We start from the raw sequence: 72,089 nt of genomic DNA on the forward strand, positions 1-72,089 counted from the left end.
GTGATAACTAAATGAAAAGGATACTTTAACTAACTGTGATCAACTATTTCATTTAGTTACCCAAACTAAATATATAGTTGGGTCTATATTTACTATATTTTATAGTTCTAATAACTGCATATGAGCTTGTACGAACTAATTTTTTCTAAGAGTGTGGTCGCATTTTTCAGAGCTAATGACACCAACCTGTCAGGAACTATTTAAATCTTTTTGACTTTTATTTAAATAAATAAAATTTAGTTTTTTAAGCAGAGGAAAGTGGCCGTCCATACGGCCCAAAACTTCGTAATGACTGAATTTTCCCTAGGCTTCTGAATAAATCGACCACTCAGAATATAAGTCGAAAAACTCGATTTTTTACAAAAATTGTTTTATTCGCTTTTGGATACTTCTTTATACCATCTACTTTCCTGTGAATATTATACTTGATACTTGAAAGATTAATTATTTTCAAAGTTATAAAGATTTTAAATCTCAAAAATCCTGTATACACTGCGTGTAAAATCTTAGCTTCAAATCGCTCTCCTGTAAAATTTGCCTATTGCGAGTTATTCGTTTTTTATTCTAAGTGGTCGAAATGTGACTCCGTAAAGTATTTTAAAATCTTGGAAATTTTCCCTAGTTCTTAAAATATAGGTGCGATCTGTCAAATTTATTGAGAAACTTAGGAAAAATTTAGTCGTTACGAAGCTTGGGATCGTATGCAGCATGGGCACTTTCCTCTACTATACGTCCCAAAGTTTTTACTTATTTTAAACTTGATGACTTGATGAACGTGCGAAAGTGAGAAATTGAACTGATGTAAGTAGCTGTTACCAAAAAGAAAACTTCGGTCAAAAAAACGAGTTTACTGCAAAGAGTACTCTGCATCCACATGCATGATTAGGCATTATTGGATTCGGGTGGCCCAGGCAGCAATATCATCTGCCCTGTGAGCCTATTCATCTCCCTCATTTTGATGACACTTTCTGAACATCGTCTCGTTCTAGCGTGCGATAGTGGCGGTTTTACGTTTACACACGACTCCACATTTTTGCTGTAGTAAAATGAAAGGGTCAATGTATGCGTTATAAGAGCGAGATGGATAATCACGTTGGTCGCGTGAGCTCCCGTATAAAATATTCGCAAAAGTCGATCGATACTCCAGTGACTTGTAAAGTGTTTCGCAGTTCGGTTTTCTCTCATACCCCAAGCGGATTTCAAGTAACTTAGCTCCCGTTAGAACCGGCATACAATTTTTATTTTTTTAGTTAGATGCTTAAAATAAATTAAAAGAGGAGAATATCGCTCATGATAGCCGTTTTTCTGATCTTGCGCGATCAAAAGAGTGCCGCAGAAACTGTGACAGATATTTCTTGGTCAAATTCCCCATAATTTTTATGTAATACGTCTGCGTTTTGCCTTAAAGTTTAATTGTGTCCAAAAATAAGATTTTTACGTGCTTTTTCTTAGCCGCATAGAAGAAAGTTTAATTCAGAAGGAAGTGTTTGAGTTTTTGTTTTATTAAAGTAAAAATTTAAAGGTGAGTAGAATTGATAATGAAAGAAGAAACCATAGCTATAATCATCTCAAGTGTTCGTTTTGGCGGGCAATAGTTAGTGCTGAAAGAAATATGAGAATTGGCGGGTTATTCAACATTTAAAAAGTTGAAGAGTCTTTTACCGTACAAGTTTCTTTTGTGGACATTGTGTATTGGGCGCATTTAATATTAAATTGGTATTTATTTTAGACATAGAGAAGTGTGGGGCAGTTTCACGCAAATTAACATTACTTTACGTATCACGACGTGACACATAAGTTCTAGTTGTATAATTTTTACAATTGATGATTTGTCATATTAAAGAATTAAAGATGTAATATTCGGAAAGATACTTAATGTATATATAGCATATAATATTCTGTATTTTGATGAAAGTAAAAGTGTAGCAGTATAATATTTTGCGTACTAAAAAAAGAAAATGCAGATAAATATAGTAATTTTTTATATTTGTTGTAAAATTTACTCTAACTTGGCCGAAATTCTCTTCATTATACAAAATTTTGGACGGTTCTATAAAATTAATAAAACTAAAACTTATACGGTATTAAAATTAACGAATATAACTTAATTCTTAGATAGGGGAGACTGTGGCAATATTTGTCAAAATGAATATTTTATTTTTTCACGTGCTATCAGAAAATCTGAATGATTTTTATTAAGCATATACTTATAGACAATTTACCGCTCTACAACTTTACCAACGTTATTTTGCTCTAACTCAAAAGGAAATGTGATTTCAGAGCAATTTTCTAAAAGATGATTTTGTGGAAATTCTCAAAACCGCTGGGGTTAATTTTGCCAGGCATGGGGTATTTATTGTCATTTTCATTTGTTTTGTTACGAGTTCTCGTGAATGAATGAAATATCCAATTGAAATATTTTTATAGGAAATTTATTCCTTTATAACTACCTAGAACATTTTTTATTATCTAAACGAGAAATGTGCTTTTCAAATTATTTTCCAAACGCTGTTTTTGGTAAGAAAATTCTCTTCGCCGGCTTAGAAATTGCAGAAATTGGGCGAATTAAATGTCACATAGCAAAACAGGGGAAAAAGGTGGCGGAGAGTGTTTTGTGTTTATGGAACTCCAGAGAAATTTAGGCCTTAAAAACTCATTTGTGATGTTGGGAATTCTTCCAAAAATCCTTTAATCTCTTCCTATTGGAATTGTTTTGCCTAATAAATCATCTGCAGTCTCCTCAGAACCAGTGACTGGTTGTTTCTATTCGCCGTGTGGAACATCGGCATTCTCCGTTTTTTAACAATATTTGCCCCATGCCTTCTGACAAAATTTACCCCGACTTTTCATTTTTAAGTTCTGGAGAAAAATCAATTTGGAAAATTCACAAACGAAAAACAGATTCGTATTCAGCAAATCCAAATTATTCAGCAAACACACTCTAATGCAATAATTTTGGAAAGCAAGTCGATGAAAATTGATATTTCTTGAAGAGCAAATATTGTAAAAACAGGGGCCAAAATTTCAATATTTTTTATTTACTATAACTCCTTGCTCGAATTCCTGAAAACCTTTGACGTTTATTGAGGTTCACGAAGACAATCTATGATAAAAAATTGAAGTCTCGGTCTCTCTTCTTTTGGAAGATATTGAATTTTAAAATTTGCGATTTGACAAATTTTGCCCCAGTCTCCCCTACATCTAATTTCTACATAACAAGCGAGAAAAGTGAATTTACGATTAAAAACATTTTTTTTTTATTTTTTATTTATTTGAGTTTTCAAAGCTATTCCCAAAAATCTCGTATTGAATTGAAGAATTATCCACATCTACATAAATATTTAATCGCATAAAATATTTTGTTCCGATCACGTTGTCCGATTAGCTAGAGATTGAATTCATTTAAAAATTTTAAAGACTTATCCAATCAGGCGCAAACACGATACGATTAAACTATTTTTGTATATTTAAAATGCCCATTATACGGACTGTGTCTACCAGTTCACTTAGAGGCTGATAAATTTATGAAAATGTTGAAAAAATTGCATTAAGAAATGTTAATAATTTTTTTTAAATGTTTTCACGAGCAAGAGTACAAAGCTTTAATTTTGTTAACGTGTTTTTCAAAAAGAGTTCAGATAAATAGATTGACGGATATTTACGCCCAACACACAATAACTTTTATTTTTTATTTAAATATGGCTTTGACATTTCAATAAGAGTGAGTGAGATCTAGATCTAGTCATCTTGCTCACTCTCATAAGATATTTTGAAAATATGTTTAGAAACAAAAATTATTGTGCTTGTTATAATTTTACAAATGTATTGCATCCACCGCCGTCTTAGCGTGATAATTAATCTCCAGATCAAAACGACAGAAATGATCTTTCATATAAAAACTAAAATCTGAATGTAAGCTACGTAAGCTATATAATAGGTTTTAGACAGACGGTTTATCTAAGTTCCTGAAGTTCTCGAAATCCTGAATAACATTCAATTTTGTGACTAATATGCAGTCGTAAGAGAATATTTTCCCAAAAACCTTGTTTGAGAAAAATTAGAGAAGTTTTAAGCCTTATGCTCTAGACACACTTACGACTTAAGCCGAGAGACGGCTTATTGGAAAATTATAGAAATGCAGTTTAACCATTATTTCGGATATAATTACGCTAAGTCGTCTCTCGGCTAATCCGTAATGTCGAGGCCCTTACGTATGAAGCCCGTAATAGGTTCACTGAGAAAAAAAAGAGGGTGCGATTAACTTTTTTTCCTCATAACTTTAACACTTTTTAGGTGTAAAAATATATCAACATTTTTTAATGTTAGTTTTACACCTTTTTAAGGGTAAAATAACATGAAAAAGGGTAACTTTAACCCCCAATACACCTAAAAAGGGGAAATATTTACACCTATTTCGGATCAATACTGCAGGGTAAAATTAACATTTCCGGAATGTTATTTTAACTTTTTCGGATTTCTCTCAGTGTTCTTTAATTTTTCCAAAGTAAATTAGATTAAAAAAGTGCATCTAAAGCAAATATTCCAAGTTTTACGGGAAGAATTCTAGAAAAGTCAGTATCTTAAAGCTATTCTGTCCTCACAGAAGGAATTTAAAAACTTCTCAACTGGGAACTTGTAGATTATTGCAATTTTTTATATAATTAATTTGTTTTTAATCCAGAGATTTAGAAAATTCTAAGGTTATGAGGTATTTAACAAAGATGTAAATTACAACTCATTTGTAATTGAATTTATTTTTAGAAAGCAAAAAAAAAATGAGTGAAGTGCAATTCAAGAAACAACCAAAGGGTTTCGCCACGAAAGCCATTCATGCTGGCCAAGATCCTGACCAATGGAGTGGTAATCCTGTAATTCCGCCAATTATCATGAGCACCACATTCAAGCAGCACGATCTGGATGACCACAAGGTAAGGATTGACAGTTTGGCATTGTTTGTGACCTATTCCATCCAAATAATTTTCAGTGGTAATGAAGAAAATGTATATATATGCATGATGGCAATGACTCATTCTTAGTGCTCACTTTTTTTCTTTAACTGTTACACAAATGAAAATTGATGACTGTGCAGATTTTTTTTGTGTATTTGGAAACGACCAACATTAATACTTTCTTCTTCATCAACCGAATAAAGCACAACAGCGTGGGTGGATGGTGGGTTTATTGAGGAATTTCAGAATATCTAACCTATCATTAACACTACAGATAATCGATAAACATGAATATGTCTTTTTATTAATGTTTTTTTTTGGCTTGGAATAAAATAAGAAATCAATTAGTTTCTTACTGTTGAAGAATGTTGAGTTTCCAGGTGACAAAAGTTATTTCGCGGGAAAACCATATTAACTGTTATCAAACGTGAAGAATGTAGGTGAGAAAAAAAACGTCCCTGGTGGGAAAGCTCATAATCTTTACTATTGCTTCAAAATCTGACTTTTTAAATCAGTTTGATGATTAATTGGAAACGTGCAAATATGTCACATTTGTTAAGACTTTATTACTATTCCCACAAATTCTTTTTTATATGATTGACATTTTATCAGCAAATATTGTAAAATTAGGATTTATAAAATATGATATTTGAAACACATGGGATTTCTCAAAGTCCGATAAGACCAATTTATTTAAGAAATAAATATAATAGGGGAGACTGGGGCAAAAAGTCACAAAACGGATATTTTATTTTTTTACAAGCTACTCGAGTGCTTCACAAATTTCTAATTACCGCAGTTTTATAGGAAATTTACCGCTCTATAACATTGTGAAAGACCTATTTCTCTGCGAGAAAAGCGAGAAAACGAGAAAAGCGCTTTTCAGGCTATTTTAGAAAAAAAAACACACAAAAGACTGCAAATCGTTTGACCAATGCAAAGAACAAGCGGCGAGACATGATAATGACGTTTCTTTTCGCCGTAAGACATCAGAAATTGCTTCGCTTTTTGTTACTTTCTGATCTATACCTTTTGTTACTTTTTACCCCAAGTGGTCATGTTTAATAAAAGGATTTCTGGAGAAAAGAACTTTTGTGAAATTCTAAAATAGATAGCGGATTCGTATTCAAAGAATTCAAATTATTTAGGAAATATTTACCAGTGCATCAATTTTGAAAAATAAGTAGGTAATAATTGTTATCTTCTGCAAGGAAAATATATTTCAAAAATAGGGCTAAAAATCTCGATATTTTTTATTTTCTAAATTCCTTGTTCGAATTCTAAGAAACTTCCGACATTGAAGAAGGTCTATGGAGGCTATCTATAGAAAAAAAATTGAGCCGCTATCTTTTTTACCTTGGAAGATATTGAATTTTGAAGTTTTCGATTTGTGACTTTTTGCCCCAGTCTCCCCTAATATTAAATGCACTTGATAAAAATAAGTCCTGAATAAAATATTTGTTTTACACGTTATGTTTTATCAGTTGTTCACGTTATTCCATATGCAATATTAAATCAAGACTGGAATATATTAATATATTTCAGGTCGCTTGTTAATTTTTTTGGAGATGTTTTTGTCTTGGTTTTTTTTTGTATAAATTAGCACAAAATTTACGCTAAAATTAAGCAAAACCTTTTAATTTGTTCTAGACAAATTTGTCGAACTATTAAATAATTTATAAAATGATTCATCATTAAAATTAAAACAAAATGCACATTATTTAACTGGTTTACATTTTATGTTTTCATAAACATTATTGTGCAAATGTTTGCATATGTGCAGTAATATATAGTGTGATTTAAAACAAGCATGTGCAACGATTCGATATGATACAACAAATGAAAGGAAATTTAGCAGGAAATTGAATTAGTTAGGTCCAGACATAGAGGAAGCTGGGGCAAAATGTGACAAGTTGAAAATTACCAAATAAATTATATTTCCCACAAGAAAGGAGACAGTGATGCTTTCAAAAGTTTTACTAGATAGCTTGTATTACCCCCTTTAAACGTCTAAAAAGTCTAAAATATTTATTAACCCTTTAACCACGAGACAACATAAGATAAGTGTGTTACATCTAACCTTGGAAAGTCCAAGAGAGTCTGATTCGGTGTATTTTGTGCTTCTATGAATGATAGGGACAAAAATAGCCCAAAAATTTAAGTATTTTTTCTGACAATACCAATGAATAATATTTTTCGCTTTAATGAAAAATATTACGTATGAGTATTGTAGTTTTTATTGTCTAAAGGGTTTTGCATAATAATAATTGGAAGTATAAGAAATAAATCAAATCAATTATGAATTTGAGAATTTCAAAATTCGCCATTTTTGAGCTTAAATATTTACTACATAGTAAACAGCTAGAAGCTTGCAAAAAATATTCTAGATTCATTCAACCTTCTACTTTACAATTATGTACAGACATAAGAATAAAATAACTTTAGGTAAGTCAGGAAAAATTATTTTCTTTATGGGACACCGGTGTTCCAATCGTCCTTAAAGGGTTAAAGGTTTTGAGCAAAAATATGGATAATAAAATATTGAATTTTGAAGGACATTCTTATAATACTTTCCTTACTGACCATATCAATAATTTTTATAAATGTGATTTCTAAAATTAATGTTTTGGTTTGCGTTTCGAAAATATTTTCGATTCACTGAACGTGATTTTATTAGGATCTTTCAAAAAAAAAAAAATTCCCAACAGATTATTATTTATTATTCTTTTCATTCCAAAATAACAAAAATATATTCAGTGTGCTCACAGCCGGAGTTTTTGCAAGAGAAAAGACATTTGAAGCTCAGTATTGAAATCCTTCATCAAGCCTTCACTTTGCTGCAGGAAAAATTAAAGCAACGAGTGTGCAAATTTCCTAACCCATTTCTAAATCCCTTTTGTAATTACTTGCTTCAGTCACAGCTGAAGTTAAAAAAAAATCGAAGATCGGTTGGAGAAAGTTAATGAAAAGACGTTTTACTTCGCGTTTCGTCCGCGTGATGGCTGAATTACTTATTTTCTGTTCGAATTTCGAGGGTCTCGAATGTTAGTCCTCACTGTCTTATGAAGAAAACAAAGTAAAAATAATAATGCTCACAATATTTTGTTTCATTATAATTTTTCTCATAATCACAGAGTAATTTTTTTTAACAGTTTCTTAATATTATCTTATAACAATTTATACTGGGAAAATTTAGTTGGAAAGTTTGAAACTGAGTTTGAATTGAATTCCTCGAACATTAACGACTTTTTTGTACCAATAGAGTTCAAGATAATAGAAGATAATTTGGAAGATACGATTGGAGTATCAAACTTAAGCTGTGAATAGGAAGACCGAATAACTTCTTTGACAGCTTTGTTGTATGATATTTTATAAATTTTCATAACCTACCGCGAACCTTAAGTGCGTAAATTTGAAAATTTATTGGGATTTTTCGAACGACAACGACATTTTGTGCAAATAGAAAGCAATAAATCTTTTAGTCGAGACACTTTTGGGGAAATAAACTCCGGCTGTGAATACATTGGTTATACGCCAAGGCACATAAATCAATAATTCTCATAAATAACAATGGAGAAATACACACATTATTCGAAAATCGCTAATTTTAGGTGACTACACTGAGAAAAAAAGAGGCTGCAATTAACTTTTTTTTCGTCATAACTTTAACACTTTTCGGGTGTAAAAATATACAGTGCAAGCTTTGTAATCCGGATGATTGGGAGACAATATGACAGATGTCCGCTTCGTAATCCGGATGGATTTTTTTGAATTTGTTCAGCGTCTCGAAAATATAATACAAGATTTTTTGTAGAATTAGAATAAAAGTTTTAAAAAAGATTAAAAAACATAATTAGAGAATTCTATGCTATTATACTTCATTTATTAAACAAAAACATCACAGGATAGTTCATTTACATTGCTGAATACGCATGCATTCATAACCTCAAAAGTATTTTAAATTTAACCGTCGTGAACTTGCCCGGATTATGGCGATCCGGATTAGAACGCGGGGATTGTATCAAATTTTTTTAATCTTAATTTTACACCTTTTGAGGGTAAAATCAACATCAAAAAGGGTAACTTTAACCCATAATGCACCTAAAAAGGACAATATTTTAACCGATTTCGGATCAATACTGCAGGGTAAAATAAACATTTCCGGAAGGTTATTTTGACTTTTTCGGATTTCCATAAGTGTATTTGTATCTGATTTACCATTTTTGTCTTTTCTAAACCAATAAAAACATCACAAAAAATTTTCTTTCCTAATTCAGTTTTTGAAAAATGACTTGAAAAGCACATTTCTCGTTACGTCAGCCAGACATCATCTTTGATAAATTTGTATAGGATACAATTTAGGCGAACGCTAGATTTATGCCTTATTGCTTTATGAATTTTGTATCAATTGTGTGTGCTTAAGTGTAATAAAATATTAATATTATTATTATGATTTCTTTTACAAATATTTTAATTGGACAATTTCTTTATTTATAAAATCTTGTAATAATTAAATCTTACAAATTAGCACATAACTTCACTGAGAAAAATCCGAAAAAGTTAAAATGACATTCCGGAAATGTTAATTTTACCCTGCAGTATTGATCCAAAATCGGTGTAAATATTACCCTTTTTAGGTGTATTGTGGGTTAAAGTTAACACTTTTCATGTAAATTTTACCCTTAAAAAGGTTAAAATTAACATTAAAAAAAGTTGATATATTTTCACACCTAAAAAGTGTTATGAGGAAAAAAGTTAATCGCATCCTCGTTTTTTTCTCAGTGTTCCAATAAGTGTTTTGAGTGAAGTTGTCAAGCAATAATTATTATATAAAAATTTCCTGATAAGCGATAAGAGTTTCTATCTTAGATTCTGTCTTATTTTGCCCCAAGTTCCCCTATTATTTATATATAATATTCTCATACATACTAAAGGCAGAAAAATAAAAATGTCTTATCACTTTTGCCAATTGCTTTGTTCTTCTTGTAAAATTAAAAAAAATGGTGAAGATAATTAAACATTTCTCGAGTTGGTATATGACATTACTGTGCAAAATTATCATTTTTCGGTATGATTTTATCGTTGAAAGAGTGTGAAAATGTTAATTGCTGCTAAGCAGTGAGGGGGGACGTAAAGAAAAATTTATGGATGTTTATGCTGATAAAAATCGCAAGACTGATAAAGGTTATTGAAAGGTAACGATTGATTAGGACTGTGTTGAAAGATAAACGTGTCAGAAAAATATGAATGAAGTCACAAATCATGTGGCACATTGATAATAAAGAGTTTGTCAGGTGAAATATGAAATTGCACTATGATATTGCATTCAGTGAGACAATTGCTATTTTTTCTGTCTTAATTCTTTTGCTGAAACATGAAACGACTCTAAAGTGAAGCCACAAAAACTCCATAAATATTGTATGTCTAATTTGGTTTTCGTGTCAGTTGAATGTCCCATTATGTCGTCATATTTTTTAGTTCATTTTAATAAACTGACAAAATGTTTAGTTGAGATTTTCCTTTACTATCTCTAAGTTTTGTAAATTTAATGCTGTCTCATGTTTATTTATCATCGTTATCAGGTTCTAGGTTAAAAGTATCAGCAGTGTCAAAGATGAAACCGGCTTGAAATGAAAATTTATTTAAATAAATTGTGATTATTTTGGGCGTATATTTCATGGATGCTGAAGCACAATTAAAAATAATCACTTTGTAAATGAGAAAATATAATTTAATTTTTTTTTTTGGCTCATGGTGACGCTATGGAAGAGATTTGTTTACAAATGTTCCGGTTGTTATTCGTGAATTTTGATAAAAAGCACAAAAATGACTATTTCACTGATAAACTGCACAAAGAAATGGCGATAAGAGAGTCATCATGTTTGTTCTTAATTTTGCCAATTTAATAATTTGATGAGGTTTGGTGTGAATAAATACACAAAATTGAATGGAAAGATACCTTTATCTTTACTTGTACCGTTTCGAAAAACTTAAAGTTAATAGGGTAAGTGTGCCAAATTCCGGCCAGCTTGCAATTTCGGCCACCTTTTGTGTTCCTCAAATTTCCATGAATTTTTAGTTTTTACATACTCTAGAGATTATACAATGCAAAAAATAACAAAAAATGTATCTTCGACAAACGAGATAACGTGAAAAAGGCTTTGGGAGAATTCCCTAAGGGCAAAGAACTATGAGAATGAAGGTGGCCGAAATAGGCCACCAAAGCTATGTCTACATTTTTATTGATTTTAAAATGGATTTAAAATGATTTTGTAGAAAATGAAGACGATAAACTTTCTACAAGGTTCCTAGCAACACTCCTTAAGAATAAGGAATAAAAAAAATCAATTTGTATTAAAAATATTACATTTCAAACTTGAGACTGGCGCTTGCATACAACTATGCCGAAATTTGGCACACTTACCCTAAATATTTGGTTCTGCCATTTTCTTGTAGAGGATGGTCGTCATGAATTTGGCGGCCGATCCATATGGATTAAAATATTATGAATTCAAAAATAAAGTTTATTATTAGGAAACCAAGGGTAATATGACAAAACAATTATTTTATTTTTAAGCTAGTTGAAAGATTTCTAATCAATAGATCCTTATGTGAAATTTATCGCTATATAATTTTGGTCAGGTTTATTTCGTCTATATTTTAGGAAAATGTGATTTTCGAAACATTTTTTAAAAATTTATTATGTGGAAATCATTAAAAATGTTGAGACAAATATTTTTAGGAATAAAAAAATTTGTGGCATTTTAATTCGCTTTTCGTGGACTCGTAAATTACAGAAAATATCCAATTGAGATATTTTTTTTATAGAAAATTTATATTTCTATAATTTTTTCGCCGAACGATATTGATATTTCAACGGAAAATGTGTTTTTCAAGTCATTCTCCAAAAACTGTTATTGGCTAGGAAAGATGCAACGCAAAGGTTTATCAAGTCAAAAAAAAAAAAAACAGGCAAATGACTTGAAAAATATACTTGTCTGTGATAGGCAAAATGTTTTTTGACAAAATTGTTAAGAATCAATTCTTTTTAATAAAAAAAAACCGTAGATGGGGGTGACTTTGTGCTATACGTGGGTGACTTTGACCTCTACTGTTCGTAAACTTTTCTCACTTTTCTTTAATTTTAATGTTTAAGAACGTTTCTTAATGATCAGACATGGTAGATCGGATCGGTAAGGATCATTCTTAAGTTTTAGAAGTAAAGAAAAGCTTATGAACAGGAGGGGGCAAAGTCACCGGCGGAGCACAAAGTTACCCGCATCTATGGTACTTAATATTATTGTTCTCAGTTAAGACAAATAAACCAAATAATATTATTTAGTGAAAATGTTTATCAAATTTTTTTTCATGCCTTCTCTTGTTACACATTTTATTCCGCTGAGTGGTCATTTTTGATAATAGAATATGTGACTGGGGAACCACGCACTTATGACTAAATTTTGTAAAATACAATGGTAAAAAATGAGAGGATCAAATTGGATCATATTTAATCCTTTAAAAGGATCATTTGTTTCTCTAAGACTTTTGTATGCACATTTATCATGTTAGATTATCTTTAATCCTAAACTTATTACTCATATCATTTTTCCCTCATCTGAGCGAACACTTAAGATGACTTTTTCATTGTTTTTAATCGTTTATCCTGGAGTTAAATAAGTGTGAAAACAGGGATACTTTTAAAGGATCCTCCGTGATTATTACACTTTTACCACTGTATGTTGGGTATAATTGAAATACATGTAAAGAAAATGTAGGGGGAAGTGGGGCACCGTTGAAAGTGGGGTACCTTTGAAATTGAGATTTTTCTCCTATGTTTAAGTAGAACTGAGCCATAACAAAATGTGATTTAGCTTCTCAATATGTTCGTGTATCTAAATTGTATCACGATAAGGCTCAATTTTAATTAAAAATAGGTGAAAAATGCCAATTTTAAATGTGCCCCGCTTTCAAAGGTGCCCCACTTCCCCCTAGCTCAAAATTTTAGCACGATTATTCTTCTTATTTCTTGATCGAATCCTTAAGAGTTTAGGACATTTAAGGAATTAAAAAAAAAACTAATAGACTTCTTAGGCTTTGGTCTCTTTTGTCTCGGAAAATATCAAATTTTTAAATTTTTGACTTGGCTCATTATACGTCAGATTCGCTTTTTATTTTTCATTAATTTTGAGTTTATCACTATTCCAATTATTTATGGAAACATAATTACATTCTTTTATTAACTTTCTTTAATACCATCAAGGGCGTAGCCAGGATTTTAGTAACAGTTAAAATTTAAAGTTATGTCAGTTCGCATTTGAGGAGAATATTTTTAGATGATTATCTCCTAACGAACGCAAGGAACAAGAATTTCCCTAAAGAATCGCATAAAAAACCAATTTTATTCGATTTTAATGAATTTGATCTTATTGGTTATAACCGTTACAACTATTTTGCTCGTAATCCAAATTGATTTTATTTATTTTGCACCAAATTCAAGCCTTAACTCTTTCGCGTCCTACTTTTATTCAGAAGATGAATTCATGTAATATTGAGTTTTTCCTAATGCTTTATGATCAAATATAATAGTTCAGAGAGGAAAAAAAATTTCCATTGCGTGAAAACTCGGAAAAACCCCGGGTGATATATGACCTTGTTGTCCTCAAGGGAAGTGTACATACCATTTTCAAAATATATATCACGGGCTTTTTAAAGAGTTTTTTTTTTGCTTGAAGTTATTAATTTGGCCAAAACCATGGCAAATTGGATTGTCTTGATGAACACTGTACTCCTGGTGTTCCAGGAATCTTCCTGGTAATCCCTTGAACAGTATCTGTCACAATATTTTGAGTGCGGTATTTGGCAAAAATAAACTTATCCACATATTTATTCACACACAATACAATTGCACAATATGAGACGCTTGCAGAATACTCTAAAATATTGCAAAATATGTTATAATTCATCAGATATAAGATGAAATGTCCAGGAGCAAGATGTCCCACCTGCATTTCACAAAGAAAAACAATGTCCCAACTACATTTCGCTATAGGTTTGGGACGAAAACACTGTTACTCTTGGAGACAATAGGGTCATATATGACCCGGAAAATTCTACACGCTTTTCTGGAAAATTGAGAGTAGTTTATTACATCAAAACATGCAATATACAATCTTTGGATATTCTATTTTGTGTTTCTAAAGAACTTTTTGCTGAAAAAAATAAATTAATATAAAAAATTTTGAAAAAGAAAAGTCATTTCACAAAGTTCGAAATTCGTGATTTTTGATCTCAAATATTTTCTTTTCCTGAATATCTGGAGCCTTGAGAAAATTAGCCAAGAATCTTACATCCTTCTATTATGATGTCGTGCACAAACCGATGTATTCCAATTATTGTATATTAATAGTCAAAAAAAAATTGTTTTTCCCCGGGTCATATATGACCCTAATGACGCGAAAGAGTTAAACTAAGGCTTTTGTTATTCGTTTAAAGTTTGCCCAATTGTATCTAAAGAAAGGCACCACAATCGCATTTGATGTTAATACCGCTCATCCAGTATTACGCAGGCGAATGTTCTTTTTAGACTTTATTACTGTCAAGAGACTTTACGAGACTTCAGAAGGTAATCTTCTTTCTAAATGTCTTAAGGGCGTTACACGTTTTTTTTTTGCTAAAACAAATGCACAACAATCATTTCAATATTAAAAAGAATATGTTTTTTTGTGCAAAATAAGATAAGAATATAATAATTTGCGCCTAAACTTATGCACTTATTCCTTTGCAGGGGAAAGTGGGGCACCTTTGAATTGGGCTAACTTTGAACTTGGACTTTTTATCTTAATTTTTTTAACGAATTAAGGTTTATTTTAATACAATTTAGCTTCGCAATTGGTTTTTGGAGATAAATTGTATCACGCAATGGTTCAGGTTTATTTAAAAATATGAGAAAAATGCTCATTTTCAAAGCTGCCCCAATTCAAAGGAGTCCCACTTCCTCTGTGTAGTAAAGTCGCAGAGAAAGAGATCCTAGCTCCTCTTCCAAGCTACATTTAGATACTCTCTACAAACATATTAAAAGTTATATTTTACAAACTTAGGGTAAGTGTGCGAAATTTTGGCATAGTTGCATGCAAGCGTCAAAGTCTCAAGTTTGAAATGTAATATTTTAAATACAATTTTTTTTTATTCTTTCTTTTGTAAGAGTGTTGCTTGGAGCCTTGTAAAGAGTTAACCGTCTTCATTTACTCTAAAATCATTCTTAATACATTTTAAAATGAGTAAAAATGTAGACATAGCTTTGGTGTCCTATTTCGGCCACCTTCATTCTCATAGTTCCTTGCCCTTCAGGAATTCTTCCAATACAGTAGACTCTCTCAAATTCGGGCATATGGGACCGAAATGTCAGCCGAATTAGACAGAAATTCGCAATTTTGAAATGCAAGGATTTTTTATTCATGTGCATACAGATATTGAGCTTACACACTCATATATAACGTAAATTGCATTAAAATCCCTCAATAATGGAAAATCACATCAAAACTAAGACAAACCATGCCAAATTTGAGCACATTTGATTCATTTGATAATCATAATCAAACTTGAAAAATGACAACAAACTTTTTCGAATGTAACTGCTGCCCGAATTAAAAAGTAGCCCGATCTTAAAAGAGCCGAATTTGCGAGAGTCTACTGTATCTTTTTCATGTCATCTCGTTTGTCGAAGCTACATTTTTTGTTATTTTTTTGCATTGTATAATCTCTAGAGTACGTAAAATCTAAAAGTTTATGGAAATTCGAAGATCAAAAAAGGTGGCCGAAATTGCAAGCTGGCCGGAATTTGGAACACTTACCCTATGTTTTTTTACAAAGTCATTGGCATTTTTAAATAGAATAAATATTTATTATATTTCTTATTGTTACGAATTTCTAGAAATTTATGAAAATTGATATCTCGAACATTTTTCATAATAATGACATATGGTATGTCCAATTTAATCATTTTTTTCAGGAAACGTCTTTAATAACGTAATGTTAATAGAGGATTTTCGAGTAGTTTCGCGCCGTTGAATTTTTATTTAATATTTATTTGCTAAATGAATTTGAACCATACTCCAATTAAGGCTGGTCGGTTTCATTTGGGCATTGGTTCTGAAAATATACAGTACAATTCCTTGTTAATAATTTATTAGCCCAAAAATGTTTATTGATTTGACAGTAGCATAAACTTACCCTATCTTCCCATACATTTTTAAATATCATTATAATGCCTCAAAATTTGTAATATTTGGTTTTACTGAACTGATCATGCTTTTTGGAGTCAGAATATTACACTTTTCCTGCCCAAAAACATTGTTATTTAAAAAATAAAAAAAAATAAACCGTTGTTAATTCCGCAAAAATTGTAAAATTCAGAACATTTTGCGCCTGAATTTATTCACTTTTACGCCAGGCTAAAACCGTTATATATGGCATTAGAATACTAAAGGTGCGATATGCTTTTTTAATACTGGATAAACAATATTTTTCTAAAATTTATTTAGGCCCGAAGTTACGTAAAAAACCAAATGATAAGATGTTTAGACAAAGTTGTTTTTAAAAAACAACCCATAATATTGTAACAAGTGTAAGTTAATTTGAAGAAAAAGTACATAAAAATCATTAGCTATTTAAATGTTTATCTTCCTTGCGTGTTCTGCAAAACATTTGCAAAAGTAAATTACCGCAATTAGAAAAGAAGATTCACAGTATACAGTTTTTTTTGTCAAATGCGTCAATGAATTTAAATTAATTGGATGATGGATGAATATGAACGAAATAAAAATTGATTGAACTTATTAATTAGACGTAATGTTTAATAATTGCTTGATGTGAATTTCTGTGAAGTATTTTAGACAATGATCATGACCCTATTTCACGTTCTCATTCATCAATGTGTCTTTTTTCTCTCTTCCATCCCGTGACTCTTTTTTTTGCAGCACAGGGGATTGTGTGAAATTGTTGTAGAAAAGGGATTTTGACGCATTTTCAGGGCTTTGTCTATGGCCGAAGTGGAAATCCGACGAGGAATATGCTGGAAAAGTGCCTGGCTGCTCTTGATAATGGCAAACACTGCCTCACCTTTGCCTCTGGGCTGGGAGCTACGACTACCATCGTCTCCTTGCTCAATGCAGGTGATCATTTGATTGTCACAGATGATCTCTATGGTGGCACAAGTCGCTATTTGCGTCTCGTGGCCACCCGTATGAACATCCAATCGGAATTTGTGGATGCAACTGATCCTGATGCTGTGGCGAATGCCATAAAGCCCAACACAAAGCTCGTGTGGCTGGAGACACCCACAAATCCCAGCATGAAGGTCGTGGACATTGAGGCTGTCTGCAAATTAGTTCACAAGACGCCAGGGGTTTGTATTTCTTGCTGAAATTGATTTTGACTGATACAGATGCTGAGAATAAATCTTTTAATTTTGTATTCATAGATCATTGTTGTGGTGGACAATACGTTCTTGTCGCCATACTTCCAAAGGCCTCTTGAACTGGGGGCGGATCTAGTTATATACTCCGTCACGAAGTACCTCAATGGACACTCGGACATTATCATGGGAGCTGCTACTACAAATAATGATGATATTCACCAGAGATTGCGCTTTTTGCAAAACTGTAATTATACACAACTTCTTAATTTTTTTACCGCATTTATGAAAAATTTATTTTTGTACGAATTTAATTGATTGCTGATCAATTGAATTTTTTTAATTTTTTTTTATAAAAAAAAAATCTTTGAGTTTTAAGCGGCAGGACAGTATCAAATTGATCCACTTGAATCTCAATTTCAATAAGATTTTAAAGAATCTTTCATAACAAGCGTCTTACTAAAATCCGTTTAATAATTTGTGTTCAGGAACACAAATACCCCAAAAAGGGTAACTTTCTAAAAGTTGGAGAGTAGGGGAGACTGGGGCAAAAAAGCCACAAAACGGATATTTTATTTTTTTACAAGCTACTCGAGCACCTTTAGAATTTCTAATTAGCGTAGTTTTATAGGAAATTTACCGCTCTACAACTTTGAGAAAGTAATATTCCTCTATTTTGATTCCGATTTCTAAAAGGTAATTTTAGAAAAAAACACACAAAAGACTGCAAATCGTTTGACCAATGCAAACAACAAGCGGCGAGACATGATAATGACGTTTCTTTTCGACGTGAGACATCAGAAATTGCTTCGCTTTTTGTTACTTTCTGATCTATACCTTTTGTTACTTTTTACCCCAAGTGGCCATTTTTAATAAGAGGATTTCTGGAGAAAAGAACTTTTGTGAAATTCTAAAATAGATAGCGGATTCGTATTCAAATAATTCAAATTATTTAGGAAATATTTACCAGTGCATCAATTTTGAAAAATAAGTAGGTAATAATTGTTATCTTCTGCAAGGAAAATATATTTCAAAAATAGGGCTAAAAATCTCGATATTTTTTATTTTCTAAATTCCTTGTGTGAATTCTAAGAAACTTACGACATTGAAGAAGGTCTATGGAGGCTATCTATAGAAAAAAATTTGAACCGCTATCTTTTTTACCTTGGAAGATATTGAATTTTGAATTTTTCGATTTGTGACTTTTTGCCTCAGTCTCCCCTGCTGAAAGTCGGATACACTGAAAGAAGGGACTATAAAAGGCTGCTTCAGTACACAAAACATTCCATGAATTTGAGCTTTTTTCAAGTGCTCGCCTTCCAAATTTTATTTTTATAATTTTATGAGATTTGCACAAAAACTAATTTCAAAATTTAAAACCTTTCCTAATGGTGTCTACACACTACAAACAATTTTCCTCAAAAAATTCCTTTTTTAAAAAATTCTGACGTTTCTGCCTACAAAGATAGGGAAAATTTTCTTCTAAAAAAGGCATTTTTTAAAGAAATTTCTCATAGTGTATAGAGACCATAAGAGATTAAGATCATAGAGCCAATACAAGTGGCACCATTTCAGAAATCTTGCAAATTATAGATTGATTTAATTTATTGTCATGTGATTTATTAAGGGTTTTTTTTGAAAAAAAAATCATTATATCTAGATTTGGAAAATAGGAAAATAAGGCTTAATAGAGGGTAAAATTTGGAAATCCTGATAGTGAAGATTTACTACAGTTAAATGAATTTAGAGTTGTGATTCTTAAATTTTAAAGCTTAAAATTTTATAAAAAAATAATTAAATAATCCCGAAGGTATTTTAGAATTACATAATTACTAAATGATTACTATATTATGGAAGTCCGAACTTCCAAATTGGTTACATCGTGAAAAAGAACTTATTTTTAGTTTTTTAATGCATTTTTTTGGCAAAATTTTGACTTAAATATGCTGTAAAACACAGAAATAAAGCTTTTAACAATTGTTTTAGTTTAGCCTTTAGTCGTTTCCTTCGGTCAATAAGTTTTGTTTTAATCTTTTCCGCTAATTCAGACTTATTTCTGTTATAAATAAAAATGGGATGAAATACAAATTATTAAAATCATTCTGATTGGTAATACTTTTTTCTAAATTTCTATTTAAAAAGAGATGGCAAAGCTTCCCAGCCTTGCGAAATGCTCGAACTCACGAGATAAAGCTCTTTGTGAATTAGTTTTTCGCATGGGCTTTTGGTGCTTACTGATCTACTATAAATCAAATTGATTCATAAATCACAAAAGAATTTCAAAATAAAAAATTGATAAAGAATGATCATTTTAGAATGTTCTGGCATGAGTTACGGGCATACGGACAAACAAAAAATGTAAACACGAGTAACATAAGTCATTCTCGGATATTTAACCGATTCATTACTGACTTCAAGACCAGTTAAATATTGACTTTCGAAAATTCGATATTTTTAATGTCATACACTGTGAGAAATCCGAAAAAGTTAAAATAACATTCCGGAAATGTTAATTGTACCCTGCAGTATTGATCCAAAATCGGTGTAAATATTACCCTTTTTAGGTGTATTGGGGGTTAAAGTTACCCTTTTTCATGTTAATTTTACCCTTAAAAAAGTGTAAAATTAACATTAGAAAATGTTGATATATTTTTACACCTAAAAAGTGTTAAAGTTATGAGGAAAAAAAGTTAATCGCACCCTCTTTTTTTCTCAGAACGCAAATGCACATGGATCACTACACTGAGAAAAAAATGAGGCTGCGATTAACTTTTTTTGTCATAACTTTAACACTTTTTGGGTGTAAAAATATATCAACAATTTTTAATGTTAATTTTACACCTTTTAAGGGTAAAATCAACATAAAATAAGGGTAACTTTAACCCATAATACACCTAAAAAGGGTAATATTTACACCGTTTTCGGAACAATACTGCAGGGTAAAATTAACATTTCCAGAATGTTATTTTAACTTTTTCGTATTTCTCTCAGTGTACCATAAAAAGTGTTATTGGACAGTTATATTATACAAAAAAATTTAGATCAATTGGACTTACAGACTACCCACACCACCTATAGGTCCGTCCCTATTTGAATTTCGCTCATTGCAGTCTTATCTGCTGCAGCTTTCCTCTTAAAAAAACTTGGTTATAAAAATTGATGTTATAAAAAAGCCTCAAAATAAGCGTGAATTAGCTCTAAATGATACCGTGACGCGCAAGTGACCATAAGCTGTTATATCTTTACTGAAAACAGTTTGAATATTAGATATTCATAAAAAAAAAAATTAAAAATTCTCAAGTTTATCAATAATCTATATCTAAATAAATGAGAATCATCAAAAAGAATCTGTAATGCAATATTATTCTAATTGATTTTAGGGTAATATTATTAAAAGAAAATCAGACTTATCTTAAATTTCGTAACAAGGACTTCACCCTGACAAATGATTTTGCAAGCCCAGAACGAGGCGTTCTTAATTGCCTGAGAATAAATAAATTAATTAAATTGTATGCTACTTGAATTTTGAAATGCCTTTGAAAAACTTTTGGAAATACCAGAGGGATGTGTGACTTTTCAATGATGTTCAACTTCTATGCAAGATTCTAAAAATAGCATTAGCCGTAAAATATTTGCCTTGATGTATTTAAATAACATATTGAAATGTTTCTGAGTTGATTAAAATGTGTCTTATTTGGATTTTATATTCAGACTTAGGGGTTGAAATAAGCGTTTCGAGAAAGACCAAAATCAACTATCTGATCAATGAGTTAAAATAAATTAATTAATGCCAATTTAAAATAATATTAATATAGTTTTAAAATTCAATGCTTATGTACACTGAGAAAAAAAGAGGCTGCGATTAACTTTTTTTCCTCATAACTTTAACACTTTTTACGTGTAAAAATATATCAACATTTTTTAATGTTAATTTTACACCTTTTTAAGGATGAAATTAACATGAAAAAGGGTAACTTTAACCCCTAATACACCTAAAAAGGGTAATATTTACACCGATTTCGGATCAATACTGCAGGGTAAAATTAACATTTCCGGAATGTTATTTTAACTTTTTCGGATTTCTCTCGTCAGTGTATATACTTTAAATTTTGCTTTTGACAATTTTTATAAGAAAAATATTCTTATTTAACTAATATATTTGTATAATATAATATTTAACTAATCTAGTATATTCGCGGTCTTACTGTTAATATTTTCAAGGTGTCTGTCTTAAAACAAAAAAGAATCTTAAAATCTTTGAAATTGGAGAAAATTTAGTATAGAGCAAATCTTTTTCAAGTTTTTTAAAACTTTGATTATCTATCGATAGTTGTAACGTTTTATCACTTGTTCTTGTTGGAAAATTATAATAACTGTTTTAAGTATTTAAATATAGTTAAACTTTAACAGATGAAAAATTTTTACTTTCATTTTCGTTTTTGCCATAATTAAGAACGGCTTTTCAATTAAGAATTAGTAATTGTGAATTTGAAAATTATAATTTTAATAAAGCATTTAAAAATTAATTCCTCTTGGACGCGACGTTATTTTTATTTTATTAAGTGACATGGGCTTTGAAGATGATGCTTGAAATTGTAATTATAAGTTAATAGAGATGATAAACTGATGACGACTTTGTCAGAAAGTTCACATTTAATTATAAATCATTTTGTAAATGATAGTAAATACTTTAAAGATTATAAAGGATTTGGTACTTACGTCTGAAGTTAAAAAAAAAGATCACATCTTTGCAAGATATTTTGCAACCTTGAATAGTATCTGCTCAAATATAGAAATACATTTGCGTTATCAAAAAGTCACATGTAAGAGCTCAAAGATAGCAATTCCAGTTTATTGGAGACACTTGAGAGCAATTTTTTCGAGATTGGTCTGATTTAAAAGAAACTGTTATGAGAGTGAAAAATTAACTTCAAAGCAATTCAATATAAAAATTTCATAAGAGATAATTTTATCAATTTAAGATAAGATAATATGCTTTTAATTTTCAATGCAATTAATTGCTATAATTTCACTGCATTTTTAGTGGTTTAAGTAGAATGAATTTATCTTCTGGGATTTATCTAAGATGAATATCCTTTTTTACTACAATGTATTTCAGTATAGATGCAAAGTCAATGGAGAAAAAGCTATTTTGCTTTATTGAAGAGAAGGAAAATGGATTTTCTTTCTGTTGTTGTGTGAATTGAGTGAAAGCTCAATATCCCATGAGAGTTGGGAAGATTGATTGAATGAAAATCCATTTCAAAGAGTTCTTTTATACTTGAAGCGTAACTAAAATGAAAGATTTATTCTCAATTCCCAAGTGCATTCAGGATATTTATTTGTGAATTCATAATATTGCAATAAGCAGCTTTTAAGACTAGGAAAAACTTTTATATCTATCCAGAGCATGATAGAAAAATTATTTGCAAATCTAACACAATTTCATTTGCACTTTATTTCCATTTTCCATCTTGGATGGGGTTTGCTGTTGAATAAATGGATATAGCAATGGGAATTGTACCATCACCTTTTGATTGCTACCAAGTTAACCGAAGTCTCAAAACACTGGCACTGAGAATGGAGCAGCATCACAAAAGTTCCCTCAGGGTGGCACAACACTTGGAAAAGAGTCCATATGTGACAAAAGTTCTTCATCCTGCACTGCCAAGTCATCCACAGCATAAATTAGCTCTTCGTCAGTGCTACGGACACAGTGGCATTATGTCATTTTACATAAAAGGAGGAATTCAGCAGGCAAAAGATTTCTTCAAGAATCTCAAAGTTTTCACACTAGCTGAGAGTCTCGGTGGTTATGAAAGTCTCGCAGAGCTTCCGTAAGTTTTTTATTTTCTTTAACTATTTTATATGGTTTGTTTTAAAAATTCAGGAATTCCTGAAAAATTTAAGAGTTTGCATAACTTCTTAAGAAGAAAAGCGAGTTCGAGTAAATTCACAAAGTTTGTTTTTTCTGCGCAATTTATTGTAAAATTTATTGGTTTATAACCGATTTAAACTTATCTTTGAAATTATCATCCAAAATACGAATTTAAAAGAAAATGTAGGGCGAGTTAGAATCGGATAAACATATTCAAAAGGTTTGAGAAAGATGCACTGAGAAAAAAAGAGGGTGCGATTAACTTTTTTTCCTCATAACTTTAACACTTTTTAGGTGCAAAAATATATCAACATTTTTTAATGTTAATTTTACACCTTTTTAAGGGTAAAATTAACATGAAAAAGGGTAACTTTAACCCCAAATACACCTAAAAAGGGTAATATTTACACCGATTTCGGATCAATACTGCAGGGTAAAATTAACATTTCCGGAATGCTGTTTTAACTTTTTCGGATTTCTCCCAGTTAGTGTGGGAATGTGAATTTTGTTTTTATGAAATGTTCTTGATCTAAAAGTTGTGCTGAAGCGGCTGAAGCCAATCATACAAATTTCGATCAGTAATAAGAATTGATTTTCGTCAGCAACTAAATTCGTTTTTAACTGGTCATTCCAATATTTTTTACTGACAAATGGTGCTATTCCAATGAAAAATTAACAATTTTTTTTGACATTTTACTGTGCTAAAGTGCAACTACATAATCGATTCTTCTTTGTATTGGTTCCTGTCTCGACTGTTTTGTGGTCGATTGAGGTGTGATGACTGTGCCAAATAGTCGAGACAGATACTAACAAAAAGAAGAGAGATAATGCAGAAGTAATTGAAAAAAGTAAAGTGCTAAAAAAAAATGGTCAAGAGAAAAATTTTCATTTTTCATTAGAACAGCACCAGAAATCTGTTTTAATTTGATTTTTCTTTTTACTAAAATTTTGTATTTTTCAAAATTTTAGAAAGCAAATTTTTGATTGGATTATTTTCACTAAAACACGGATTATATATATTTCAAATTATATACTTATGCTATGCGTTAGTATTGTTTTCGAAAACATATCTGACCTTTCTTTTAGGAGGAAGTGGAGCACCTTTGAAATGGGGTACCTTTGCAATTGAACTTCTTTCTCCTATTTTTTTTTTAAATACAACTGGACATTACCGTGATACGATGTATTTTCATAAACCAGTTGTAATGCTGAATTAAGTTATGGGAAGTCTTAATTTATTTTAGAAATTGGAGAAAAAAGCGCAATTTCAAAGGTACTCCATTTCAAAGATGCCCTATTCCCCCCTATATTCAAAACAAAATTATTGTTATTTATTTATTTTGATGTGCTGACGTTTTTGACATTTTTGTACGTTTTACAATTTTTTATTCGGTTTACGGTGTGAATGCACTGGTAAATATAAAAGGATCAAATAGATCCAAATATGATCATTTTGCAAAGGATGAATCAAATTTCAAACTTTGAATGCACATTTATCATAATTATGATAAATGTGCATAAATAAATAAATGCTATAAATGCTATAAATATGTCGCTTCAAACGCTACAATCATTTGCACTGGGAAGGACTCGAATTCACAACTGTGACGAATTCCACCACGGTCCCCCTTTAAAACAAAATTAAATTTCTTGAACAAGGGTTAGTTTACTCTTCGCTTTCAAAAACTTTTTCAAAAACTCTGTTTGTTTTATTACATAAACGTTTAATATGCTGGCTTTGTATAAAAATAAAAAATAAACAACATGTCTGATACATTTCGTATGAATGATTTCTAGGGTAAAATTGGGTAATTTGGAAACATGTCTAATTTGGAATTTTCAGATTTCCTAACAGTTTTCGATGGCAAAAAGAAAGACAACGAGGAAATACTCTCGAGTTGTAAAGTCTTGCACTTCTTCGTGGTTTTATTTATCTTTTTGGCCATTTCAAATAGTGTGAAAATTTCAAAGTTTCCAAAATAGACATGATTCCAAATTACCCCATCATAATACCCTACACTGAGAAAAAACGGGGGTGCGATTAACTTTATTTCCTCATAACTTTAAACTTTTTAGGTGTAAAAATATATCAACATTTTTTAATGTTAAGGGTACAATTAACATGAAAAAGGGTAACTTTAACACCTAAAAAGCATAATATTTACACCGATTTCGGATCAATACTGCAGGGTAAAATAAACATTACCGGAATGTTATTTTAACTTTTTCGGAATTCTCCCAGTGTATTAAAAAAATTGTGTCTTTTCGATCACTCTGTATTATGGAGATTGTTTAAAAGATCCTTGTAACCCTCGTGACGAACAATTTAATTTGAATTTTCAGCTTAGATAAATAGTAAAGTTTTTCCTCAATTCTGAGTGTTTAGGTTTAAAGATTTAAGTTGAATATTAGGTGAGATTCTTAACAATCTCACCTACTATTTAGTATTAAAATTGAATATTTCCTTTTTTTCGATTAAAAGTCTAATGACGCTTATTCTAAATATTTCTATTTGCCTGAAAATTTTCGGTATTTCAAGGTTTTAAAAATTCTCCCGATCCGCTTTTTCATTTCAGCGTCGTTATTGTGCGTTTTTTTTTACTTTACGGATTAAAGGCTTAGAGAAATTTGGTATTTTAAACTTAAAGAATATTATTGGGGAATACGAAATATAGTCAACGCTTCGTTATCCGAATGATTAAGCGTACAATTCAAATAAAAACTCATTTGTAAAGGGGGGCATTTTGAATTTCTCGTGTGTTTGACAGCTGTCATTCGAATATTAGAGAACTGGAAATCTAATAGTTTATCTTTTCTAAAGGCCGAGTTAACTCTTTCGTCTCTTTTGGGACTCTGAGTACCCAAAGCAGCATATGAATGTTCTGTGAAAAACAATGTTTTTTAATTATTCAGAACTGATAAAAATTTTTATGGATGATAAAAAAATTCTTATGGATGATTACAAACTATAAGGATGTCCAAATGTAAGATATTTTTTGTAAGACCTCAATTAATTCCTGAGCTTAGATATTTTTGATTAAAAAATTGTGAAATTGGCTTGCAGCATATGCTGCAAACCAGTTGCACAATTTTTTAATCAAAAATATCTAAGCTCAGGAATTAATTGAGGTCCTACAAAAAATATCTTACATTTGGACATCCTTATAGTTTGTAATCATCCACAAGAATCGGATTTTTATCAGTTCTGAATAATTAAAAAAACATTGTTTTTCATAGAATATTCATATGCTTCTTTGGGTACCAGAGTCCCAAAAGAGACGAAAGAGTTAAAGATAGAATAGAGGGGTAACTCCTCAATTACCCCTTTGATAAAATTAGCCTTGAAACCTTTGATAAATTAGCGGATAATAAATCAGCTTTAAGATTTAAGGATCTAAGATTTATCTCATCTAAGTTTGAAATAACTAGAGATGACAGTATTATAAGAGCCTAATTACCTTAATTCTGAGATATAGAATATTTAAATATTTAAATTAAAGATTTAATTAGAAAATTCGAGATTTCCTGTTTTCATTGAAGTCAAAACACGGTAAAGACCTTCAAGAAATCTCCTCTATTAGGTGAGATTCTTAACAATCTCACCTACTATAATCCTAACAAAATTTCATGTCGTCCGATCGACCTCAAATTTGGCCAAAATGTGTTTCAGCACTTCCTGATCACGAATATATATGTGGCTAATTTACGTTCCCGGCCGGCCGGCCGGCCGGCCGCTCTTTGGAGCTTAATAGCTCCTAAACTAAAAAAGATATCGACTTGCGGTTTTCGGCAAAGGTTATATATCGGGTGAAAATTGCAACTTGGTGCATAGACCCCCCACCCCCCACCCCTCCTTCCGCCATTTTGAAGACCCCCCTTTTTTTGTTTTCTCAATAGCTCCGCCCCTATGGCATTCAGCGGACTCAAATTTTAGTATGTTATAGCTGGGCCTTAGAGCTTTCCATCAATGCCCAACTTAAGGTCCCCCGACCCCCCTGACCCGAGCTATAAGGGTCCAAAAAAAATTTCTTAAAATGGCCATAACTCCGGTTCTAATTGTCAGAATTTGAAAAGTGAGGGCTTTTTGGAAAGCTCTCGTGAAATGCCACTTCTCCTTCTAACATCGCAAGTTCATAAAACCACCGCTAGTGGCGCTTTTTTTAAAAAGAAAATTTTAAAATCTTAAAAGTTAAATAACTCAAAAATTCCATTGTGCATCGGGCTGAAATTTTAGTATGTTGTAGCCGTTGATTATACCTATCAAACAAAAAAAACCTTAAGTCGATCCATAACCCCTGACCCGAGCTATAAGGGGTCAAAGTTCGAACATTGACCGGCCTCTATCTCCGGTTCTAATTAACATAGCGACCTAAATTTTACCTTTTTGGTTTCGTCTCGATGAGCACTTTCAGATGGAAGTTCAAAAAGTCACCACAGGTGGCGCTGTGATAGCGTCAAAATTCATCGAAATTCAAAGTCACTTTTCTCAAAAACGGCATTGTGCAAGTTAATGAAATTTTAGTATGTTGTAGTCCAGTCTAGGACGTTTCCAAAATGGTGCGTATGCGCGCTGTGGTTTCAATAGAACCGGAGATATGAGGGGTCAAAGTTCACGAAATTCAAAAAATCATATCTCCGGTTCTATGTGACCGATTTTGATGAATGAGGGCTTAAACGAAAGATCTCACCAAATGCTACAACTTTCTAGAATATTTGAACTTCGTGGGACCAACACCAGGGGCGCCACAGTCGAAAAACCAATTTCAATATCACATAACCTCAATTATCTCGACACGTGCTTAACCGATTTTGATGATTACTTCAACATAATTGTAGAGAACATTTGTCTCTACATTTCGTCCATACATCATTTTCCACTCAGACTACGCTATCACTCCGATTTTGCCGTTTAAGTGTGAAAAAATTGATTTTTCCAATAATAACGCTTTGAAATCACTCAGATGCCAATTTGACTGCCTCTACTCCACCAAGACACTTAAAATAGGGTTTAAATGGAAAGTCCCGCAAAATACAACAATTCTTTGATATAGTTGAAGTTCAACAAATGACTACTTGGGGAACTCTGGATGAAAAAACGAGTTAAGAAACAAAAAACCTCGCGTATCTTGGCTTCTGAGTAATCGATGAGATCATGTTCTATAGGAAAATTATAGAGAACATTCTGGTCTACATTTCACCCATATAACACTTTTCTGTCAGTTCATCCAAATCCTTGATATTTTGGTTTAAATACAAAATTTGTATAATTTCACGAATTTGATTCAAGATAACTGAATGGCGTCTCCCTACTTCAGCATCAAATCGAATTTGCATGCACTCCGAGTTAGCTCACGTTAAGAATCTCACCTACATAAGCCGGTTAGGATTATCTGTCCCTTTCCTCCTCTTGAAGGTCTTTACCGTGTTTTGACTTCAAAATTCATTGATATACCGAAAGTTTCCTGTTTTCAGTTAAAGACTAATGATGCTTTATCTAATCTAGGAGTGTGCAAGAACCGTTTAAAACCGAATAAACGTCAAAATAAGTTTGTTCAGGTAGCGTATTGCCCATGACGTACAAATTTCATTTGACGTTTGTTCGGTTTCAAACGGTTCTTGCAGGTTTATGAAAACTTCGTATTTTACATTTCGTATTTTACATGTTCGTATTGCACATTTCGTATTGCGGAAACTTCGTATTCTAGTACATTTCGTATTTTACCATTTCGTATTTCACATTTCGTCTTTCATACATTTTGTACAAAAATTGAACATTTCGTCTGCTATACATTTTACACAAGCATATCAACCAATAAAATAATAGAATTGCAGTTTTATGGGGTTAAGGGCGCTATGCGCCTCGGGTCTGAGTTTAAAGACGAACTTCAAGCTCTAATTATCAGTATTTCCTGTTTAGGGCTAAGGGAAATTTTATTTGCTTTGGAAAGTTATCAGGAACGCCTGTTCAAATTTTGTACAAAATTTCTGAAAGACGAAATGTGAAATACAAAACGGTAAAATATACGAAATGTACTAGAATACGAAGTTTCCGCAATACGAAATGTGCAATACTAACATGTAAAATACGAAATGTAAAATACAAAGTTTCCATATCCTGTTCTTGCATACCTCTGATCTAATCTAATATTACTTTAAAATTTCCTATAAAGAGGTTTAATTAAAAGGTCATCCTGACCTGACCAGCTTTAAAATTAAAGCAATTTTAAAAGAGTTTGTTATGTCCATTTCAGCTTTATTATTCTAAAATTTGTGTAACGTTATACCCCTTAAATTTAGAGTAATTTGTTATTTTAAATATAAATCAGTCGTTAAGGGCGGTTTTAAAAATAAACGCTTAAATATTTATCTCGGATTGTGAAGCATTTTAGAAATTCGAGTAGGTTGCTGAACTCGCAAAAGAAATTTCAGAAAATATTGTGAATCACAAAGAATTCTTTATCAATATGGTTCAATAATTGTGTTCAACGTGCTGAGGCTGAACATTTTTAAAATCACAAAATATTTTATTAATCTCTGTTTTATCTTGTTTTTTTTTCTTTCGCAGATCACTCATGACACATGCTTCTGTTCCGGCTGAACAAAGAGAAAAACTCGGTATCAGCGACAGTTTAATTCGACTGTCAGTGGGATTGGAGAACGTTGAGGATCTCATTGAGGATTTGGATCAGGCTTTGGCAGCTGCAGTGGCTACGTAAAAAAACAGTCTATCTATATTATTCAGCAGATCTATGCAATTTTCACTAAGCTCTTGAGCTTCGAAAGAGAAATTGAGCAACAGTTTGTAGGGGAAAATGAATATGCACCAAAATCACGTCACGTAGAATTTTCACGATGGAATAAATACAGCAAAATGGGTCGTAAGATTTGAAATTATGTTTTAATATAATCTAAATTCAATTGGAGTAATATAATGATGTTTTTGGTGATACCAGAAACATTGTGAAGTTTTCGTCATTGTACATTGCAGTATCTCAAAATCAATTTAGAATTTTCGAGATGTTTAAATTAAATTGTGTAAAATGTTGATAATAATTGCAGTTGTTGTGTACTAGAGAGAATAAAAAAAAACTTATAAGGAATTGCTAAAAAGAAGCTCTGCATTATTTTTTAAATTCAATTGACAAAATTCTTTTTTTTTGTATTGAAAACAGTAAAACTGTAGGAAATTAATTCAAAATAATTCAATTCTATTAAAATAAATCTATTTTTCTATTTTACAACAATAGTGTCGATGACATTGAGTTTGATGTTTTTTTCCTCTTATTTCCTTTTTTGCTCCCTTTCCTGGTCAAAATTTGCATGAATGGCTATTGCGAAATGGCTGCAAAATATACGTTTGACTATTTGGAAAATAGCATTCATCTGGCGCATATTGAATCAATTTTCCCACCTGTTGTTTGTCCAGGTAGCAGAATTTTCAAATATCACTTGGTGTATTGTCTGCTTGGGACAGTTTGCGGTGTTTCAACAGGAAGACAACCAATTGAGAAGTGTTGGAGGTAACCGGAAGAAGGATTGCAGGTTTTGTTGTTTTGGTTTAGTTGGTTAGTGGCAAAAACACAAGCAAGAAAAAAAATCTTCTAGGAAAGTTTTGCAATAGAGGAATAGTTATTAGTTTTACTCTCAATACGAACTGTTTCTATTTGTTCTTTAAATACATTTCACATGACATAGATTCAGGCGAAATCAACTTTGGAAAATCATAGCAAGGTTTCTTTGTCACTTTTTTTTCCTGGATTTAGGCTAAAGTGTAATACGAAAGCTCTTTCTATAAAAAAAAGCAAAGCGATGAAAAATAATTTTTGCACAGGGTGCAACAGAAGCATTATATGAACACTTTTGCAAATTTAAGATCCATGAAGAAATGTTATACTAAAGAGAGTTTAAAGAAATCATTGATACCTATAAGAATCAAGTTTATTGCAAATGATATTCTTATTTATACCGAAATCGAAATGTGTATAATTTTGGTTTAATCCTAGCTTATAACTTCTTAGAAAATATCGTTCTTTCTGCAAAAATGCAAACTAAACTTTAAGCAAAATGAACTAAATAATGAAACTGACGTATAGGAAATATATAAATAAAATTTTAATACTGTATTTATAATGGAAAAAAATTTGTTTCCATTTGGAGTAGCGAAAAGTTTCCATTTGGAACAGGTTTTGAATTAGCTTAATTTACCCTATTTCTAAAAATTTCAATATTCTTTCTCTACAAAGATAAATAAATAAATTAGAAAAAGTCCAAATACATTCACCGTCTATTCTATAAAATAGAATGTACATACTTAAAATTTAAAAACCTTAAAAATTGAAGTAAACACAAAGGTTAAAATAGCAAAAGCAAAAATATCTAAATGTTATGGATTTCCTAGAAAAGCTGTGAGCCATTGCACAGTGGGGCCGTGACGGCCAAAACCTATTTTTTTCGATATTTTTAATCGGTCCAAAAGTATTTTTATTTGATTTGGCACTAATTGAAGATCATTTTCCCAAATTTTCACTAAGATCGGTTGGAAATTGTGGCCTATAGAGATTCTTAAAGTCACCACTTTCATGAATTTTTTCGTCATTTTTGGCTCCCTGGAGATGTATGCATACACGGAAAATGATACAGATAATTGTATCTTCCTATAGGACTTATGCCATTTAGCATGTCTTTTTATATAGAAGAAAGACTCCCAAATGCAATAGTCATAATTTAAATTATCCTCGTAGTCCTCCTCTAGGACATTCTTTAATTTAGTCTTAACATTAGCCAAAAAAAACGTAATTCTCGGGATTCATCAAAGGTTCTACTTATGAAGCCGCAGAATGCCGGTATTCTGAATAGCATAGTTTGTCTCTAAATTTAATCTACTTTAAGGAGATACTAAGCTCATTTTGCGATTTTTTGCGATAAGGACCTTCCCAAGCAATTTTCTGAGACCATGCACACCTAAAGAACACTTTTTTCACGTAAATCAGTAGTCTTATTTTTTTATGCATTTTACAGATTTGCCTTCTTTTGTAAAAACACATCTAATTTATATATACATACATATATATATACATATATATATATATACATATATACATATATACATATATATATGGATATAGCTATGGACACGAATGAATTCGTTGAAACTATTTGAGTCCAAAAAAAATCTATTAAAATGGGAAATTCACGAGAGAATTAATATATTATTTGATGTTTGTAATAAAGCTACACTACTAGAATAATTCATTTAATTAACCTGTAAATGTAAATACTATTAAGGATTAATGAAAATCGAACATTTTTTATATTTATTTTATTTGAATTTTCATTTTATTTTAGTTCAAAATTTTATGGAGTTCTACAAATAAGAAATATAAAATTAAATCTGATGAGCAGAATATCATATTTAATTATTACTCAATTTAATTTAATTTAATTATTACTAAAGAGTTCTTTATGAATTTCCAAGTAATATAGCTAAAGTTTCTTTGTTTTTTCAAGAAATCTATGAGCCTATGCGTTGGTATTATTCTTCTGTTACAATTTTTCCTTTTTTTCGTGTAGGTATGTCATAATACGATTCACTTTCGAATTAGAAAAACTTAGGAAAAATCCCTTAACCTCCGAAAAATCACTAAAAACTTATTAATATATCTCAATACACTTAATAGACTACAATTCTAGCTGAACTTTTTTATAAGGAAAAGATATTTGTGGAACTATAAATCTCAAAATGAATTTTTTTTCCTGTTCACCACATAAAATGATATCACAAATTTATAGAATTCTTCACAGAAAAATATGAGAAAAAATAATATAAAAATGCCTCAATTAACACTTTAAAAAATGAAAGAAACTTCAAGAAACTAAATTTTATTGGAAGCTAAATTTAAGAGATACTCTTTATTTCTCTACTTTTTTCCGTAATAACCTTTTTCGAGTTGTTTCGAGACATTTTTAGTATTTCAATTAAATTTATTAATTTATTAATGGTATAAGAATAGAAAAAAGAATTCTAATTGATTGAAGAAATAAAATTATTTTTTACTAAAACAATTAAATTGTTAATATCCGAATTTTATCATAATATTGCTATATCTTTACATACACAATTTTTTATGTTAAAAATATAACGTTAGTTATTGGTATAAAAAAGACCATTTATCTTCGAAAATACTGTAAAACCATACAATGTTAGTTCAACAATAAAGAAATGATTACATTATTGGAGTTATTGGAGACACCACAGAAGTTTATAGTGTAAATAAAATTACTATTGATACTATTGGAGATTAACACTACTTTATAATTATATATTAATTAACCTAATATTATAGGTATATTAATATACCTCGCGAGTTTTTCTTCGCTATTTTCTTCAGTGCATATGGCAAAAAAAAAAATCTCAGGAATTTTTTCCTGAGAAGAAATTGGATGATTTGAGTGTCATTTGCTCTGATTGACGACTCTCGTAATAAATTCTCACTATTTACTATCTATTTCAAATTTTCAACTAATAATCTAAAAATTGCTACTAAATCGCAATAGGTTTAGAAAATTATTTAATGCTCTTAAGTCATTTTTTTGTTTCTTGAGGTGTATTCTTCAACAGTTGATAAAGTGGTTTGTTTTATGTGATTCTTTGAAGTGTTTTCAATGAATATGGAGACAAAAGGTAAAGGTAATGTTTATCCTTTTATAGCCTTCTCTTAACAAATTTCCTTTCACTGTGAAAAAATAGACTTTGAATTGAAGATTGAGGATATTTTTGAGGCTGTCGCGAGCATCCCATTCAAGAACAAGAAGTATGAAATTGAAAAATTTGTGAGCACCATGTTAAATGGAGAATTAAAGGATGATAATAAGAAGCTAGTGGGACGTTTGTGGAAGCAATTTGAGAGGAGGTGGGCTGCCGCTCACAGGCACCCGGAAATTTTTAAGAGGGACAACGCCGTTTGGTTGCAATCAACTATAAAGTTCTGTTCTTCAGAGGAGATTGACAGTAATGTCGTCGACAAAGGTAAAAAAAATTATTGCATATAGTACTTTATAAAATTATTTTGTAGTTTCCTGACCTGACTCAAAATGCTACAATTTTAATTGCTCGAACTCGACGAGAAAGCAGTTTTTGTTATCCGATTTTTTTCAACCCTTAACTATTCTGGCTTCATTTATATTTAAGGCTAATATTTCTTAAAAAATACTTTCTAATTGATAGATTTTGAATTTTAGGCTGTTGTTATAATAATATATAGACAAATTTAAATCGATATTAAACTGATATGCACCAAATAAATTTTCGAAAAAGAATATTAGACAGAGAAAAGAAATGTCCAATCGTCTTGAAATTGTATTGCCTAAATTTAAAGACAGAGCAGTTTAGGGGAGTCTAAGGTAAAATTTGTCAAAATGCATGAGCACACAGAAAACTTAATCGATTTATAATAAGCATATTCTTATAAGATTATTCCAAATATTTCTGAATATTTTTCTGAAAACTATTTTTCTATATTTTGAAAAAATATGGTTTTTAAGCCATTTTCTAAAAAGTAAATTTTGTAGAAATTTTTCAAAACTTCTTGAAAAAATTTTGTCAGATATTGGATAATTTGTAATATACTGCTCTCACAAATGAAAAAAACCAAACTGACATATTCTAATAGGACATTTACTCCTCTAAAACTTTGTCGAAGGACATTTTTTCCAACAAGAAATAGGCTTTAGTTAAGTATAACAATATTGAGTTTTTCTATATGGAATACATTCCAATAATAAGACTGAAGATTTCAATTTTTTCCTATATTCCTTACTTGAATAACTTATAAATCGTAAGATTAAGAAGGTTATTGGTAAAAATTTAAAGCCTGCGTCTCTCCTATTTTGGAAAGTATCGAGTTGTTTTTTAATTTTAAATTTGATAAATTTTGTCACTATCTCTCCTATATTTCAACTTGTCACCATTTTGAAGCCTAAACCTAAAGGGAAATCGATTTCAGGTCTTTAATGTCCCTATCTAAAAGAAAAGGGACAGATAATCCTAACCGGCTTATGTAGGTGAGATTCTTAACGTGAGCTAACTCGGAGTGCATGCAAATTCGATTTAGAGCTGAAGTTGGGAGACGCCATTCAGTTATCTTGAATCAAATTCGTGAAATTATACAAATTTTGTATTTAAACCAAAATATCAAGGATTTGGATGAACTGACAGAAAAGTGTTATATGGGTGAAATGTAGACCAGAATGTTCTCTATAATTTTGCCGTAGAACTTGAACTCATCGATTACTCAGAAGCCAAGATAAGCGAGATTTTTTGTTTCTTAACTCGTTTTTTCATCCAGAGTTCCCCAAGTAGTCATTTGTTGAACTTCAACTATATCAAAGAATTGTTGTATTTTGTGGGACTTTCCATTTAAACCCCTATTTTAAGTGTCTCGGTGGAGTAGAGGCAGTCAAATTGGCATCTGAGTGATTTCAATTTCAAAGCGTTATTATGGGAAAAATCAATTTTTTCACACTTAAACGGCAAAATCGGAGTGATAGCGTAGTCTGAGTGGAAAATGATGTATGGATGAAATGTAGAGACAAATGTGCTCTACAATTATGTCGAAGTAATCATCAAAATCGGTTCAGCGACAGTCGAGATAATTGAGGTTATGTGATATTGAAATTGGTTTTTCGACTGTGACGCCCCTGGTGTTGGTCCCACGAAGTTCAAATATTCTAGAAAGTTGTAGCATTTGGTGAGATCTTTCGTTTAAGCCCTCATTCATCAAAATCGGTCACATAGAACCGGAGATATGATTTTTTGAATTTCGTGAACTTTGACCCCTCATATCTCCGGTTCTATTGAAACCACAGCGCACATTTGCACCATTTTGGAAACGTCCTAGACTGGACTACAACATACTAAAATTTCATTAACTTGCACAATGCCGTTTTTGAGAAAAATGTCTTTGAATTTCGATGAATTTTGACGCTATCACAGCGCCATCTGTGGTGACTTTTTGAACTTCCATCTGAAAGTGCTCATCGATACGAAACCAAAAAGGTAAAATTTAGGTCGCTATGTTAATTAGAACCGGAGATAGAGGCCGGTCAATGTTCGAACTTTGACCCCTTATAGCTCGGGTCAGGGGTTTTAGATCGACTTAAGGTTTTTTTTTGTTTGATAGGTATAATCAACGGCTACAACATACTAAAATTTCAGCCCGATTGCATAAGGAATTTTTGAGTTATTTAACTTTTAAGATTTAAAAATTTTCTTTTTAATACTAGCGCCCCTAGCGGTGGTTTTATGAACTTGCGATGTTAGAAGGGGAAGTGGCATTTCACGAGAGCTTTCCAAAAAGCCCTCACTTTTTAAATTCTGACAATTAGAACCGGAGTTATGGCCATTTTAAGAAATTTTTTTTGGACCCTTATAGCTCGGGTCAGGGGGGTCGGGGGACCTTACGTTTGGTATTGATGGAAAGCTCTAAGGCCCAGCTATAACATACTAAAACTTGAGTACGCTGAATGCCATAGGGGCGGAGCTATTGAGAAAACAAAAAAAGGGGGGTCTTCAAAATGGCGGAAGGAGGGGTGGGGGGTCTATGCACCAAGTTGCAATTTTCACCCGATATATAACCTTTGCCGAAAACCGCAAGTCGACATCTTTTTTTAGTTTAGGAGCTATTAAGCTCCAAAGAGCGGCCGGCCGGCCGGGAACGTAAATTAGCCACATATATATTCGTGATCAGGAAGTGGCGAAACACATTTTGGCCAAATTTGAGGTCGATCGGACGACATGAAATTTTGTTAGGATTATAGTAGGTGAGATTGTTAAGAATCTCACCTAATATTATTATCTCGCTCGAATTATATTTTTGCATTATGTCTTAAAAATATTTAAGCTCAAAAATGACGATTTTTTTTAAATTCTCAAATTCATAATTGATTTTATTTATTTTTTATACTTCTAATTTTTTTTAAGCAAAACCGTTTCGGAAAAAGAAACTACAAGCCTCACACGTAATATTTTTCATTAAAGTGAAAATTATTATTGATTAGTATTGTTATATAAATGATTTAAATTTTTGGGCTATTTTTGTGCTTATCGCTCGTAGGTGCAAAAAATACACCGATTCAGACTCTATTGGACATTCCTAGGTTAGATGTAAGACTTATCATTGATTATGTACACCAGTTTCATTTTTATTGTTGATTTTAGGTCCGTAAAAAGTGTCTCGTCCTTAAAGGGTTAAAGTCTTCGATGTTCGATCAAGGGTTTGTAAACCTACTCGGCACTACTTTGCTTCCATCTCTGTATCTTAGAAAGTACTTCGAATTGGGTTTTAAAATTCTTCTTCGTATATTCTTACAGATTAGTTTATCTATCAATTTAAGCAAACCGATTTTTTCAGTCTTTTGACCCATATAAAATTCAAACGGTAAGAGATATCAACTTCCGGTCTTCGGTGACTCCACCTCAAATGACATTATCTCAAAAGTATTTTTTTTTTGTTTTTACCCTCTCCCGTTTCATGCGCTCCCTCTCCTCCAAATTTAACCCTACAATGCAGGGAACATCTTTACTTAATAAAAATGTATAAATATTTATAATTCTGCAGGAGGCCGGCCATCAGTGCCATTTGAAGAATCCTCCCTCCGAAGCAAAAGGAGGAAAACACAAGAGTTGAGAATAAACTACAGTTCAGAAGAATTGCAGTTCTCAGCAAATATGCGTGCACGAGTAGAGGGGAAATTGACAAAACAGTCGGGGTTTGAGGCCAGGCCACTCTCTAAAAGTGAGGCCTTGGCCAGATATGTAGAAGCGAAGATGACGAGGCACTCTTACAACATCTTTTACGAACCTGCCAAGTCGATCTATCCACCATACAAAAAAATTCAAGAAGCTAAAAAGCTGTGCTATCTTCCACAAAGCAGCAGTAGTGTTTCGGAGACCGAGTGTCTCTTGGACTTACAAATGCTATTATGGATCACACTGCCAGAAGAATTGTGGAAGTTAGTGATATAAGTGGACTAGGCCAACACGACCTCCAATTATTTTGGAAATGGGGATGCGATGGAGCAACAGGAATGAGTGAATACAAGCAGAAGTTTTTAGATCCAACTTCAAGCGACTCCGCAATATTCATGACCTCTGCTGTACCGTTAAAGATGTCAGCGTGCAGTGATGGCCCAGAGATCTGGCAGAACCCCCTGCCTGCGTCCCCAAAGTGGTGTCGACCTATACGCATCCAGTATGTCAAAGAAAATTCAACGGTGGTCCAACAAGAGTATGAGCGAATGATGGTGGCAATAGAAAACTTACAGCCAACTTCACTTGATGCTCAAAATTTTCACATCACTATTAAGCATCGGATGATGTTTACAATGGCTGATGTGAAAGTTTTGAACATAATAACATCTACTCCGTCCAATAAACACTGCTATGTGTGTGGGGCCAGTACGGCTCAATTCCACAAGTTCAGGGACATCCAAAACCTCACCCCGATTGATTCACATTTGGACTTTGGCCTTAGTCCACTTCACTGCTGGATACGAACATTCGAAGCCATTTTACATGTCGCCTACAGGCTCTCCTTTAAAAAATACTTCAAAAGAAATCATGAGGATGAGTTTAAAGCAACAAAACTTCGCATCCAGCAGGAATTTTTTGAACAGTTGGGGCTGCATGTGGATAAGCCAAGACCAGGATCGGCCAATTCTAATGATGGAAATACCGCTAGGCGGTTCTTTGCTAATCCACAGGTAAAAAGTAAGCATAATACTTGTGAGATTTCATTAATGATCTTCCGTTTCAAATACCGCATGTACAGCATCACCTTTATGCTAATGATCTTCAGATTTATTATTCTGGTGATCCTCAAGCTCCTGCTTCAGCTTTTGCTGCTATTAATAACAGTTTGTCCTTGGTAAATAACTAGGCTGTTGCTAATTGATTGGTTCTTAATCCCAAAAAGTTCCTCTTCCTGTTAATTGGAAACAGACAAACTAAGCCCTCCCCCAGCCCTGTTTTACTCTCCGACGAGCCTATTCCTGTATTAAATCATACTCGTAATCTTGATGTCATTTTTAAGGACACTGTTACTTGGCATGATCATGTCTCAGAAATTTGCCGCAAGTTTAATTTCGCTCCTTACACCCTTCGTAGAGTCGCTTTTCTCTTGGTCCACTATCCGCTATTCAGATATTCGCTTGCTCTTGGTCCGCTCCCTTCTTGTGCCACACTTCCTCTATGCTTCAGGGCTTTTCTATTTCTGTGATACTGACTCAAATCAATTTTGTCGTTTTAGTGTAAAAACAATGATTTTTTCAATCCAAATCCTTGATATTTTGGTTTAAATACGAAATTTCTAAAATTTTACGAAAACTTGATTCAAGATCACTGAATGGCGTCCCCTATCTTCAGCTCTAAATCGAATTTGTAAGCATTCCGAGTTAGCTCACGTTAAGAATCTCACCACATAAGCCGGTTAGGATTATCACTCGCTTTCTATTTTCTTGTTTCATTACAGTAAACTCTCGCCGATTCGGCTCTTGTAAAATCAGAATACTTTTTAATTCGGGCAGTAGTTTGTTAAGACAACATTTATTCCTCAATTTTTCCTTCTACATCCACGAATTCCTCAATAACCAACCAAGGAGGTTCCTTTCCTATCCTTTCCTTTCCTTCTCCCTTATCCCGTTCTTCCTTTCTTCCGATTCCAACGAGTGGGGGCGACAGGCGATGCCCATCCAGCCCCTGCGCTTCCGGATGGAGCGCTCCCACGGCGGTCGAGGTCTGGGATTTGGGAGAAGGTGCTGCGAAGATCTCTGGTGGCCTTTGAGGTAGTGGCAGAGGCTGTATTGCCGGGTGGCTGGTGGCACTGGGCTGGTGACTCTGGTGGTGATGGGTGAGTTGATGGGAAGCTGGTGGAGGTTGCCGAGAGTGATGTGCACTCTCCGACGGCCGGTGATGAAAGAGGCAGAGGTGATCTTGTCCTCTTATCAATTGCACCACTTTTCCCTCCAATTCCTCGTCGCCTCCAGCGACCTCATCGCCTCAACAGAGCACCACTTCCAATACACTCAGAAAAATGGTTGCACACGCAACACATACCCCGGGGTTGCCAAAAAAAAGAAAAAAAAAGAGTTTCAACCCGCGAGGGGCGATAAGCCACAGAATCAAAACAAATAACAATATAGTGAATAAACAATTAATAGATATTAGAAATGCAAAAGAAAAATGAGTAGTATTAGTGAGCAACTTGCGTTCGAGAGAAAAAAATAAAATTTTAAAGTGTCTGAGATTTAAGGCAAATTAAGGATTTTGCAATAAAGGCCGACCTAATTTTCATAGCGCCTGCAAAATGACTTAATAATGAATTTATAATAAATAGAGAAATTAATTACGATTCTATAAAGGACCACCTAAATTCGATCATCGCAAAGGATATAATCCGATTCGTAACGAACTATTTGAAACAAATGATCATGATTATGTTTCCCAATTATCCCGTCTCAGCACCATTATAATTCGGGCAGGTATTCGACTATTCCGCCGAAAACTACACCGCATACCGGCTTCAAAGCGGAAAGGGGAGCCTCGGCCGAATTACAGTGTTGGGGAAAAAGAACGCCTGAAGGGCAAAGAAAAAACCCCTTTTTCCACCGACACTGCCCTAACTACCTCGAATAAAATTAAAAATGCTACGAATTATTCGAAATTTACCGCCTGCCTAAAAAAATGTGGCTGCCTACAACTGCGGATCCGGGAAACGAATCAAGACCGTTAAATTCAATATAATTGAAAATAAAATTAAAAAAAAATAATAATCGTATAAAGGTGTCCTAATTACTACGTGACATCAGATGACGAAGGAGGATAAAGAAATGAGTGTTGGCCGTGAAAAGTTGAATGGCACTGTTCATACGGACAGTTACAATTCAAAATTGCTGTAGCATGAAGTGCTACTACAAGAAACTTCCCAAAGGACACTGCATGCAAGGTGTCTAAAAAAAAATGGGATATAAATGGTGATAACCGAAATAGACGAACGATGTTCGATACAGCTTTAAGCTGATTCTATGTATAACGATTATCTTCGATCATGGCGAACACCTGAGAGGTGAATGATTCTACTTTGAAAGCAAATCAATCCGTTCTGATCGAAGGCCTACCCAACACATCCTCCATTCACGGAAAAGAAAAAAAAAATAATTGTTGAATTTTTAAAATAAAAATATCTCTGAACGTTACTCGCTAATATACCCTCACATAATTTAAGCTACGTTACTTTACAAAAGAATTTCCGATGACATTGCCAAAGTCGTTACCATAAATCCATCCCGACACAAAAAATCCCTTCAACCAGGTTTGATGTCCTTCCTATGGAACACCGCTTTCCGTCCGGTGTTCAAGTCTTCAAGTTCATAGGTTTGACCTTGAACCGACACCACCTTACTTTTTACCCAGGGACAAAATTTTGCCTGAATTTTCCTATTGGCATCTGACAAGGCAAAGGAACGCCTGAACACTACATCGCCCACAGAGAACTTGCCCGGCTTTTTACGCAAATCGTACCGTTTCTTAGAGGACTCGTGAGATTTTTTGGATCTCTCTAAAGCCTTTTGTCTAGCCAACTTTAAGGTTTTCAGCCTATCCTCAACCGATGGAGCCGTATTGGCATCCGCATGCACATACTCTTCCCCGTGCGAAATCATATCCTGCCCAAAGTTTAGATAATAGGGGGAGAAATGAGTGGTCTCATGCACTGAGGATCGCATGGCCATCCCAATCTCAGCCAAATGTTTCGGCCAATTGGTGTGTTTGGACCCTATATACGACCTAATAGCGGTGATTATCGTCCTGTTTGCCCTCTCAGTGGGATTTGCTTGAGGAGTGTACCCGGAGGTAAACCACTGAGTGACACCAAGGTTTTTCAGGAAGGACTGAAGTTGTGTGGCCTTAAAACCACTACCGTTATCGGTCAATATAACACGGGGAACGCCGAATTGGGGAAAGACATTTTGGGACAGGACTTTAATAACCGAATTCGCAGTAGAATTCCGAAGGGGATACAGCAGAACATATTTGGTCAGCTTATCAATTATGACTAAGATGAAACGGTGACCCATAGTACTAGGTACCAAAGGTCCTATAAAGTCAGCGGACAAATGTTCCCAAGGACGTGTGGCTACTACATGACTGCCCATCGGAGGTGTTAGGTCATAGTTCGGGGCTTTAGACTTTTTACAGGTTTCGCATTTCCGGAGGTAATCGCGCACATCAGTACGAAGACGAGGCCAGTAAAAGAACTCCGTGATTTTGCGAAAGGTCTTGAAGAACCCGAAGTGAGCCGAAGTGGGGTCATCATGGTACTTTTGCAGTATGGCTTGACGTTCACCCTTAGGGACACAACATCTCCACCTAAAACTATACGAACCCAAGGGAGTTTTATAGCGGATGTATTTATAGAGCCGGCCGTCTTCTATTTTATACTCCGGAAGGGTGCTCGGGGATTTCGAGACTTGGTCATATAGGGACGCATACCATTTATCTTCCCGGGTCGAAATGGTATTAACGTTCCTTGAAAGGAAATCAGCTATCACATTACTTTTACCGGGACGGTGGACTATGTCAAAGTCAAATTGCTGAAATTCCAACAACCATCTTCCTATACGACCACGGGCTTGCTTCTGGGATAAGATCCACTGGAGTGCAGAATGATCTGTCTCCAAAGTGAACTTGGTGTGAAGCAAGAACTGCGAAAACCTTCGAAGACAAAAAAGACAGGCCAAGGCTTCTTTCTCTGTTGTGGAGTATTTCTGCTCAGCCGCCGTAAACTTTCGCGAAATGTAACATATCACACCCTCCTCATCACCCGCACCCTGAACAAGGACTCCCCCCGCCCCAACATCACTAGCGTCAGCACGCACTATGAAGGGTTGGGAGTAGTCAGGGAGTTTTAAGATAGGGGCAGATACGAGGAGATGTTTTAATTCCGCAAAGCCACGATCGGCTTCCTGTGACCATTCAATCCGTACAGGATTTCCTTTTAAGAGGTCAGTTAAAGGAGCTGAAATACTTGCGAAGTTGGGAATGAAACGTCTAAACCATCCCGCCATACCAAGGAATTGACGCAATGACTTAGGGGTTTTGGGAACTGGGATGTTACATATGGCCTGGACTTTGCCATCATTAGTACTAAGACCCTGTGTACTTAAGGTATATCCTAGATAATCAAGTTCAGACATGCAGAACTTTGATTTTTCTAGGTTAATGGAAAGATTGGCCTTCCTTAATCGACGCGCGACCTCATCTAAAACTTCTAAGTGGGATTTAAAGTCTTGAGTAAGAATTATAATATCGTCCAAAAAGCAGAATACATGGGGTTCTAAGTCGCATCCAATTACCACATCCATAAGCCTCGCCATCGTCATTGGACTATTAACTAGGCCGAAAGGCATTCTTTTGTAACAATACATTTTGCGTCCTGAGATGGCAAAACTTGTCTTGATTTGGGACTCTTCATCCAGCGGAATTTGAAGGAATGCGTCGCTCAAATCAATGGATGATAGGTACTTGGAGCTTTCAATTCTGTTAATAATACTTTCAAGGTTTGGGATAGCGTAAGCATCTCTAATAGTTACTTTATTAAGACCTCGAGCATCAATACAAATACGAATTTTGCCCGATTTTTTCATTTGAATATTGGGAGGCGAGTTCCATGGCGAAAATGAGACTTCCCGTAGTACTCCCATCCTAACCAGTCTTTGAATTTCTTTATCCACTTCAGGAAGAAGATGGTAAGGGACGGGATAAGATGGCTTCCTAACGGGTGGGTTGTCTCCAGTATCAATCGTGTGCTTAAGAATATTAGTGCAACCGAAAAAGTCCTCAGTAGTGATCAGGAATTTTTGGATGGATTTGTCTAACTCCAGTCGTTGTGACTGGGAGAGCAGAATTTGATTTTCTTGAGTCTCAGGGACTGTTGAAAGTGCATTCAACAAAACGGGTTGTATGCCAAATGCATGCCAAAAATCCATCCCTAAAGTAAAGGGTATGGAAATTTCAGGGACCAATAAGGTGGGAATCAATTCTGTTCTACCATTGAAAGTTATCATTAGATCAACTACTTTGGTAGATAAATAAGTTGACCCATCGGCTACACGCACAACGATATTTGAGGTTCTTGGAACTAATTTTAAGAGCTTTACTAAATTCATGCAACCACATCCCAATATGCTCTGAGACGCTCCGCTATCCAAAAGACCCATGGCTTGCTCTATGTCAAAAATTTTTACGTTAACATACGGACGATTTTCCCCATTGGGATAAATAATAAGGGATTCCACCTCTGAAGGAGGATGAGAATCATCAAGATTTAGGAATTCGGTATCTGACTCAAAATTGATTAAATTGCCCACTGCTTGTGAATAATTATCTAAAACTATACTATCTGCAAATGAGATGAGATCACGGTCTTGGGAATCATCCACAGAGAGATTTTGTGAAGATTCCGCGACCTCAGACTCTCTAATAATTACTGGGTCGCAGGTGCTTCCCCCTGATGAGGGTTACACACCGGACAAAGGCCATAAATAGTTCCCACTTTACCGCATTTAAAACAAATGTACTTGGGCCTAGTAGGACAACTTCTCACGTTGTGAGAATTATTCTTACAATAAACGCAAGGTTTTTTACCAGATTGTGAGTTCGTGTTATTGGACTGGGAACCACCACCTGCACCATTGGGTGGATTACTCCCCCCTCCCTGGTCCTGATGGATCCTCTGATTTGCTGAGGAAGCGTTTGCACTTCTCCCCCCACGTCGTCCATTGCCCCTTGAAGAGGAGTTTCTCCCCCCACCCCTTCCAGAATGACTAGAATTAACCGAAGTTGAGGAAGATGTCCCCCCACTCTGCCCATCATGGTCAAATGTTCTGCCCCCTGATCCCGTATGGTCGGAGGATGCTCCCTGAGAGCCCACTGCATTGAATCTCGCGTTTTTAGGGCGATCCAGAAAAGCATAAGAACGATTTCTTTCAATGAGTTTGAGCTTCATTGAGAGTTCCGCTATGGTGGGAATTTCATAAAGGAGGAGAGCATTGGAGAGAGAATAGTGAAGATTCCTGCGGATTAGACGGACTTTTTCTGACTCCGAAATTTCCTCATCTAATTCCTCGAAGAGGGATAACATCGACGCTAAGAATACCTCCGCGTTCTCCCCCACCCCTTGCTTCCTGTCCTCAATTTTCTTTCTTATTGCAAAATCGCTTTCTAAGTTGCAAAATGCACTAAGAAACTTTTCGCGAAACTCCTCCCACGAACAGCTTAACAAATACTCAGAGAAAGAGTCATACCATGTTTGGGCTCCATCGGATAATAAAAGTCTCATTGACCAGACAACCTCCTGCAATGAAACACCCTGGATCATTGCCATCCTCTCCACATCCCGCAAGAAAATCTTAGCCTTTTTCCCCTTGCGGTCTCCAGAAAAGCTGACTCCCCAGTCCTTTAATTGCAGGGGTTTTAATCTGCGTGGGGCAGGTGTGGGAAAAGGGTTGGAACGTGGCAAATTTGGGGGTTGGGTATCCACAAACTGAACAGCGTCATCAGAATTTGATACACCAGGAAATTGGGACCTTCCTCCGGATTGAACGAGCTTTAATTGCTCCAAGGAGTCATTAATGTTTTTTAAAATGGACTCAAGACCTTTGATTTGAGCACTCTGGGCATTAAATTGCTCGATCGTGACAAACTGGGATCTATTATCCGATTGAGGCACCATGGATCCAGTATTTGGGATGCCAAAAGTTTGTCTACGATTTTGCGAAGATTCCAGGTGCGGAAAATCAAGGTTACGCGGAACAAACGGTTCACTCGCGGCGGAAAGTATAGGAATGGTCTTTTCTAATTGTGGTGGTGCTGTTCCCCCCTCCTGAACATAAATGTCCGAAAAAAGGGATTTCTTTGGACTTTTGGAACGTTTCGGATTTTGAGTGGGCGTAAGAGGACATGCAGAAGCACCCGATACCTTTCCAGAAGCTACATACTTCTTCAATTGCTCTTTAAATTGATGGCGAACTTTTTTCAATTCCGTAAGGGCGGATCCCAAAAGGGTATTTTTAGGGTCGCGAGGGTCCGAAGTATATCTCATTTTATTCTCTATGTGTTGGAAAATCGTAGAGATCTGAACTGACTTCGCATAAAATGCCTCACCTTCCCCTATTTGAGCTCTAAATTGCTTAATAATTTCTAGAGTCTCATCCCTAATTTGCGCGGAATCACCTTCTATAGGGAATAATGGGACACCATCACTAATAGCATTCTGCAAAATATCACGAGCCTTATCTATAGTTGCTGGCCATTTGATTCCCCTGGCCATCAATTCCCAATCCAATTGCGCTTCAGCAAGAAATTTCGGATCAAAATCCTCCATTTATTAAAGAAACTTCCCCAAAAGGGGTAAAATTTGTCCAAAGAAATAAACAAAAAAAAGGGAAAAAAAAACAACGAAATTCACTCACTATTCCCGCCGAGGACTAAAAAAACCCCCGAAAAAAAAGGATAAATTGAAACAAAAATCCTCAACGAGAAAAAAAAAACCAACGGAAAATTTAAATTAAATTACACAGATAAATTACGCAAAGAGAACACGTAGAAAAAAGCACTCTTATCACGGCGCCAATTTTTATCACCGCCACCGTTAATCCCTCCCAATCGTCTCGCCCAACTGCCTAATTTTTGCACTATTTTAAAGAGCCGGTCAATGAACTCTTGGGAAAATGAACTTGGATACTCACGGTTTCCATTTGCATCGGGCGCCAAAATGTTAAGACAACATTTATTCCTCAATTTTTCCTTCTACATCCACGAATTCCTCAATAACCAACCAAGGAGGTTCCTTTCCTATCCTTTCCTTTCCTTCTCCCTTATCCCGTTCTTCCTTTCTTCCGATTCCAACGAGTGGGGGCGACAGGCGATGCCCATCCAGCCCCTGCGCTTCCGGATGGAGCGCTCCCACGGCGGTCGAGGTCTGGGATTTGGGAGAAGGTGCTGCGAAGATCTCTGGTGGCCTTTGAGGTAGTGGCAGAGGCTGTATTGCCGGGTGGCTGGTGGCACTGGGCTGGTGACTCTGGTGGTGATGGGTGAGTTGATGGGAAGCTGGTGGAGGTTGCCGAGAGTGATGTGCACTCTCCGACGGCCGGTGATGAAAGAGGCAGAGGTGATCTTGTCCTCTTATCAATTGCACCACTTTTCCCTCCAATTCCTCGTCGCCTCCAGCGACCTCATCGCCTCAACAGAGCACCACTTCCAATACACTCAGAAAAATGGTTGCACACGCAACAAGTTAAAATTTAAAAAATGCTTATCGACATTTATCAAGTTTTCGAATGAAGCAAATTCACTTAAATTTGCCATGTTTTGTCTCAGTTATGATGTGATTTTGCATTATTAAGTGGTTTTCATGAAATTTACTATGAATATGAGTACGGAAACATAATATGAGTTTGCAGAAGAACAAAAAAACGTTGCATTTCATACAATTTGATGCCCAAATTTCTCTTTAATTCGGGTGACAGTTCAGTCCCAAATACTAGAATTTGAGGGAGTCTACTGTTTTTTAAACAAGTGAATTATTGACATTGAAGACCTGTTGTAGTTTCAAAACTCTTGTATTAATCTTATATCTTAAATCGACAATCTCGTAGATTGTTGGAGAATAATATAAAAAATATATTTTTTAAATAAATAAATCATCTGTAGAAGTATTTTTCACATTCATGTTTAAAACACCAATCCTCAGGTTTCTTCTGAGATCACTGGCATCAAAGAAGAGCTCATTACACGATTGCGGAATTTGCTCTTGGCAATATCCAGTGGGAAATTTCTGGACCCAGGAAAATTCGAAAGATATGCCATGAAAACCGCAGAAATATATGTGAAAGAGTATGGATGGTATAAAATGCCTCCTACTCTTCACAAAGTCCTGTTTCATGGACACCAGGTCATTGCGAAGAGCCAATTTCCTATCGGGCATTTGTCTGAAGAACCGCAGGAAGCTCTCAACAAAGAAGTGTACCGGATTAGAAGAAATAATACTCGCAAATATTCGAGGTATATGAATAAAATCATTTTAATCCAATAGTAAAAAATATGTTTATATTTGTTAGTTTATTTTTATAATATTAATGTAGTTGTAAAGTTATAAAAAAATATAGTTAAGAAAAACGCATGGTCTATAAAAAGCACATGGTTACTCAAAATTGATTTTTTTTGTAATATTCCATTAAACAAAGAGATCCTTAGTTTATACTATTTAAGATTCAACGTAGTATTCTCCAGTTGTAGTTATCCTCAATGATTTCATTTTCGATCCTGATTCATTTATAAAGTCAAATCTCACACTTTTCACTTTTTACGATTTACTTTTGATAGTAGTGAGAAAAAGACATTTTTTAGAGAATAGCATCCAACTATAAAAGATAAATTAATAGGAAGGATCGTTATGTAGCCGAAAAATTATGAAGCATACATAGAGCCTTCAATCTTAGAACGTTTCGCCAATAATTAAACAATTAATAGTATATTTAACCCTCTAATGATTAAGAGTCACTGCAGGGTAGCATCACAAAAATTACATTTACAACGACAATAAAGTTTTTATTTATTTAAAAGTGCAATAATATTCTCGGTAATAGTATTCCTAACATCTTCTGAAGGTTTGAACTCATTTTGACTCTTCGTTTTGTTGCTATTCCCAGTTTTGTGTGACAAGTCAGAGAAAAAGAGGGAAAATTTTTTTGTGCAGAAAATCTCATTTCTAAATTCAAAAAAAATAAAGATTTAAAGTAATCTGACTAAAATAAGTTAATTTTTTACTGAAAGATATGTCATTCTACTTTGTAAATTATAATTTAGGAAATTGAAAAAAATTAAAATGTGAATTTTAGAAATTTCTGAATATTTTATTAAAGTTTTAAAACGAAAAAATGAACTTAGAAAAAAAAATAGAAGAATGAGGGCCGCAGAAAAAAAATTATTCGTTCACAAAGAAAATGAAGCATGAGCCAATTAAATTTTCACGGATCGACAAAATTTAAACTTGCTTTTATCACTACCTGACACCCATTTTTTGTATCATTGAAAATGTTTTATCATAAATAAATCAAATTCAAGTTTCTTTTTATTGATTAAGTTTCAAAAAATCGAAAAGTTGTGTCAAGCAGTACTAACTTTAAAAATTTTTATGTTCCTGTGATTCTCATCTTTTTAAAATTATATTTATTGCATAATAAAATACCATTTTATATTGTAGGACGGCCGCAAACCAGGATCTGATTAATGGTTTAATTGTTGGGTCAGATCCTGTAATCTCCCACTATCGCTATCACCAAATGGAGAAGAAAAAGACAGAAAATGTACTCCCAGAAGACGTGCAAGATTTAATAAGAACCTAAATCAAAAAATATATTGAAAAGGAAAATCAAAAATTAATTTCTTTGTTTTTAGTATTTATTCACTCTTTCACACACATGTGACGTAGAAAACTACCACACATGGATAAATGGTTTAATTGTACTATGGATATTCTAAAAGCAGACTCTTGAGGAGAAGAAACAGAACAAAAGAGGTGGCAATACGTTACAGCTTTGAATTTGAATTTGAAGTTATTTATGCCCAAAAAATACAAAGAACTTACATAGCGTAATTTTCAAACCCCATGACATAAAACCTTATAACGTGGGACTTTCACACATATTTTACATATTTTACTCCGGATTCCTTATTCACATATAAATTGTTTATAAACACCTTTTTAACGTCAAAATTAAAAAATGCACTTTTTGACGAAAATTGCTTCTAGTGTGTAGACACCATAAGACTTCAACTTATGGCTAAAATCATCGTACTATAGTATTCGAGCATATAAAATAAAATATGTATTTCTTAGAGTTTTTATTTATATCTTCAAAGTGTTTTCAATTTTTACTGGATTACAATCGATTTGAACTGGTTCATAAATCACTCAAAAGATCCCACAAAATAGTTTTTGGAGTAATGTAATTGAATTTCGTATAAAAATTAGTTATCGGTTATGAACCGGTTCATTACCGGTTTAAAACCGATTGGAACCGGTTCAGTTTTGTCGGAAATTTCGAGACCTTTCCAACGACCCCAAACATGACTCCATTCGCTTGATAAATGCGCTTTCTAGATCCTTTATAACTTTTGACCTTGAAAATCCGTTATCAGGAATGATTCAACGGGATGTTCGTATATGGAGAAGATGTCCGCCTGTTTAATCTCTAAAACATATCCAAAAATGAAGACAATCGCACTGCACGTTTTCGAGATATCATAAAAAACATAATTTTGGTGGGTGGGGGAGGGGTGGGGGTTAAATGAGGAGCATATTAATAATCCCAGAGTAGACTTATGGGGGGGTGCCCGGAAGGTCCCAAATCTCTATCTCTAACCGTATGCCTTACAAAATATATTTTGTTGGTGTTTACTGGTTCTATGTAAGTTTACCCGCCTTTCCCCTATAATTTTTCAATTTTTGGTATCAGAATTGGAATCAGGGACCCCAAATTAGCTATATATGACCTTTTCACCACAGAGCTGGGGTTTTGGCCACTTTTTGTATGGAGCGGCCCCACTGTGCATTGTGAGGAGATCTCGAATTTGGGGCAGATCTATGACAAGGTGGCTGAATCAAATTCAGGATCTTGCTTTGAATTGTCTTGGGATCAATCACGAACATATTCCTGAAGTGGCTAAGGATTGATAGGCTGGGCTGCTAAACTGGGTATCCTAGGCCCGCGATCCCGATAGAGATAAACGCTTGAAAAGCAAGGTATTCTTGCATAATGACAAAACTATGTATATGACGTTAAAGGTATACCGTAGATGCGGGTGACTTTGCCCCCTACGGGTGACTTTGACTCCCTATTGTTCGTAAGCTTTTCTTTAATTTTAATGTTTGAGAACCTCACCGATCAGACATGGTAGATCGGATCGGTAAAGACCATCCTTAAGTTCTAGAAGTAAAGAAAACGAACAGGAGACTGTCAAAGTCACCCGTAAGGGACAGTCACTTGCTTACGGCAGTTTTTTTTTAATTTTGAGACGAAGTGAAATTTCTATTTATTTTAATTAGGAAAGATTTTGCCGTGTCAGATTTCCTTTCATTCTTGTACAGTCTTTAGAAATTAAGCCCAGTTTCCAAAGTTCTACAATTTCTAAACAATAATGTAGATCGTACGGCCTATTCACTCCTATGACACGCTTAAATCTTCATCCATAGGGGTCCTATTAGGGGAATGCTAAAAGTTGCTGGGGATTTGTTTGAATCAATCGTCAATGTTTCTTTTAGTAAGTATCAATCCGCATAGACTGTTCACCATGAGAAAATTGAAAGACGAGTGACAGCTTTAGTTCCTGATTTTCCCTTTAGAATAGATGTTAAATATTTATAGCTGAATGTTGAATCGAAGTATAAAGATAATTCGAGGATGATCCACCGTTTTCTAATGTTTGAACGAGAAATAGGATAAATTTAAACAGTGGATTAACGTTTAAGCCAAAAATTAGACCCCCAATTTCGGAGGTATAATTTTTGGCTTAAAGATGGAATAAGCCTGTCCACATCTATCCCTAAATTCTTCCTGAAAATACTGTTAAATGATACCAAATTGATGTAATCTGCACTTTAGTGGATTTAATGAAAAGAAATAAAGCCTTCACTATATTTACAGCTTCTTAAAAAGCCAATTTTGCCTGAAATAAAAAGAAACATCCACCATATGCAACTTCAATGAGTCGCCACTGAAGTAGGAGTCGCGGGAATCGCGCTTTTTTTGCACCCAAAAAAACATGCACATTCTTTCACATCCACAATATTGATTCCTATTTTATTTTAGAGAATTTTTAGTAAGTCTGATGGTTCAAGATCACCAAATAACGAGAAAAAGCCGTGGAATCTTGCTAAATCGAACGAAAACATTGACGAATTGACACTTTCTGGCATGCCAGAAATGCCAAAATATGGGGTTGCCGTATGACAAAAACAGCTTACGCCAAAGCACTATTCCTCGTTTCTGCATACGAAAAAATATTTAAACCTGGCTTAATTTTAACTCTAGATTAACGCTAATCTGAGGTTCAACTGAAGTTATTCTTCGTTTCAACATTCAGCTAGTGTCTAAATTAAAGATTTCATACTTTCATTTAAATGCCGATAATAATTCATATAATCAAATTAACTTTTTTTTTGTAATTAAACGTTTTAAAAGTCCTATCGATCAACTTCAGACTTAATGAAAGCCCATTTCAGCTCGTTGTTGCAAAATTAGAAACATTTTAGTTTTTAGGCATAACACTTCAAAATTTAAAATTTAACGTGTTTAATGATGAAAAGCAGTGTAAAATCATATAATTTTATGCCAAGGGGTATAGGGGAATATAGGCAGCCTTCGCACATTTTTTCGTGCTTCATATTCAGGACTTTTTTCTGACTAAACTGTAAAATGGGCAGTGAATTGCACTACACCAAAAAGTTCTCTGATCTTTTAGGTTTCTATGCATGCCTAGTTCACTATCACAGATTTGTTGGTTTTTACTGGACAGGAAAATGAAAAAAAATATGACGATTTGTGCGATTCTTGTCCCCGGGGGCATCGTTCTCACGATGGGGGTTTGGGTTCGTCATTGCTTTTTTTTCTCGAAATAAGTTTTATCTACAATTAAAAATTATTTTCCGATTGTTATGTTGTATCCCCGTGAACCCGCGGAAACTATCACTGCACTAAAGGAAGATCTTTGAAACACCTTTTTTTCACATTTTTTGGAGCATTGTTTTTCTTTTAAATGAATATCGAAAAATCGACTATGAACATGTTCGCACGGTTCACACGGTTCACACTGTCAATAACCGTCTTCTCATGAAGATGGGAAGGAGACTATACGCCTGTCGAAGAGGAAATGACCACGAATGTCTCACTGTGGCTTATAAGGCTTTAGTGAGATTATGATTATCAAGCTGGAGTTGCCTGATGGATGTGCGACCGCTCACACATTCAGTGTTTGAAACCACACACAGTGTAGTACTTGCGAATTTTCCGCCACCGTGAAAATAATTTCCCTCAGATGTAAATATTATTGCGTAAATATCATCTCAAGTATACTCTTCATCCACTGTGTAAGTGATCTTTTTTAGAAATAAGTTTAACTATGAGAAATCAAATGAAATGTGCGCCATCAAAATTACCTATTTTGGGTCAATTTTCTATTTGTGATCCTAGCACCTAGGAAAGAAGGGCTTGGCTGCCTATTTTTACAATGAAGATAAGGTTCATAAATACCTAACTTATGGCTAAGAAATGCGGAACCAACTCGTTGGAAATAAAAAGAAAATTCGCATCGTTCGAAAGCTCACACGTGCGAAGCCTGCCTACATTCCCCTAACTTTGTGACATTCTGATTTTCGACATGAAAAGCGCTCTAGCGGGTTTATCAATTGCGGTGATAGTCTCAGAAAAAGTTGTTCGCTATATATGAAGAGCTGAAAATGTCAAAAAATGTATTTTTGTGTGTTTAGAATTTTAGGATGCTGTCGGGTCGTCTACAAGTCAACTCAGGAAACTGGTATTACATTTCCCCCATTCCTCTCCCAGAAACATGTTTTGAGGATGTCTCATATTGTAATGAAATTTATTGACAAAAAGGTCTAGATCTTGAAATTAAATTAAGTTATGTTTCAAAGTTATTAAAGTTATTAAGCATGAACAAAAAGTCTACCTGTATAAGTTCCCAAACATAATACCAATCGACTCAATTTTGAGATCTTGTTGGATTGAGGCCAATATTTAGTGGCTACCATCTTTTTTACGATGGCTCCAAATATCAGGACAATTTGTAATATTAACAAGATCCTAAGCTAGAGAATGTCTTTACAGATGAAATACCCTTACCGACTTTTCCACAATTCCCAGTACAATAATTAAGGGAGCCCAAACATTTTTCAGAATGACGAGGAGTCCCCTCGAGCTCAAGGAACTCTTTAGAAACGATCCATCGCATTTTCAAGACCAGAGTACCTTAGTATTTTTAGGAAGTTTCAGAAGATGTTTTAAAAATCTTCTTGGTATGTGTAGTCATACTTTATTGCTCGAACTCAAAAACAGAGCAATTATATAATACACATTTTTTCAATTTGTGACACAGCTAGACGCCAAGCGGTAAGAGATATCTACCTACTTCCGGTATTCGACGACCCCCACCATAAGTCAACATTATCTAGGACAGTCTTTTTTTTGTTTCGCCCATCCGCGTCTTCGCCTAACCATGTTTTTTTTTGGTTTATTTCGAAAATGGCTCCTAGAATTTTTTTTTAAATTTTCGAATACCCTTTGGAAGTAGACAAAGTCTGAATTTGTAGGGGTATCTTCTCTCTGAATAGTGTTATTTTCTATTTTTCTCTTTATTTTCTGATGTTGAAGACACGTTTTATTACACTTTATAAATGTAATTAAGGAATTGAAAGATTATCAGGTAATTGCTACAGTGTTACATATTATACACTGCTGGCAATAATCATAGCTCCACTTTTTCATACTGGAAAATCTTTGAAAAAAAAATTTTTTTGGAAAAAAATAAAAAAAATCATTTGAAGGTATTTTCAAACCGATATGAAAAATTGCCATTTGAATTTCATACCGTTGGAATTGTGAGTACTGTGATATAATCTTTATCAAAATGGCGATTTTCGGGTGGCAATAATTATAGCTCCACTCAATAAATTTGGCTCCAGGGTATTTATTTTCAATCAGTGAAGGTAAATATCTTTAAGTAATTTAATTAATAACTTTATTAAGCTAATTAGAATCATTTTTATAAAGTTTTTCATGAATTTTGCTAAAATTTTGTAAGAAAAATGTTTAATGAAAAAAAATAAGGGATTAATCAAGGTCTTGAGAGGGATGGAAATTGACAACCAAAAAATTTCCATAAAAATGACAAGATCCTATCACCTTTCATCCGAATTTGTCCATATAGCCGACATATATGCATTTTAAGCCACTCCCAGGGCTAAAAACCTTCTTTTGTTAGAGGCAAAAGTGTGCAATTTTCCGTGTTACAGTCGAAAAAAACAAGTTTTCTACCGAAATTTGATGTAAAACAATGTTGACTGCTTAGTCTCATCATTTCCTGTTGATTCTGCCCCAAACCAGAATTCCGAGTGACTAAAGTGGTCTTCAGAATACTGAAATAAAAAATTATCAAAAAGAAGCTTTTTGCAGTTTGATGAACAAAAGGTGTTTTACCTAATTTAAGTGGTACAAAATTATTTTTTTCGAATACAAAAATTGATAGGTCTTGTCTTAACTTGTTTTCTGTCTAAAAAAAATAATTTTGTACCACTTAAATTAGGTAAAACACCTTCTGTTCATCAAACTGTAATAAGCTTCTTTTTGATAATTTTTTATTTCAGTATTCTGAAGACCACCTTAGTCACTTGGGATTCTGGTTTGGGACAGAATCAACAGGAAATGATGAGACTAAGCAGTCAGCATTTTGTTTTACATCAAATTTCGGTAGAAAACTTGTTTTTTTCGACTGTAACACGGAAAATTGCACACTTTTGCCTCTAACAAAAGAAGGTTTTTAGCCCTGGGAGTGGCTTAAAATGCATATATGTCGGCTATATGGACAAATTCGGATGAAAGGTGATAGGATCTTGTCATTTTTATGGAAATTTTTTGGTTGTCAATTTCCATCCCTCTCAAGACCTTGCTTAATTCCTTATTTTTTTCATTAAACATTTTTCTTACAAAATTTTAGCAAAATTCATGAAAAACTTTATAAAAATGATTCTAATTAGCTTAATAAAGTTATTAATTAAATTACTTAAAGATATTTACCTTCACTGATTGAAAATAAATACCCTGGAGCCAAATTTATTGAGTGGAGCTATAATTATTGCCACCCGAAAATCGCCATTTTGATAAAGATTATATCACAGTACTCACAATTCCAACGGTATGAAATTCAAATGGCAATTTTTCATATCGGTTTGAAAATACCTTCAAATGATTTTTTTATTTTTTTCCAAAAAAATTTTTTTTCAAAGATTTTCCAGTATGAAAAAGTGGAGCTATGATTATTGCCAGCAGTGTATCAGTGCAAATGTGAAAAATGTTTGAAATAGAAACTTTACTTTCTTGAAGAAGTGACCGCTGGTGTTATTTTATCATTATTCTCGAGAAAATGTCTCAAGATGGAACTATTTAATCATTAAATTCCATATTATTTCAAATGTAGACATTCTGTTGTTACAGTGCTTAGATATGCCGGGCGAATTACATAAAACCGTATATTGAGGTAACTTCTGCTTTTCATACACTAAGAAAAAACCTAAAAAGTTAAAACAACTCTATGGCAGAGTTGAATTAACTCTACGAATATCGATGTAATTGTTACTCTTTTTCGTTGTAAATTTTAGTAAATAGAGTTGAAATAACTCTTCGTGCGAGTTGAATTAATTTGTCGGATATCGATGTAATTATTACTCTTTTTCGATGTAAAATTTCATCTCGACTAAAGTACATGCTTCAGTATTTTCGTTTTTAGAATATACTTCAGTCAAGAAGACTTTCGTGTGGCAAAGTTAATAAGGAACATCAATTAGAAATATGCCTAACAATGCTTCATGAAGACATGTGCTTGCATCATATACGTGATATTTCGCTCGGAATATAGAGAACTTGAGGTCAAGAAAATAATTAATAAAGAAAATGATAAAATAAAAAAAAAACATAAGATTGCAAAACGTATTCATTTTGGGATTTGAAAGATTTATTTTAACTCTAAAAGATTTTTTTTATCTCTTTAAACGAGTTATTTTAACTCTTAAAACTCTTTCAGTCTTAAAAAGAGTTATTTACACTCTTTTGTCATGTAAATTTTAGGAAAAAAAGTTAAAACAACTCTTCTGAATATTACACCTAAATAGAAGTAAAATCAACTCTAAAATATAGTTAATCGAAAATCACAACGAAAAAGAGTTAATTCAACATCGATTCGAGTAAGTTTTACTCGATTATTTTTCTGAGTGTAGTAAAATAATTGTTATTGCGTTGAACTTCTAGAACATCTTCTGGTTTTGTGTATACAACGTTTTGTCATAGTAAATTTTTTGCATGTTCTATTGAATTTATGTAAATGAATACACATAGTTCTTTGTGCTCTGTTGCATATAAATACTTTAAATTTTCAAAGATAAACGTTATTTTACACCAAACACTGTCCTTAATAGAGAAGCTTTTAGAAAGATATTAAAAGCATATAAGTAAATTTAAAATGCAAAAGATATACAAAAGTCTTAAGTTCTAAACGAAAAACGAAGTTCAATAAATTTCTGCTTTAGATAGATTAAGGTAGGAGTATTACTTTTAAAGAGCAATCATCTTATATAGATGAATCTCAAATAAACTTAAGAAAAAATTCAAAGAAATATCCCTTATTGAAATGAAATGAACTAAATTGATCATTTATATCAAAACCTCTTGCATATATACATAGAGTCTTTTTCCAAAGAGTCTGTATTACATTTAATTTAATGGTTGCGCATATTTAATTTTCATAATTACACGTTGGTCCAGTAAAGTTTGGACGAAGAAAAAAAACATTTTTTTCTACTTTCAGCTACTTTTGGTCCTTTTTTTATTTTCCTTGGCAGAATTAATAAAGTTGAAGCAATTTCGTGGTATAAATTTATTATATCTTAACTTTCTAAAAGCACAAAAAGGAATGCGTAGAATTAATTTTCTTTCAAGATAATATTTTAATGAGGGTTTGCGGTTTAAAGGTTGAGTACTCATGCAGATAATACTCAGCATTCGAATTAACTTAGCTGTCGTATAATATTAAGTTTTTAAAGTAATTGAAAAACAAACTGCTAACCTGTTTTTCTTTTTAAGAAATAATGCAATTAACATTTAGTATAACAAAATGTAGAAGGAATTTTGTTGAAAATTGCCTTGGGGTATATTTAGGATGAGTATTATCCAGTCGTAAAAGAATATAAGCAGAGTGTAATAGAATGCATTTTACAACAATAGTTGATGCCCTTTTAGCAAATGTGGAGCACAATGAGAGTTTCCAGCTTAAGGAGCATTAAAGTGGTGTAGAAGAAGGTACTTTAGCACGAGGCATAGCAATTAGAGTCTTAGAATATCATCAAGTTCTTCATTATCACCAACCAGAGGCATCATCAAGGATTGAGGTCTATACATGCAAAACGATTCAACTCAATATACGATATTTCTCTCCGGTACAACTTTAAGATGATTTTCGTAAGCGTGTGGGAATATTTGGGAGGATTTGATAAATTAAATGATCAGAGTGTGAGGATTATTATGCTGTTGATATAAATAGGAGCGGATATTATTTTCACACGTTCACCTTTACTCTGTCTCACTAATCATCTAAGATTTGCCCACAAATACGTTCTTACGTTGAAAATATTCTAATAATATATTTGATATGATACAGTATTTAGGTATTAAAATCTATCCTATACATATAATCTCAGTGCAAATTAAGACATACATATTATATTAATTATGATTTCTGTGAAATAGAATCTCTCTTAATTTATTATAAATTGATTGTCCGACACTGTGATTATTATTATTGTGCTAATCATACGCAGCAATAAGTTGTTTGGATTTTTGAAGAATCATTTTTAATTTTTTTCCTTGATTTTTTCAAAACACATTCCCAAAATAAATTGCCATATTGAATTTTTCAAAGTTAAAATTACGATGAAATCGCTCCAGAGTGATCTTATTTCTCAACTGATTCCATTGTCAGCTTTTAAAACTTCAAATATATGTAATATAGGGGAAAGTCTCATAATTTTGTCCAGTTTCTTATTTTGGACACTTTGAGGATAAAATTGGACACTAAAAATAAATTGATTAAAATGATGGATTTTTATTCCAATATTTGATGAATAATGAATTCTATCTAAATATTTGTTCTTTTTGGAATATGATTTGAGTTAAAATTACTTTGTTGATAATTCAGTGTGAGCAATTGCTTACGAGAAATATGACAGAACTTCGTCTTTACTTCAGTCTTATTTGGCTGTGATGAAGTACTAACAATGTTTTTTCGCTTTTTTGAGTGATATTATTGAATATTCGTTAAATATTGTGTTGATTCACGTTAGTGGTGATTTGTACATTTGATCTGAAGTAAGATTTGCCTTGTGAATTAGATTTTTCGTGTGAAAAATGGGAAATTTTGTAAGACATTTACCAGTGAGGTGATACTCCTTATTTTGGACAGGTGTTTTTCTCACGAAATTTCGTGAAGTTTTAGCTTTTGTGATTAATAGGTTGGACAAATGCCTGGAGAAACAAAGGAGCATCATCTCTACGAAAGAGATGTAGCGAGAAATGCCTTGGAAGCCTCCCGGAAAGGCCAGGGAATGAGCGAATCCGCACGTACTGGGAATACCGAAGTCAACTCACTTTAATAAATGAAATGGAAAGTTCCCGGGCTTTATGTGATATTCTACGTTTCCCTTACATGAACAGGAAGAGGACTTGGTAAGATTGGTTCATGAAATGAAGAACAATGGGCATCCTGTTCAGGCGGATTAGCTGTCCATATTTACAGTCAAGTTGTCCAAAATAAGAGTCAAATTCACCTCTACATCTCAATTCATTTTTAAACGTATTAAAACTAATTTTAGTAAAAATAAGACGATAAATAGCTTGCCAAGTTTCTAAACAACTCTTCTGAAAAGAGAGTAACAAAAAAAAGTAAATTAGTATTGAAAATATCGCACTTTAAACTTGGAACATCGATGCTTATAAGCAGACTGGTCAAAATTATGAGCCCTTACCCTACGGGTAAATGATTTACCGGTTCTGTTCTGACATGTTATGATGTTTTGTTAGTTTTTCTTGAATTCTTGTTAAGGAGTTAGAGAGCAAGCGACTTATACGAGCTTCAGATCAGACCTAAGACTTAGACATATGGCTTACCTTTTTTAATTTCTTATTAATAAAGTTTTTTTTTCTTGAAAATTATGTCTTATGACCTCTACATACAAGAGAAATTTATGTCCATATTGAAGCAAATTCCCTACGCCTGTGTAGGAAAAACTCTAAAATATGGACATATTTGTTTCTAGTATTTAGAAGCCATTAGGATTGGATTATAGAGGGACACCCAAACGGCAATTTTGAGGAAGATTACTGTTGGATGTAGGGTGAAAGGAACGTCTATTGACACTTTAAGAACTCGTGTCAGCACCTATTGACACCCTACTCTGTACCATTTGGGATACGAAATTTGAACATCTCTGTTTTTAGTAAAAGGTATATTACAGAAAAAACGTTATATTACTTATATGTTATAAGATACATTAAATAATTTTCAACATTTTGACAAAAGTGTCAATAGGGGTTCCCTGTAGAAAAGACGTTCCTTCGACCCTATGTTTTCTGGATCCAAAAATGGGTCCTGTGACGGTCGTCAGAGCGTCGAATGACCGAAAGTGGAGAATAATATGACGGTTATTACGGAAGTCACTTGGCGTCGTAATAACTCTGAGATTACTCGCCCACGACTAAAATATGACGCGCCAAAATGGGCTCTTCCAGTGACCTCCAGTGTCCCTATAAATAATCTTCCCCTCACTGGGTATGTTTGAAGGGAAATTTCACTTGTCAAATGGCAAATACACACAAAAAAAAATTTTTGTAAAAATATTCGTAAATGTTTGTGAATTCCTATGGGGGAGTTACGAAATGCTCGTGAATCGTATAACCCACAAACAAGTTCGTAAAAGTTTGTACTCTTTCCGCAAACATTTTTCGTAACATGAGCACTTGACGAGCATTTAAGTACTTTTACAAACATTTGTTCGTAAATGTTTGTAAACACATAAAAAATTTTCGTAAAATATTCGTCAGATAAATAAAAATTTACGAATAAATGACAAAATTTTACAAACATTTTTTTGTGTGTTTACGAACATTTACGAACAAATGTTTGTAAAAGTACAAAAAATGCTCGTCAAGTGATCATGTTACGAACAATGTTTGTGAAAAAGGTACAAACTTTTAGGAACTTGTTTGTGGGTTATACGATTCACGAGCATTTCGTAATTCCCCCATAGGAATTCACAAACATTTAGGAAAATTTTTACAAAATATTTTTTTCTGTATAGAATTACTCAGTGCTGTGAATTCCCAAAGTAGTTGGCAATTTCGCGTGTTTTCTCAATAATATTATAGTGCAACATTAGGAGGAAAAGCTCCTCCAATAAAGAAATGTGTTGTGATTTACAAAAAGACAGTGAAGCAAAAATTAGGCAGTGTTTACTCGGTTACTCGGATATTTTTTATGGAAAATTAAATTTCGTTATACAGGTGTTTACTCCTGTCTCAGGAGTATTGTGTGATAAAAAACTTGTGTCTAAAAGTCCTATTTAGTGAAAATTTTAAAATATTTTTGTGTGTTGTTGTCATCCAGCTGGAACATTTTCGACATGTCGGACGGCTCATTCAGCAATAGTCGAATGAGAATAATATTCGCAAATGTGAGTAGTGAAATTGGAAAAAAATCACCAAAATTCCATAAAAAGTATCAAAAAACAATAAAATAGGTGAAGAATTAATGAGGAAATGGTGTCTAAGGTGATAGTAGTACAAAATTGTGGAATGCATTTGACTTTTTTATTGAGAGTACGTACGTCGATTTCGCACATATGCGCTATAGAAGGATGGCAAGTGCACTGTTTTTGGCGCGTCGTTTTTTGGCACGGAAAAGGACCGTCCCTTGGAGTCGCTTATATTACTTCATGTTAGAGTAAATTTTAAGCCCGTAAAATAACTAATGTATTACTAACTAAATATTGAGTAATGCTCTGACTAAAATTCGACGCGAATACGACTAATTTTTAAGATTCCAATTAGTAGTAATTTTTTGCCCATTGGGACAATGATCTATTAGATTCTGAAGAACTCATTAAATTGATTTCTATTTAGGTTTTTGGGACCTTTGAGAACTGAGATAGGTTTTTTTAGGACAATCTATCCTTCGCGTGAGCATCGGAATCTGTTGATCAAATCCTATGAATCAAACACAGAATTTCACCAGAGCTTTCGAGACTTATCGTGTTTTCCTCAGTGGCTGTTTGAGAACTGGGCTAAACCTCTAGTCTGAAGACCACTACGCGATCTTCAGTGACGTCAGTCGACCTGGAAATGTTTTTTTTTTTTTTTGAGAACGGGATTTTGGTGTACGAGAAGGCGAGGTCGACCCAGCCTCAGATGGACCGACGGCGTGGACCAGGACGCCAGCTCATTTGGGGTGCGGAATTGGAGAACAGTGACGCGTAACAGGCTCGAGTGGCGACGGGTCCTGAGTCAGGCCAAGACCAGTAATTGGTTGTAGCGCCAGATAAGTAAATAAGTAAGTATTTTGGTGTTCGTGATTTTGGTTTTTCGGGATTTTGGTTGCTTCCGCTCTAAGACATATTGAAAATTAAAAAAAAAATCGCCTGACGCGTGTTCGAGCAATCCCAAAAAAACATGATAGTGAAGGGAAGTAGTTAAAAGGGGCATGTTAATGGTCCCAGGGTCAACTTATTGAGGGTCTGCCGAAGGTTCCAAACCTCTATATCTAACTGTTTGACTTCTAGGCGTGGTAACGGCCGTACGGAAGGACGGACGGATAGACAGACGGACGTTAAAGGTAGATTTGAAGGAAAATCGGAGACAGCATGGGGGTTCCACGAAGATCAGAAGATCCTATTTCTAACGGTTTGGTCTCTAAATTTTACGACGGCTGAAAGAACAATCAGTCTGGTATCATCTGTCGGCAATTGTCTGATTTGCGAAAATATGTTGAGAAAAGAGATCCCTGGCTAGTGGAACGTGGAGATATAGGATTAGAGGGCAAGTCTCGAGGAATTCAGATAGTTTTATATATTATTCTTCGGTTAGTTTGTAAACTTTTGTAGGAGAGGATGATAAAAATGTTTGAGATTATAAAAGAAAAGCTATGCAAGCCATTGTGAGGAGATCTCGATCTCGGGCCAGACCTAGGACAAGGTGGTTGAATAAAATTCAAGATTTTACGTGGGAGGGGGAGCGTTTTGGGATTGAACCCGAAATCTCCTGAGGTGGCGAAGGATCGACTCGACATGCGTGGGCTGTTAACCTTGATGTCATGGGCCCGCGACCCCAAATGGAAATAAACGGTTGGAAATGATGATGATGATAAATCTAGGAATTCTTCTGTATAATCTCAGAAAGGCAATATTAAAGAGAACTATACTTCATTGGATTCTAGTTAAACTTAAAATAAAAGACAGCTATATAAAATTACACTATCCTCTTCTACAATCTGCACGTTGTATTATTATATTAACAATAGTTTGTGGTAGGGTAAATTAAGCTAATTCAAAACCTGCCTCAAATGGAAATTTTTCGTTACTCCGAATGGAAACGTCACTGTTTTCATGATAAATACATTACTAAATTACTACATTCATATATTTTCTATACCACAGTTTTATTATTTATTTAATTTTACTCCAAATAAAGCGAAAATCCATTCATATTCACAAATTTTAATTTGTTAATTTCTCAGAAAAATTAAAAGTGTACCTTTTCACCATCGAATTTTTTATCGATCGACCATGTTTTCAAATGAAAAACACAATAAAGTGACTGTTGTTTATTCATTTCGTTTAACATTTATGTCATATTTCTGGATAATTTTGTTTAAATTAAGTGCTAATCTTTATTGTTAACAATACGTGAAGTTTTCAAATGAAATAATTACCTATTTCGTGAACAAAAAGGGTTTTTCTGAAGTTTCTGCGAATGCTTCAATAGGAAACCCCGGAAATATGATTTATTGGAGAGATTTTCTTATTGTTTTATTAGATGAGAAAGGAGAAAAGACAAGGAATAAGAACAAATCCTGTACTCAGGAGCAACTCAACAAGGTTTTTGGAAGCCTTTCGTCGCGGTTTCACTTACACGGTTTGTTTCCAATTAGAAACACTCCCTTGTCTCCATTTGGATTAATTTGTTTCCAATAGAAGCATTTTACACTCGCGTATTTTTCTTGTATTTAAGAAGTTTTCAAATTATATCTAAAGAATTTTCACTAAACAGTAACATTCTAGAAGAGTCAAGAAGCAAATTTATGTAATTCTCTTCAGAAAAAATATGAACTTAATGTGCTAAATCTTCTGTCAAAGTTAAAACGTTTGGAAATGGTTTTAAATTAGGACATTTACCCTAAGTGTACTTTAAATCGTTTCAAAATTGTCCAGACTTAATTGCAAATTACATATATTTTTTTTATAAATTTTATGTTACTATGGAAGCCACAGTGAGGGTATATGAGTGGTAGAAATAGAAACATGCGAATCTTATTTATTGGTGCATCACAGATTGAAATTCCATTAAGTATTTTGCGATGCAATTTCCACTTCATTACAATTTATTTACAAACCGAATTTCCACTGCAAGAATTACAGCTCTCACAAGCTGAAACATACTTATTACTGTTTTTTCCGATTCATAATTATGTTAATTGCAAATATTACACATAACGGTAATTAATTTTCAAACCCGTAATTCTTACCATTATTGTTTTATCATTTGCATTCCAATTTATTGAATAATGTTACAATTTCGAAAAACCTTTAATGATTTTCTAATTTTAGAACTCTATTAAAGAAAGGCAAACGAACATCATTAATAAATTTTCAATGCCCCGTGTAATAGATCTTGTTTACATATAATTGAAGGATGAGTTTCTTGTCTTTAGTACAGCTTAGCAAAAATGAGAATGGGATGAAATTCAATTGAAAAGGATTTAGGGGATTTATTTGAGTTTGTTTCGCATTTACACACAATATCGCTTTTGTCATCTTCTCGCTGATTTTGGAGGTTTTTGGATTTGGGGTGAAGTTACAGGTCGCTGCCGTGTTCAGGATGAGAAAATCACTGAAACAATTTCTTTGTTTTTTCCGGTTGTCGGACAAAGAAGGGAGATATGAATAAATCGAAAGTGATTGGGATTTATTTAATAAAGAGGGCTTGACAAATAAAACCACAAAATGTCCTTTTTCGGGGGGGAGCGCAGAGATTCGAATGAGGCAAAATAAATGAACAGAATAGCAACTAGAGAATTGTAATGGGAATTGTGAGGTAGAAAAGAAGGTTTGACGAGCTTTTATCGCAGAAAGCTCCAAAAAAAAAAGATGGGCAAACTCGGAATTGTGTCAGAGGGTAAAGATTGTCAATAGGGAATACCTTTTTTCTCATACCAACCCATTTTATATTATAGCTCTGTCTCCCATTTTTGGGGATATCAATTTCCTGCACCCACGAATATGTACACAATTCTCGCACAAACACTGCTAAAGGATGAGTTTTCGCAGAATTTTTCCAAATATTGCCTGCACATAAGAAAGAAAACTGGAGAATTTGTGAGGGTACCAGGGAAATGGGGTACAATAAGCTTCTGGTAATGCTATTTTTTTTTATATGTATAGCTGAAAATCGAATTTATGACAAAGTCGAAATGAGATCATCGCGCAACCCTTGGTATTTCTGATGATTTTGACAAACGAATAGTAAGCACAGTTGAATTTTTGAAATCTTAAGGGGTTACGTGGGTCAGAAAGACTGGAAAATACTATATTTATCTAATTTTTTGTCGACATTAAAAATTTTATTTTAACTCTTTATCAAAAAACTAAATATTTCCTGTTAGCTGATGAATTAAATTCGTACTTGAACGGTAGATTTTTTTTTTTTAAATGAAATTGGAATTTTTGTCAAAATATTGGCCACCTAAAATAAAATTAATTACAAAAATTCATTTTCTTGATAACAATTTCAAAATTTACGAGGTCATTAAAGTTTAAAATGGGGATATGTACTTACTGTACCCCAAATTTTAAATTGCTTAAAATTGAGCTTTTGGGAAAATACAGTAGAGTCTTCAAATTCGAACGCTCGGGGGGTATTTTTGACATTTCTCACCTCCCAAATTCGAACGATTTTTTTTAAAACTAACGAAAGTTGTGTCAGATTAAATTGTACTTTGAATCAAATTCCCGTACTTTCTCACGAGTCTTAGTAGTAACATACTTCCTTTTCGTTTTATACGATCACAATGTATGTAAACATTCAGGAAGAAGCACTTAAATATGATTTTCATTCACCTAGAATACAAACTTTCTAACATAACCTCACAATTGGCATTTTGAATCCAAACGGCGTTCGAATTTGAGAGATTCAGATTTGAGAGACTCCACTGTAATGGAACTAGGGGAAAAATGTGTAAAAAAAACACTATCAAAATTTGATATTTGCTAAATATAAATCATGAATTGAATTGTGTTAAATTGAATAAATCAGTCTTCATGAAAACTATTAAAAATTTTTAAGGGATTCAAACAATGAATTTTGAAAAGGAGGATACGGCCCTAGATGTGAGAGTTTGATTTTGTGGGAAAAGCCAACTCTCCGTGTGGAACTCGCCTATTTGGTATCCACGAAATTTTCGATTGGAAATTTTCTCATGAAAAACCGGAGAGAATTCTCGAGTGGTGTTCCCGGTGAGAGTTTGATTAATTTACATAGAAAATAAGCAAATAAATTAAAATATTGCGTTTTTTAAAGTTTTAAATGGTTTTTAAATGATTAATTCACTTAATAAATACAATTTCCGTATATTTATAATAAATTTCAATTAAGTTTTTTTCTTTAATAAACTGGGCAGGTATTTCGAACTTTTTTTTATTATCTGTTTTTATTTGTCTATTTTTTTTTTTTGGCATTTTGAATCCAAACGGCGTTCGAATTTGAGAGATTCAGATTTGAGAGACTCCACTGTAATGGAACTAGGGGAAAAATGTGTAAAAAAAACACTATCAAAATTTGATATTTGCTAAATATAAATCATGAATTGAATTGTGTTAAATTGAATAAATCAGTCTTCATGAAAACTATTAAAAATTTTTAAGGGATTCAAACAATGAATTTTGAAAAGGAGGATACGGCCCTAGATGTGAGAGTTTGATTTTGTGGGAAAAGCCAACTCTCCGTGTGGAACTCGCCTATTTGGTATCCACGAAATTTTCGATTGGAAATTTTCTCATGAAAAACCGGAGAGAATTCTCGAGTGGTGTTCCCGGTGAGAGTTTGATTAATTTACATAGAAAATAAGCAAATAAATTAAAATATTGCGTTTTTTAAAGTTTTAAATGGTTTTTAAATGATTAATTCACTTAATAAATACAAGCAGGTATTTCGAACTTTTTTTTATTATCTGTTTTTATTTGTCTATTTTTTTTTTTGATTTTGATACCAATCATTTTCCAAATTGTTTATTATTTTAGTTTTATTTTGTTTCAGCTCTCGTGAATAAGAAAACGGTTGTGGCCATTTAATGATTAGATCTTTAAATAACCTATTTATATTCTTAATAAATACGAAATTGAACGGATTTTTTACAGTTTACTTGACCGTGAACTCTTTAAAACTCTTAATTTTTGTTTTAACTAAAACCGGAGAAAAAAGATCGCATAATTTATAGGGAGTTTATCAGGAAAAAGGTCTTTTTTAGTAAGTTGAAATTGATAGATTTCAAGAACCAACAAAACAAATATTTTAAGCAGCAAAATAATACAAGTTATTATAAAATTAACAAACGGATAATAATAATTGAACAAATATTTAAAAATCGTGTAGTTACGTGTTCTTCCTTAAATTAGAAAAAAATAATTGAATGAGATTTTTGATATTCGCATCTATATTATCCTTTTCAATTCGACATACAATCTAAGAAAAATTGTAACTTCTCTATTGAAAAACTATTTAGGGGAAAGTGCCCATGCTTGATACCATTGGAAGCTTCGTAATAACTAAATTTTCTGTGTTTCATAATAAATATGTGAATCATTGGAACCATATTTTAAAAACTATAGGAAAGTGGCCATTTTTTAAAATATATTGCGGAGTCACCTTTAATGAGAAACATAGGAAAAATTTAGTCATTACGAAGCTATCAATAGTATCAAGCATGGGCACTTTCCCCTACAATGCTTGAAACGCTTTTCTTTAGGTTAATAAAGTCTTTATTTGAGAAAATGCCTTCAAATACTCCACGTAAAATAGAAAAGAAAATGGATACTGTCTAGAATTTTCCGCGAAAAACATATCACTTTTGAATTTTACTCTTGAGTGATGCCACATCAGTATCTTCTAAATTTAAAATTTTCAACGATCTTTGTATGTTCTTATAGAGATAAAACCGGATTCTGAAAGGGAATAAAATTCTATATCTAATTCTGTAATAATCGAAAAATCAAAAAATCCTCAAACTGCCATTATCAAGTATTGCAAAAATGTTACAATAATACTCGTCAAATCCGAAAACAATACCAAATTAGTGAATAAGAAAACTGTTCTTGGGGAAAACTCGTAACCTGTTAACATTTAACTCTTTCCGGACCGCAGCATATGCTGCAAGCCAATTTCACAATTTTTTAATCAAAAATATCTAAGCTCAGGAATTAATTGAGGTCCTACAAAAATATCTTACATTTGGACATCCTTATAGTTTGTAATCATCGAAAAGAATTGAATTTTTATCAGTTCTGAATAATTAAAAAAACACTATTTTTCACTGAACATTCATAAGCTGCTTTGGGTACTCAGAGTCCCAAAAGAGATGAAAGAGTTAATATGCGTCGTCGCTTGAAAATTGGTTCAAAATACAAGAAAATATGAAAATATTGAAAAAGTAAGTATAATAAGAATTGTTGCAGAATAATATTTCAGAGAAAAATAAGGTGAAAATTAACTTTAGACCTTTTTTTCTTTTCCGAATTTCTGTTGGAATTTTACTTATTATTTAAAAAAAAAAGCGCAAATTATAAATGAGAATTTTTAAATTTTACAGGAAAATATATATAGGTTAAAGTGATACAAATTGGACAGTGGTACAAGTTGGACAATGGTACAATTTGGACAGGGCTTTTTGTCTTGATAAATTTAGTACTTCATTTTTATTTGTATATTTTTAATGCTTTAGTTTTATAATTTGGTTCCTTGTGCTTCAAAACAAATTTTGTACTGTATTTATCAAGAAAAAAGCCATGTCCAACTTGTACCGTCGAATTGTCCAACTTGTAACACTAATTCCAAATTATACACTTTACCCTATATTGATATGAATACAATAATCCTTGTCAAATTGCTAAAAAAAAAGAAAAATTCAATGGAAACTGGTTTTTTGTTACAAAAATCTCTGAAAATTCACTTTAGCATTTATTTGACAATTTTCAGAAAATTTATACAAAACCACAAGAAAATGAGAAAATTTTAATACGTATAAATACGTATTTATAATTGAATTAGTATAAATGCAAAGGGTTTTTTTTAAAAGTTTTTTTACTTTAGTAAAATATTAAAAAGAGAAATTTGGCAAAAAATCCGGTGAAGTCATTTAAGTGTTAAGAGGAGTCGCGATGAATAAATCAAAGCTTATAAGTTTTTTTTTGTGACCGAACAACGCGCGGGAATGTCAAAAAATGATTTCCACAAAAAGTTCCACACGAAAATCTCACCTGCTTCTCTCCGATATTCGTGGATACGGAGAGCAGGCAGGTGGGAAAAATAGGAGAAAACGTCACGGAGAGAAGCTCGCGTAAAATCTTCTCTCACAAAGTGGAGGATACGGCCCCGAAGGATACGGCCCTGGTGAAAGTGAGAAGTTAAAAAAATGGATTTAATTGCTCTTAATATAATTAAATTTTTCTTTGCATCAGTTTAAAATTCTTCAAAAATTTCCTTTTTTGAAAAACTAAAACTGTTATCTTAATGTGAACAAAACTGTGAAGATTTTAGAAAACCCGGCTTAAGAGTTTACCGGGAAGAATCCTTGTATATCGAATCCTACTTTCTTGGTTACAAAGAAATTATTTTAAAAATAAACTTTTCTAACACTTAAGTCACAATTTTTTTCTATTTCTTTTTTAGATCAAAAGACAAAATTATTTTGAGCACAATTTACTAACCTGAATGATGATACTGGTCCATGCTCCTTTCTTGCTCTATGGAAGTTGTACAATTGCTCCTTGTAACCTGGATCGTCCGGGAACATCAATTCCGGGAACAAAGATTCCGGTTTGGATTTTCCTCCTCCTTTACGAAAATTACTTTACTGCGGTTTATACCTGGTTTTATCCAAACGTGCAGGAGAGTCCAGAAGAGAATTAGCATGTGGTAGCAGTTATCAAGAATCTCCGTATCTATAAAATCCCGGACTGGTTTCTCAAAAGGCAGAAGGATGTCATTGATGGAATATATTATCAGCTCAATTCAATTGTTCTGAACCTGGAGTCCATGGCAAGCTTGAGAGCTGAACTTGGGACTTCGCGTGCGAGGGCAACATATCATCAAGACCACCGGACGTCACTTCCTGTGTCCAAGAAAAAGTAAATCTTAAAGATTTCGTCCTACCTTATTACACTTTACTATGATTTTTTTTTATTAAATACACTATAATTCACCAATTTTTGAAACAATTTAAACAAAATTAATTTCACTGGATTTATTTATTTTTTTAATAAAGCAAAGGGAAAAAAGGGAAAAAGGAAACTCCTCGTGCTCTTTCTCCCTCTGGTCCCTCTGTGTGTTGCGCAATTTACTGAAGTTGGCAACCCTGTCAGGCAACTCGTCGAAAATGGTGAGCAAAAACCTGTTCTGCCATTTTGGATGGTGAATAACAGTAGACCACCTCGCCACTTTGTTCACGCCGTTCACGCAGTACAGGAGAACTTTTGTGCTGCGTGAAAATCAAGAAAATGTTCATAATTATTATTCAAAGTGTTTTAAAATTATCATATGTTTGAAGTGTAACATGTGGGTGTTTGTGTGGATGTGAAATTTTTATGGAAAAGTTTGTTTTATCAGTGAAAAATGAGAAAGAATCTGCGCGTCCCCTGTGTTTGCTTTTTCCACCACTAAGTAGATGATGGCGCGCGTATCGGTAAATGGATCCATCTTCTTTTTCTTCTTCAGGGGCCGAACTGGACCTCTTCACATCCACACAGCGAAAAAGGTCCATCATCAACTTGTTTTCTTCGAAAGGTAAGCGATTTTGCTTTTTTTTATATAAAAATCTTTAGCAAAAATTTAATTAAAAATGCCCAAGTTGCATTTGAATAAATCTATCGATGTTTCTTTCGAATACTAATATCAATTCTGTGCGGCTATATTAAATAACAAAAATTTTTAAATTATTTCAAAAAACAATTTTAAAAATACAGATGAAGTACCAAACTTTTTATTCACTTTTAAGAAAACAAAAAAAACTATTTTTCGACCGAGAATAATTTTATTAGAACTATTTCTTGTGAATGAAAAACTGGAAAAATAAAATGGAAAACTTGGAAGGATTAGATTAGATTTATTAACAATAATATGCACCAAGCTATTTCAGCCAAATGTGCATAGGCTAGACTTGTACCAAGAAATTACAATGGTAATTGCCCGACCAATATTTAAGAAATTACATTTTGTCTCCTAGTAAATCAATAGATCAAATATTAATTTTATAAGTCGCTATTGTACATGATCCAACTAAAAAACTTGGAAGGACTTTCAGAAAATGAAAGAAGATTTCATGTGCTGATTTCATGTGTTGAAAATGAAATGAATGAATGAATGATTTCATGTGCTTTTTTTTGGAATCTGATTGAGAAAAATACATTGCTTATGCATTTTC

At 33.3% G+C, this 72,089-nt stretch overlaps 2 protein-coding genes across 2 annotated transcripts in view; both read left to right on the forward strand.

Moving 5' to 3' along the window:
* Positions 1-899: 899 nt before the first annotated feature.
* Positions 900-30,483, forward strand: LOC129807443 (cystathionine gamma-lyase-like). Its single transcript, XM_055856706.1, has 6 exons — positions 900-1,522; positions 4,762-4,928; positions 16,978-17,352; positions 17,428-17,608; positions 22,871-23,198; positions 29,805-30,483. Exons 2-6 carry the CDS (start codon positions 4,776-4,778, stop codon positions 29,953-29,955), a joined length of 1,188 nt encoding a protein of 395 aa, XP_055712681.1. The 5' UTR covers positions 900-1,522; positions 4,762-4,775; the 3' UTR covers positions 29,956-30,483.
* Positions 30,484-71,093: 40,610 nt separating this feature from the next.
* LOC129807444 (cAMP-specific 3',5'-cyclic phosphodiesterase) overlaps positions 71,094-72,089 on the forward strand; it is a 378,877-nt gene continuing 377,881 nt past the window's right edge. The window contains exon 1 of the mRNA XM_055856714.1: positions 71,094-71,452. The gene's annotated coding sequence lies outside the window, so the exon portion shown is untranslated. The remainder of the gene's footprint in view (positions 71,453-72,089) is intronic.

This window comes from Phlebotomus papatasi, chromosome 3 (assembly GCF_024763615.1).
Source record: "Phlebotomus papatasi isolate M1 chromosome 3, Ppap_2.1, whole genome shotgun sequence".
Classification (NCBI taxonomy): domain Eukaryota; kingdom Metazoa; phylum Arthropoda; class Insecta; order Diptera; family Psychodidae; genus Phlebotomus; species Phlebotomus papatasi.

Bases quoted from the DNA above. Each gene is read 5' to 3' on its own strand.
- LOC129807443 (XM_055856706.1), top strand. From the start codon at position 4,776: ATGAGTGAAGTGCAATTCAAGAAACAACCAAAGGGTTTCGCCACGAAA. The intron at 4,929-16,977 runs GTAAGGATTGAC...ACGCATTTTCAG, and splicing joins ACGATCTGGATGACCACAAG to GGCTTTGTCTATGGCCGAAG. The intron at 17,353-17,427 runs GTTTGTATTTCT...TTGTATTCATAG, and splicing joins TAGTTCACAAGACGCCAGGG to ATCATTGTTGTGGTGGACAA.